Source organism: Meles meles, chromosome 4 (genome assembly GCF_922984935.1).
Source record: "Meles meles chromosome 4, mMelMel3.1 paternal haplotype, whole genome shotgun sequence".
Classification (NCBI taxonomy): Eukaryota; Metazoa; Chordata; class Mammalia; order Carnivora; family Mustelidae; genus Meles; species Meles meles.
The window spans coordinates 26,937,267-27,009,355 of record NC_060069.1 but is presented as its reverse complement, the minus strand read 5'-3'; the positions used below and the strand labels follow the sequence as shown (position 1 = coordinate 27,009,355).

General features: G+C 39.4%; 1 protein-coding gene across 1 annotated transcript; it reads left to right on the top strand.

Annotated features, from left to right (window-relative positions):
* Window positions 1–28,488: 28,488 nt before the first annotated feature.
* On the top strand, window positions 28,489–69,377 carry DYNC1LI1 (dynein cytoplasmic 1 light intermediate chain 1). Its single transcript, XM_046002567.1, has 13 exons — window positions 28,489–28,734; window positions 28,918–28,991; window positions 54,383–54,499; window positions 55,221–55,451; window positions 56,300–56,469; window positions 58,802–58,895; window positions 61,256–61,391; window positions 62,172–62,283; window positions 64,491–64,550; window positions 64,674–64,718; window positions 65,374–65,494; window positions 66,448–66,603; window positions 68,428–69,377. The coding sequence occupies exons 1-13, from the start codon at window positions 28,589–28,591 to the stop codon at window positions 68,538–68,540; spliced, it is 1,575 nt and encodes a 524-aa protein (XP_045858523.1). The 5' UTR covers window positions 28,489–28,588; the 3' UTR covers window positions 68,541–69,377.
* The last annotated feature ends 2,712 nt before the right edge of the window (window positions 69,378–72,089 follow it).

The window sequence follows — 72,089 nt, the reverse complement described above, 5'->3', positions numbered from 1 at the left end:
GCAATGAGATCTAAGTGGTAGAGTTCTGTGGGATTTCCAGACACACTGCTTAAATGGAATTAACCTGCTAAGAAGGGTCCCTTTTTGCTCTACTGTTCTTCCTTCTGTGTGCTGCCTGGAATGTAGACGTAATGGCTGGAGCTCTAGCTGCCACCTTGGCAACTCTAGCTGCCATCTATGAGATGACTTTGAAGCTGAAATCTATTCACAAAGACTAGTACAACTGAAGAGGAGACTGAATCTCTGATGACAGAGTGGAGCTTCCCTTTCAGCTATGCACTGCCTACCTCCAGATTTCTTTTACATGAGACAAGAATAAGCTTCTCTCTTGTTTAAGGTACTGCTAATTATCCCTCCCCACACAGACACAACCTGTTTTATGTATCTGAATTTAATCCTAACTATAATTTGGCCTCTGCCTGTCACCCTGGGATCCTCCTCCACTGCATCCATCACCCATATGTATCTTGGGGTGCTTCTATTTCTAGAAGTTTTATTGGGCTTTATAATATCTTCCATGTCTCATCTTAGTATGTTCAGTTTTTCCTCCATTTTTTGGAAAATATAAAATACAGTTATAATAATGGTTTTAATGTCCTTTTCTGCTAATTCTAACATTTGTATCACTTTGTGTCTACTCCACTAACTGAAGTTTCCCTTTTTAGGATTTCCTAACTAATTCTGAAAGGGCCGCATTGCCTTAGGTTGGGTTCCCCAGAAGCAGACACTGATACAAGGATTTGCACTGGGGGTGAAGCCAGACTGGGAGGGGACTAGGAAAGGGAGACAGGGAAGGAAAGTGAACTCAGTACAGAATGTGATAATAATGAGCAGATTACTGCCATAGCATCTGGGACCTTATTCCACTGGGGACCTGGTAAATGGTATAGAATAAAGATTTGCCACCCAAGGGACAAGTAAACAGGGCTATTTAGACACTGACTCCCATAGGTCATTGGTTGAGCATTGCTTCAGAAGGTATCTTCTTGCACTTCTAGGCTGCCTGTCCAGACAAGCCTGAACAAGTCTCCCTTAGCTAGGGAAAGCCCTCAGGGAAAACTTCTCAGGTGCATGCAGTAGGAAGTGGTTGACATATCTGAGAATGCTCTGTGCTGAGGGAATATGAGCAGGACTCGGACAATGTCTGTGATATACTTCATTCCTGGAGCCCCAGTATCCATTCAACAAACAAGGAAAGAATTATCTGCTCTCTCCAAAGTGCTTTGCCTTTCCCAGTGTGGCTTTCATTGACTTGTCCTGATTCAATGGACTATGTGCCTTCTGGTTTATTTTTGTTCCCAGGCACTTCACCAACCCTTGTGGTTCTTCCAAGCGTAGGAAGAGATATTTTATCCTATTATGTGTAATCAGCTGATGGGGAAGGCGGTGCTCTTTGAGGTTCCCAAGCACCAGAAGAACATAGCTTCACTTCTGGCTGGGCAGCTAGCCCTCTGGCCATTCCATTTTCAGTGCTGTGATGTAATTTAATTTCTAAAATCAGCCCAAGTCTGGAGTCTGATGGCCTGGCCAAATCTGGCAAATCTTTGCGACTCAGTTTCCTTATCTGAAAAACAACAAAGAGGGTGTGGGCAAAGGTTATCTCTAGGGTTCTTGCAAGCCTAAGGACTCTGATCTCTATGTTGGCAAGCCTGGTCTGCAACTCCACAGCCAAGGAGAGCCATCTTCGTACGTCACAGATTTCCATCAGGGACTGCTGTTAGGAGGCTTCCCCTCAACTCTGTCCTCAGACTTCTGGTCTCATTCCCATTTGACTCTGCAATCCCACACCTGAGAGAATATCCCAATGAAATACCCAGAGGTCAAGTGGTCAGTACGAAGGTGTTCACCACAAATTCATAGAAGAATGGCAAAACAGTTTATAGCATATCCAGGTGATGGAATATGATTCAGGTAACAGAAATATTTTTTCTTTTTTTTTCTTTTAAAGATTTTATTTATTTATTTGACAGACAGAGATCACAAGTAGGCAGAGAGGCAGGCAGAGAGGAGGGGAAGCAAGTTCCCTGCTGAGCAGAGAGCCTGATGCAGGACTTGATCCCAGGACCCTAGGATCATGCCCGAGCCGTAGGCAGAGGCTTTAACCCACTGAGCCACCCAGGTGCCCCTCAGGTGACAGAAACATTTTGAAGAATTGTCAGTAACACGCAGAATCATACAGCCCATGATACACTATATGAGAAACAGATACCAAATCATGTATGTGGAAGGGTCCCAACTGGTTCCAATATGATTATATTATAAAAGATCTGTATTGTAATTACATACTTATAAGTTAATCCATTTTGTTTACATATGTGTAAAGAGAGGAACATGGAACTACTGTAGGTCTTTCTCTTCCTTATCTTTTCCTGTATTTTCTGTTTTCTGCCATTATCAGAAGTATGTATTATTTTTATGAACAAGAAGAAGAAAAAAGTGTTCTCTTTTCAGCATTAAAACAACATATTTGAGCCTTCTTCGTTGTCTGCAAGAGCTCTAATATGGGCACGTACTCTGCTGGGCATCCATTCCTCACTGGATTTAATTGTCATGGCCATCATAGGTATTTAAAAATGTTACCTGCATTGTCTACGTACAGATGAGGGAGTCTGAGGCCCCATTCTTTCCTATGTCTTGCAGATGCTGCTGTCTCAGTTTTCAGCTGAGTGTCAACGGCGTCATCTTCTGCCCAGACTTGTGCTGACTCTACAGGGAGAGGGTGACCTCATTTGCTCTGGGTACAGTCGTAGAAGGGGGTTGGGAACTGCAAATGGTGAAGGCTTCAGTGCCAATTTGCATTTGCTTCAGAGCTGATAGCTATGGCTGGATTTTCTGCTACTTTACTTTAAAGGCAAACAGATCCTGCAAGGCAAAAAGTGGGTCTTTCAAAAGACTGTACTGTATATTTTAAGTAAGGAACACACAGCCCATTCATGAATAGGACTCTGACTCTTGTGGCAGAGTCTGTGAGTGCCCCACCCCAATGTCCTTTGCCTCCCTGGAGGACTGCTCATGTCCCTCTGTTTGAGGACGTTTTCTGACCTTGGGGAGTGGGCGTTGTTGGGCCCACTCTAGGACAGGCCTGAACTGTCAGAGAATAATACACTGGAGCTGGAGCAAACCAAGGCACCGAGGGATACATGTATAAATACCCCCATTCTCTCGCTCTCAGCAGGACAATTTGTAGGAACATCCCAGCACACTCTCACATCGGCCTGGGCAGGATCAAGCCCCATTTGCGGACAACAGAGACCTGCTGATTAACATCTGTCTTATTGGCTCCTCACCCTTTCCTTCTCCCTTCCCTCACTATGGTCCTGAATAAACTGAATATACTATTTGCACCCTTGCCTCAGAGTCTGCTTTTGGGGGAAACCAAACTTTATGTACCTGACAATGGGTCATTTGGAACAAAAGACATCATCCTGATCCCTCCCCCCAAAACCAAAGTGGAATTAAGGATACTAAGTTTATCTACTGCATAGGCCATAAAGCAGAAGGCTGCCCTGAATTCCAACAATTTGAAGGTCCCTACATGGGCTATGTTTAGCACCCATTAAAACCCGAGGTGCCAGCATTGTTTCCTGTTACTACAAAGAAAGAACTCATCCTGGACACAGGCTGCAAAAGAAAAGACAGAACCCACTTCGTTTCCCTGAAGCACTGAAGACATTTCCCCCCAGGCCAGCAAGAGCTTTTAAATTACTGTGCCCTAAAAATAACAGTCTCACTCCTGCATGGGTTATAAAAACTGAAATGGTGGGTTATTTCCACCCACCTCCAGAGAAGCTGCTCAGAGTTCTGAGCATTGAGAGGGATTATGTAATGACTTGGTGCTGTCTTCAACTGGGCAGAGCAACTCACTCTTCTGTGAGGGACTTTCAGGGTAATGCAACAGGACATTTAAGGATCTAGCAGGAGGGAAGGAAAGGGGTGAAGAGGGAAGAGAGGATTAGAAAGTCTGGATCGCAGAAGGGCCTGCCTACCTCCCTCCTTGAGTTGGGGAGTCTCCTGCACTCCCCACCTGCACCATGTTCCAGAAGGCCCTGATCCTCTCTGACTGGCTCTTCCCGGCTGAGAATTTCCCCACACTATGTCTGATACTGACTGCTGATCTAGAATTGACCACTGACCTGGAGTTCACCACTGGTCTAGAGTCAATCCCTGACAGGTATCCAGAGAACACACAGACTTTCAAAATGTTTACTGACAGGGAATCAAACACACTCAGCTTTGCGGAAGAAGCCAGAGGCCACGGTGGATTCCAATTCAATTTTTGAGTGACAAATATGCAGCTGTCACTGATGTTTATCATGACTGGAGCATGCAGACCAGACCAGCATCTCCATGGGAAGTAATGAGTCCTTCGCAATACTTGTTTAAAATGAAACACATTGCCAGGGCACCTGGGTGGCTCAGTTGGTTAAGCGTCTGCCTTTGGCTCAGGTCATGATCCCGGGGTCATGGGATCAAGCCCCACATTGGGCTCCCAGCTCAAAGAGGAGTCTGCTTCTCCCTCTGCCTCTCTTCCTGGCTTGTTGCTCTCTCATTCACTCTCTGTCTCTCTCAAAACAAACAAAGAAAAAAAACTTTAAAATGAAACACATTGCCACTAGCTGTGACCATCACTCTGCTATCCATCACTTTCTAAAAAGATTCTGATCTTCTGAACAAGGATGCCATTACATTATAGGACTGCATAATTACAGGCTGCATAACTTTAAAAAATTAGTGGACATACAATGTACCCAAATGAAAAGAAACAGCAGGGTGAAGGGAATTGTACACAGATGGGGGAGGGGCCCTTCTTAACCATTTCCCATTTAATATGGACTTGATAAATGTTCATTTTAATTGAAAAAAGAAAAAGAAGAAACAAAATCTGGATAGAACTATAGCTTTCTGAGTCCCTGAGAATATGATGACCCAGGACTGAGCAAATTTACACCTGTCATCCCAGTGTAACTATTAATAGCATTCCCTTTCGCTCTCAAAAGTGTCCTGGTTTGGAATCAATTGTATGGACACTCAACCTAAGAATGATAGTTCAAAGAGGCAACTGACTTATTTGGTACTATCCATATATGTATCTCTGGGGTAGCCTCTACTGCTCATTGCCCAACTTTGTGAGCACATCCAGAAATTGCTCATCCTTCTTCTTCCTGGTGCCTTGCAAATAATGGATAAAGACGATGGTTGAAGGAATGAATGAATGAGAAGAAGCCCCACCTGCTGATGCTAACTGGGACCTGGAATCACTGAGTTAGAATGGGAAGAGACCTTCAAACTCATCTTATTTTGTAGGTGAGGAAGGTCAGTCTTAGAACTGTAAAGTAGCAGATGCCTGGGTCACTCAGTTGGCTAAGTGTCTGCCTTCAGCTCAGGTCGTGATCCCAGGGTCCCGGGATCGAGGGCTGCATTGGGCTCTCTGCTCATCCGGGAGCCTGCTTCTCCCTCTGCCTGTCTCTTCTTGCACTTGCATTCTCTTCCTCTCTGACAAATAAATAAAATCTTTTTTTTTAAAAAAACCTGTAAAGTAGCTTGCTGACTTGAAATCTCAAGATTATTACTATGCAAAATGTAGTGGGTAGACTAGTGGCAACAGAAGTACCCGTTCGCTTATCAGAAAGGCAGACTTTCGGGTCCCACCCAAAAGTCATATTAAGGTCTGTGAAGGACTGGAGGTTTTACCCTACTCTCAAACTAATAAATGAGTTTGTTACTGTCTCATAAAAACTAACAGAGGACACAAGACTCCTGAGTCGAAGGATTTTATTACTCACAGCATAGTAAGCGGCATGAGCATGCTGTTGTTTTGCATTGGTTCCCCTCACCCCTCCAGGTTCCATCGGGGAGACATGGGGAGGCCCGGGGACAGTGTTTGCATCAAAGCTGAGGAACATTTAGCTTAGGGAATTCACTGCTTTTAGAGTGAGCAGTAAGCAAGCCTGCTTTTTTTCTTTTGGGGGGTTCCGGAGGGATGTTACCTTCTCCCTCGCTGCAAAAACAACCCGAAGAAATGGCCCTGGTAATAAAGAGTCAAGGCCCTTGCATTTTTAGCATACCCAGCAAGAATACATGCAAGGGCACTCAGGACGCATGGCACCTTACTTGTCCCAACAACCTGCTGAATTGAACACTGCATTTGAACCAGATCCCTTGGTGATTTATTTGTATGTTAAAGTGTGAGAAGTGCTTCTCTAGACTGCTTGTCCAGAGCATCTGGAGTTTACTAATCAAGCCACTCTTAAAAGTGCAACCAGCCTAAGACTCATTACCATTGTTAGAATCCGTGGCTCCTCTCTTGCCTTTTGGTTACTAATTCCTCAGTCATGTCTGCCTTCACATGTTTTCATCAGGACTGATCTTATAGTATACCAATATTGGGGAAGGTAGAGGGGGAAAGAATAAAGAGTGGAGAAGAAAAAGTGGAGCTCAAAGAGTACGTGTCCCAAATAAGGAATTATTTTTCTCAAATATCAGGAAGTCCAAAGGTAGGTAGTTCAAGCCTAATATGACAAATCCACAACGCCATTAGGAACCCAGATCTATTGCATCTTTCTGCCCTTCCAACCTTGGCATTTGACTTTTATACTCTTGATGGCAAAATGACTATTCTACCTCCAGGCCGCACATCAGTACTCAAAGAAGGAAGCAAGAAGGGCAAAATCCACAAGCCAGGAGAGTGTCTCCCTTTCTATCATTAAAATAATAATGTTCCTGAAGCCCCACCCAGCAGATTTCTGTCTAAATCCTATCAGCCAGGAGTGGGCCATAAGGCCTTTCCCAAGTGTAAGGAAGACTAGGAGACTACATATTTTAACTGGCATGATGATCATCAGGCAAAATGGCAGTTTTGTTAGTGAGGTAGAAGAGAGTACTGGATATCCAATAGACAATTAGTAACTGATGCCACAGAGCCCACCTAAGCACACTGGGAATGGGGAGTGAGGGTGAGTATCTGGTCCCAAAGCCCGAGGCTTATCACAGGGAGCAACGAGGGCCATTGGCTTTGGCCTCACAGTCACAAGGGGCCTCAAATTTTGTCTTTTGACCTTATATAGTCCAATCGTTGCATTTTGTACACAGTTGACAGGGGTTTGAACTGTGCAGGTCCACTCATACGGTGATTATTTACATTAAAGTAAATGTACTTTCTCTTAAGATTTTCTTAACCCTTTCTGTTCTCTAGTTTACTTGTTTGTAAGAATATATAAAACACACATAGCATACAGAATACGTGCTAATCATCTGTTATGTTATGGGTAAGGCTTCCTATCAACAGTAGGCTGTTAGTAGTTAAGTTTTGGGGGAGTCAAAAGTTATACATGGTTTTTCAACTGTGTGTGGGGGGGTGTGTCAGTGCCCTTAACCCTGTGTTGTTCAAGAGTTATCTATATATGTCTAAACTCTAACTTTATTAAAAATAAATAAGATAAAGAGTAGAGTTTTTACAATTCTCGTTTGACTTTTCTTTGCACACAAAAAAATGTTAACGGGAGTTTAAAATATAGAACTATTCCTGATGTCTCACATTTTCTAGCTTTGTTGCACTGGTTTAACGAGTAATAATGGGCAGTTGATGGAAATATGGGCCCTCACATACAACAAAAAGAACTACCTTATGTAATCTGGAGAAGTCTGTTTGGGCTAAGTAGGAGAAAGGCAGAGCAAGGGATATTTGATGTTGTAGTTTTGATCTTTCCCGTGGGTGGTGAAATGTGGATATTCATTTTGGTGGCCTTGACCCTACCCAAAGGACTTCCACAGACACTTCCCAAGGCAGTGCAAAATTAAATTCCTGCTTCAGTCAAGCCATGGTCTGTTCTCTTAGGCAGGCAATAGACAATAAGCTGAATTCTGAGTCAAGACCATGACATCTGGGGTGCCCACTTTCCCCCAACAGCTCTCACCCCTCCATCTTCCTCAGCTCTTTCCTTTAGGGAATTTCAGCCTGTCTGCTTAGAGGGCAGGTGCTCTGGATGCAAAAGTTGCTGTAGGAGGTTCAGTTCAAGTAAACTGTGCATTCAGCTTTAGCAAGTTCTTACTCCAAATCTGGACACCAAAGTCACCCCTAGCTGATGAATCCCCATGTAATACTCTGGTTGCATCAGCTGCTGTCCTCCAATTGTTAGAGAAAACTCCAACAATGTTAGGAATAATGTTTTAGGCTCTTCCACCCAAAGTGTGGTCCATAGACCAGCATCATCTGGGAGCTAATTAGAAATGCAGAATTTCCATCCTGACCTCTGATATTCTGCATAAGAATCTGACTTTCAGCAAGAACCCTGGTGTTCCTAGTTCACAGTGAAGTTTGAGAAGTCCAGCCTTAAACATTAGCACCTTAAATCACAAATCATAAATCTACCCTCTCTGCTCATTCATTCAGCCACTTTATGATTATAATTTGGCTGCTGCAGTGAAATGACTACCCCAACATCCTTTTCCTTGCCTCTTTAATAAAATAACCTCAATTTTATTTGGGGGAAACAATGTACCTTCCTAAAAGACCACACTTACCAACTGCCCTTGCAGCTAGAGGAGGCTATGAGACTAGATTCTCACCAATCACAGGCAAGTGGAAATATTTATGGGCCTAATGGTGAGTCTAAAAAACATGTGGTATTTCATTTTTTCTTCTTTCCTCCTAACTGTTCTTGGCACATGGATATTACGATGGGCCATCAGCAGTCATTTGGGACACGAGATGATCTCGAGTATGGAAGGCACAGGCTGAGGACGGCAGAATAAAAAAACAAAGGCTTCTATCCCAGACGACACACTGAAACCACTATGTCAGCCTGGAGCTGCGTATGTGCAGACTTCTTTTATGGGAAAGAGAAACTCTATCTTGTTTAAGCCACTGTACTTTGGGGTTTTCTGTTATATACTGCTGTTATTTGTGTAAGGGTCTAGAACTTGCTGACCAAAAAAGGAAAAAAAAAGTAAATATTCAGCCCCTCAGCAGTTCAGTCTCTTAATACAATGAAATTCTGCCTTATACGCCAGTCTGTCTGAGCTCTGACAATGTGACTTTGTCCCTGAGAAATGATCTGGTGACTGAGAGTTGAGGGCAGGGCTGTGAGGGTGCTAGTTGAGGAGGACCACCAGGCGGCTACCTGGTCCCCTTCCAGAGAACCATTCCAGACTGAAAAATCCACTCTTCAACCTCTTAAGAACCCATGTATTTATTAATTGTTTTCTGGGTTATAAAGAGTTAATTGATTTTTGTATGTACCTCAGTGTTCTAGAGAGAACTACCATTCTATTCTTATTATTAATCCAGGAGAACTTCACTGTACTTTTGATATCTTATCTTCCAAACTGCAGTGAAGATAATATTTGTTTTATGCTTTCTATCTTACAAAGCCCATTCACATACTTAGTTTTACTTAATCTTCAGCAGCTCTGGAAAAAGGTATTCAATCCACACATTTATAGATGAGGAAACTAAGACTCAGAGAGGCTAAGTAATGTGCCCCAAGACACACAGGTCGGAAGAAATAATTATTTCATCAGTCTCCTTGCCACAGTGCCATGTACTCTAATCCTATGCAGGGACTCAATGGGACCAGAAGATAAGTGCAGGAGATATATTGCAGAAATGGCAGAAAGTATCCTCTTCAATCACACCATATAGACTTTGCATATTTATATACACTCTATACTATATACCACTAGCTGTAAGCTGGTTTAATTTTTCCTTTCTTCCTGAGCTGGAAGGCATATGAAATTATCTGTTATTACACAACTCATCCCTCAGATGAAGATTCCAAAGCCCAGAGAAATGAAATAATTTATATTAGATCCTAGAGTTAGATACAGGGCCTAGACTATGCCACAAAACTCCTTACCTCCAGGAAAGTGAATGCTCCTACAAAAACATCCCCATGAGTTTCGGTAAATTCTGAGTTGACCTACTTTGCTATGATAATGTTTTGGCCAAAATAAAGAAGTATGCTTGGTTTAGTGTATCAAGATGCAGCTCTGGTTGCTAGCTAAATCTGGCCCAGACTTGCACTGATTAACACCAAAATGAATCATTTGCTGATCTGGGACATGCATATTAATACGAGAATTAATCCACTTAGAAGCTGCCGCTTACAACACAGCTATGGTCTTAAATCAGCACATGATTACCTTTGTTATTGTGGGTTTTTTTTTTTAAGATTTCATTTATTTATTTTTGCACATGCAAGAAAGAGAAAGAGAGAGAGAGAACGTGATCGGGGAGGAGGGATAGAGAGAGAAGCAGACTCCCCACTGAGCAGGGAGCCCAATCCGAGACTTGATCCCAGGACCCTGGGATCAAAACCTGAGCTGAAGGCAGAAACTTAGCCGACTGAGCCACCCAGGGGCCAATACGATTACCTTTGAACTAACTAGAGTTTAAATTTGAAAAAAATGCCTAAAATCAGTCACTACATAGCTTTAGTCATAAATATTACTCTACAGAGATATAGATACAAATCAGCCAGCTTTTCTTGTAGTATAGGAACATCCAGCTGTTTCTTCAACCAAACACCAGATGAGGAAACTAACTTGCAATTAGGCTTCACACTGTAGGAAGAGAAATCCATACCTTCAGAGACCAGAAGCATCTTCAGTGTGGCCAGATGTCCCCCCTACAAGAGGCAGGTTAAGCAATGATGTGCTTGCTGGTCAGGCAGCTAGCTAAAATAAAGCATCCTCTGGGGGCCTGGGTGGCTCAGTCAGTTAAGCATCTGCCTTCAGTTCAGGTGGTGATCGCTGGGTCACCAGAGCATCGGGCTTCCTGCTCAGCAGGGAGTCTGCTTCTCTCTCTCTCTCCCTCTGCCCCTCCTCTCCACTAGTTCTCTCTCTCAAATACAGAAATAAAATCTTTTTTAAAAAATAAAATAAAAATTAAATCATCCCCATTTGCTGCTGATACACAGCCAGTTTCAAGCTACTAACTTGCTGATACACAGCCAGTTTCAAGCTACTAACATAGTATCACTGAACACCAAGGTGGGAAGAGGTGTGCACATTTGCTTCAGCGCCCTGAGAGGCAAGGACCAAGACAGACTGGGAGATCAGTCGCTTCTCTCTTGTTCAGGGGCATATGCTTCATGTCCAGATTATCAGACACAATTGGCTACGCTATTCAACATTTTTGTTCTTTCTGTGTTTTATTTTTTGGTCAAATTCTTTAAGTGAGTCAATGCAAGTGAAATGTACTTCGGATCTTTCTCTCCCTTAGTTGAAAACAGGTAAAATCCTTTAGACTTTCATGCTCCAAGTTGACCTCTTGAATGATATTCACCCAGGTCACTGGGGGACCAAAAGTTCCTTGATGGCCAGGCTGAACTTATGAAACACAGAAGAATGTGCCCTCCCATCTCCACCTCAACCTCTGCAATATTCCTAGATTCCTTACTATCTTGGTCTCTGTAGGTACACAGAATATGGAGTCAGGTGCATACTGGCAGCAATTTTAATACTCCCTACCTGTACAAATGTGTGGATGTTGAAACTTTATTTTCCATCACTTTTTATTATGTTGGTGGGTATTATTTATGCAAGGCAATAGAGAGAAATATTAGCTGTATCACACTAAAAATAAAATTCAGAATTAGTAAAAAAAAAATCAGAATTAGTGTAAAAGCATTTAAATTTTATTTTTGAATTTATTTATTTATTTTTTCAGCGTAACAGTATTCATTGTTTTTGCACAACACCCAGTGCTCCATACAATACGTGCCCTCCCTATCACCCACCACCTGGTTCCCCCAACCTCCCACCCCCTAAATTTTATTTTTGATAAGCATATTCTTAACCTTTTTAATGAGGTTAATATGCATATGAATGTATAATGTCCGTTAATCTTAAATGTACACCTTAGTGAGTTTTTACCTAAGCACTGACTTTAACTACCACCCAGATCAAGAACTAGCACATTCCCAGCATCTTCCTCTGGCTTCTTTCCAGTCAATACGCACCACTTCACCAACTCCAGGTATGTTAGAGTTTGTTGGTTTGGCTTTTTTTAAAGATAGTTCCTAATCACGGACTCATAAATGGGTAGAACTGATTCAAAATGCTTACTGTGCTAATCACACAATGGAACTCAGAGGCCAAGCCATCCTCCCAGGGTGATTAATTTGTTGTCTGATATCTTATCTTCCAAACTGCAGTGAAGATAATATTTAGAACCTAATTCTAGAATCTAATTCTAGTCCAAAGGCTCTTAAAGTGTGTCCCCCAGGCCAGCAGGATAACATTACCTGAAAACTAGCTAGAAATGTGGGGCACCTGGGTGGCTCAGTTGGTTAAGCCACTGCCTTCTGCTCAGGTCAGGATCCCAAAGTGCCAGGATTAAGTCCCACATCCGGCTCCCAGCTCCGCAGGGAGTCTGCTTCTCCCTCTGACCTTCTCCCCTCTCCCCTCTCCCCTCTCACTCTCTCTCACTCTCTCTCTCTCTCTCAAATAAATAAATAAATCTTAAAAAAAAAAACTTATTAAAAATGCAAATTCATGGGGCACCTGGGTAGTTCAGTCAGTTAATTATGTGCCTTCAGTTCAGGTCGTGACCTCAGGATCCTGGGATTGAGCCCCACTTCCAGCTACCTGCCCAGCTCCCCCTGCTCATACTCTTTCTCTCTCTCAAATAAATAAAACTTTTTTTAAAAAGTTTAAAAATTGGGGTGCCTGGATGGCTCAGTGGGTTAAAGCCTCTGCCTTCGGCTCAGGTCATGATCCCAGGGTTCTGGGATCAAGCCCCACATGGGGGGGGGGAAGCAGCGGGGAGCCTGCTTCCCTTCCTCTCTCTCTCCCTGCTTCTCTGCCTACTTGTGATCTCTGTCTGTCAAATGAAGAAATAAAATATTTTTTTAAAAAGTTTAAAAATTAAAATTTAAAAAAATTTTTTTAAAGAAATACAAATTCTTATCTACCCCTGGCTCCTACCCACTGAATCAGAAACTCTGGGGTGGGACTCAGTAATGAACATGCTCTCTAGCTAATTCTCATGCTCACTCAAGTTTGGGACACTGGACTATACCAAAGTCTATAAATCAAATACCACAGTTCATAAAGTTCTTGTTAATTGTGAAATTTTATGTAATATCAGACAGTTTTAAGATATACATAGGAAGTATGAATGTCTATCTATATTAGTCAACCAATTAAAAAATACCCAGCAATAGAATGGTGTGGGAAAGAATATAAAATTAGTTCTGCCATTCATTAGCTATAGTTTGGACAATGAATGCATTCTACCTCTGTGAGCCCTAGCTGTTTCCAATTGTAAAATGACTGCCGTATGTTAGCTCCTCAATTGAATCCAGACTGCACTTGTATTTTGTCAGATCTGCCCAGAGATTTTGCTGGTTTGTCTGCTTGTTTTGAATTAACTGCTATGATAAGAGTGGTGAGCAGTTATCAAATATCCAACTTCTCCCTTTCATTTCCCTGCCTTCTTTGGAATCAAGCCACTCCATCTCATCAATGGACTGTGAAAAGAAATAATGTGTGTCATTTCCTGGACAAAGCATTTAAGAGTCGGTATGCTTCTTCATCTCTTTCTTCCTCTGCAGTGGTGACCTGGGAAACCAGGTGTTGAGGTGGCAGCCTCACAAGATAGAGGGATCCCGGTTCCCTGAGTCACCAGATGGAGGAGAATCCTGCCCACCTACATCTGATTTACTAAACCAATGATATTTTGGGTGGTTGGTGGCATTTAAAAATTGGGAAATTTTCCATGAAAAAATCTAGATTCCTGACTTGTCTAAAGAAAGAGAAGATCTGGCAATGCTGGGCTTCAGTTCCTAAATGGCAATAATAGTCTAGAGAGGAGTGATGCTTCCCCATCTCGCACTCTTTATTTCACCACTGTCCTCAACATGTCCTGTAGAATACACTTCCTTTCATAAACCCCAACAATACAGCTGAATGTCAGTTGCCACTTGACATCCCTCTTGTGGAGTCACTTTTTTATCTCAAAAGGAAAGTGAAATATCTCTGTATGGATATCCATAACAAAAAAATGGAAAAATTAAATATAGATCATGATGGCTATGTATTTAAATAAAGTTAAAAGAGAGCAGTGTTCTTTGTGGAAGAGAAGAATATTTCTAGGTGTTTAGTGTGCAAAGTGTGTCCATGTCAAAAGAAGGCAATTGAATGGGCTATTCTGAAGTGGCCCACAGGAAAAGCTGGGTATAGAGAAAAAAGCCTGCTGAAAATGTATTAACTAAAAAATAGGCTTAAATTTCAACAGGCGTTCTTTTTAATTGAGAGTAAAATAAAATAAACAGTACTACTGTTAAATATAGTTACATATGAAATAAGAAAATTATATCCCACTTGCTTCACTCATTTGCCTGCCTAGTCCCTAGAAGCATCTGACTTTGAGGACTGAAAAGGACAAAACAGGAAGAATATCTAACATGGTATAAAGAATATATAGCTTGGTGCCTGGCATGTAGCTGACTCCAAAAATGTTAGTTTGCTTTCACTTAGTTTATTCATCTTGCTCACAGAAAAGAGTATTGGGGTCAATTTTCAACTTTAAAGCCCAACAGTTCAATATGTACGTGTAATCAAGAAGACGAACAAACTGGGTCTTTTCCAACAAGGTAGGGAGATTAGAGGGGAAAGCAAAGCAGGAAAGTGACTCCTTTATCAGGGGAGAAGAAAGAGATTTGAATTCCTCAGTCTGAAAAAACAAAGGCGGAAAAAAGACATGATCAAAACTATGAAGTCTTAGATGGAAGGTGGGGAAGGTAAGGCTATTCTTCAGTAAAAATTCCCCCCATCTTTCCCCGCCACCTCCATAGGAAAATAGTCCTTCCCTGTCCTTTGAATGTCAGACTTGGCCACCTGGCTTGTTTTGGCAATGGAACGTGGCCTCTGGAAGCTTCTGACCTCCACCAGAAGAACATGGTCCAGGTGGCCACTAGCCCTCAGCCTGGACCACTGAATAAGCCCCACGGAGCAGACGCACAGTCTAGAGCCAATTCCCGTTGACATGCAGACTCCCAGCAATAAATATGTGCCTTGTGTTGTATAACACTGAGTTTGGGGGTATTTTTTTATGCTGCATTATTGCAGTATTGCTTGCCACTATGGGTGGTATATATGGTGAAGAACTTTTCTAATCTTCCAAATGCCAGAACCAGGTATCTAGACATTGTTCTGTGTAAAGCTTCAAAAGATAAAACATTTCTATTTGGTACCTCTTCTTCAAAGCCCCCAGTGTTACTCTAGATGCCCCTCCCTTCATTGCCCCCAACTGTTTAGTTTCAATCATACACTGTAGGTGGTTTTTCCCTGTCTCATTATTCCTGTCCTTTGGGCCATTCCTTTAGGGTTTTGCTTTCTCTCTGATCACTGTAATAATTAAAGCTAATAATAAATAGTACTTTATATGTGGCAGGACTGCTCTAAGTGCTTGACAAAATTGAACTCATCAATTTTCACAGCCACCCTATGTGGTAAGTACTATTGATATCTCCACTTCATAGATGAATAAACTGAGGCACACAGCAGTTAAGTAATGGCCTTAAATAACAGAGTTAGAAGTGGAAGAGGGAAGTTAACTCAGGTGGTTTGCCCTTAGGCTCCACGCTCTTTCCTCATTGTCTTCTCCTTTTCCCATAGCGATGAGTTAAATGGATAAACTAATATACATTAACATTAATTTGTTATCTAATACTAGCTTATTACTTCCCAGCTAATAAAAGGACATAATTCATTACATGAATAGAGGGCCCTGAGGAAATGAATCTAATGATGGAATTTTGCCCTTATGACAAGCCATTAAGGAGATAATTTGAGGGTGACATGTTTTTCTCATGCTCCACAGATCACAAACACTCTCATTTCAATGAAAGCCATAAAAGCAGCAAACTCAAAACGTGAAAGACGAAATCTGAGGGGGAATCTGAACCGTGTCTTTTGACAGTGTGTGGGGAACACGCAGTTCAGGTACTGTCAGTGAAAACCCAAATATCACTTGGAGCTTTCCTACCCTAAAAGATGAAGAAACTTGGCTTAGGTTCTCCTTTTGGAGGCTGAGCAGTCCCTCCCCAGGATTTCAGGCTCCACCTCCTCATGGTGTTTGAGTCCTGGCTCTAGTGGTTACAAGGCAGCTTCAGGCCTACTGTCCCTGCATCACATTTTCAGAAGTTCCTGCAAAAATATCAATGAGACAAAACATGTGATTATTTTTATTTTTACTAAAAATTTGTTAAGACACAGAGGAAGGGATCACCTCACAGATTACGTAGCCATCTGTCATCTCATGAGGCTCCAACAAGTTCTGCAGGTCACACTCTTTTCAAAAAATCTTCCACCCTCCATGAGGGAGCTTTTGGTGACTAGTCCCCCAGCCCTGGCTGCTTTTCCCAAGGGAAACAGCCCCACCAACCCATCTGTTTCTCTAGCTCCCCTCGAATTCTGATAAATCAAAAAATCTCTATCTTGTTCAGTAAAAAACGTTAAGGAAAATAGTGAGCTAAGAAAACCTGATTCTCCACAGGAAAATCTACTTATAGATAAGTTATTTGAATAAGAGTTCAGCACTAAATTGGTGGATATAGGATCAATATATAAAGATCAATAGCATAAGAGCTTCTTAATCTCAGGAAACAAACTGAGGGTTACTGGGGGATGAGGGTGGCTGGGTGAGGGACATTGGGGAGGGTATGTGCTATGGTGAGCGCTATGAACTGTGTAAGACTGATGATTCACAGACCTGTACCCCTGAAGCAAATAATACATTATATGTTAATTAAAAAAAAAATCAATGGCATGTCCACATATATAACCAACAATTACATAACCTTAATTTATCATTATCCTAATAAATAGTAAATGAATCAGTATATATTGACAAAGATGCCATTTGGCCTATTTGCAAAAACTATACAGCACCTATTGATAACTCTAACAAAAGAGGTCTAATAGAACAACCTAACTGTTCTTCAGAGAGACAGTGAATTCATTCATTCATTCATTCATGGAATTAATGTCAGCAAATTAATTAATTAATTAGTTAATTAATAAACTGTGGCTTAGTCATATTCTATATGGCAATTAAAATGAACAATTCAAAACCCATCTATATATCTTCATGGCCCAATCTTGGAAATACAATACTGAGTGAAAAAAGCAATTTGCAAAATGTACATGTAGTATATAATTCATGTAAAAATTTAAAACACACAAAACAATTGACTGTATGAAGATATTTACATGAGAATTAAGTTCACCTATTTTTAAGACAAAGACTAACTCTAACGAAGAAAGGATTGGAAAAGTAGGACAGTAGAGTGGGCTTTCTTTTAAAAATTCCAAGAGGATTATACACCTTATATCTATGTTATACGTTAAATATATTCAATAAAAGAAAATTCTAAGAGGGGAAAATTTCTGTGATGCCATTACATTAATTTTATCTAATGTGTATATTATGAATGCATATTAATGTCAATATATTTTTTGATATGTATATACTTGAAATATAATTAGAAATTAAATGGAAATTTCATGAGTTCAAGGAAGACTTCAGTGAGATAACACTGAAAAGCCTTACATCTTCTTTAATAACTTTTACTCTAATCATGTATATTTTTGAATGTCCAAACCAAAAAAGAAATTTTGACCCTTAGCAGGAAATCAGAGGTACTAACCAAATGTTGTAAAATAAGGATCAAACTCCTTAATGGAACTTTTATCATCACAGAAAGGTCAGATTAGATGTGCAATAATTCACCTGAATTTTGCAAGGTTTAGTCCTTTAACACTCCTGTCCGTTTTCTTATCTAATGGCTGAACTGTGAAATCCCTTCCAGCTCTAATGTTTTCTGTGAGAGCCTACACCTCAGATCAGCTTGTCAGAAGTGCCCCACTCCTGGCTAAAGTGAGAAGCAGTCACTCTCTCCTCAGCTAGAAAGAATTAAGTGGGGAAGCCTCAGGATACAGAGGACAATGTGGAGCAGAAATCCACACCTAGAATTGGCAGACCATTTAGGACCCAGAGGGAGCCCTGAGAGGAGGGATGCTGAGAAGGTCAGTCCTGTAGATGAGACAATTATTTTTCTGCCTCTTTTGTTTGTTAGGGAACAAGTGTATTTACTTTGTTCTTAAGTGTTGGGCTATTTTGAATTCATTGTAACATGTATTTCTTATTGCCTAAAGTAAAAATTTTATGGCAATTTAAATGTAAATTCAATAGTTGCATTTTTGTTTGAAGTAATTATTATATTGCTATTATAGGGGTTTTCTTTTTAAGAAAAAGGATCCTTATTTCTATTTTTATTTATTTTTAAAGGTTTTATTTATTTATTTATTTATTTGACAGACAGAGATCACAAGTAGGCAGAGAGGCAGGCAGAGAGAGAGGGGGAAGCAGGTTCACTACTGAGCAGAAAGCCCGATGCAGGGCTCAATCCCAGGACCCTGAGATCATGACCTGAGCTGAAAGCAGAGGCTTTAACCCACTGAGCCACCCAGCGCCCCAGGATCCTTATTTTTAAAGATATACATTGAGGGGCACCTGGGTGGCTCAGTTGGTTGAGCCAATTCTTGATTTCGGTTCAGGTCATAATCTCAGGATCATGAGCTCCAGTCCTGAATTGGGCTCCACCATAAGCAGGGAGTCTGCTTGAAATTCTCTTCCTCTCCCTCTGCCCCTCCACCCCTCAAATAAATAGATCTTTTTTTTTTATATATATTTTATTTATTTATTTGACAGACAAAGAAAGAGAGAGTGCGCACAAACAGGGGGAATGGCAGGCAACGGGAGAGGGAGAAGCAGGCTCCTTGCAGAGCAGAGGAAGCCCAATATGGGACTCAATCCCAGGACTCTGGGATCATGACCTGAGCCAAAGGCAGTGACTTAACCAATTGAGCCACCCAGATGCCCCAAAAAATAGATCTTTAAAGATATATGTTGAAATATTTATGGATGTCATAATGCTGTATTTTGGATTCACTTTAAAACAACTCAGAGATGGAGAAAGAGGGTAAGAGTCAAACTAAAAGACTGGCCATGTGCTGATAACTATTGAAGCTTAGTAATGGGTATGTGGGGTTCATTAAACCTCTCTGTTGTGATATACGTTTTTAATTTTCCATACTTAAAAAAAGTAAAAGTCATACTAGCAAGATGCAATGCTTCATGAGCTAGGTTCTTTTCTCAGTTACCTACACTTGCAGAAATTCTATCCACTGTGACTTTAGGCCCACTACTTGCCTAGGGCATTTTCCCAATCTGTTCCCATACCATCTGGTATGAATTGACTTGCTTGCCATGTAATGACAAGTTTTTAAAACAATGTTGACGTTGATTTCATAATAATAGAATTTTAATTAAGTTTTCAAAGACAATTGGAATTTTCAGTTCTTTCAGGAGGGAAACTATCAGTCTCCCATACTAGAGGGACCACTAAAGCATTTCATATGAACTGAATTTAGATTTGTGAAGCACCTACAATGTCCTGCATATTGTGTGAATACATCCTTTTGTATTTAAATGAAAACTATTTAATTAGAAATATTATTCTTTTCATCTCAGAAATAAGGAAGCTTGACCTTGCCAAGGTCATATTGCTACCATGTGTGGAGCCAGGATTCCAGGCCATGGATGGATAAATCCAAAGCCTGTGTTCTTTCTCCTGCATACCCTTGGTTTGTGATACAGCAATAAGGATACCAACCTGGAAGCTTGTTAGAAATGCGGGCTCATGGACCCCACCCTGGGCTTATTAAACCAGAATCTGCATTTCAACAAGGTTCCTGGGGAATTAGGGAACATTTAAACCATTTGAACAGAAAAACTCTGTTCTATAAAAACCTTATATCTCAAATAAGAGTAAATATTCCCACGAACATTTATGGAGTCCTCACTCTATGTCAGATTGTGTTTACTCTTCATGACAACTCTATTAGAGTTGAGCAAACTGAGGCTTCCAAGTTTAAACAACTTCAAGGTCACACAGGAAGAGGCAGATTTGAGATGTGAACTCAGGTTGGTCAGATTCTGGAGCCTTGACTGTGACCCATTATTCCATCTGCCTCACTCCAAACACTGAGTCCAAACGTTTTATTTCATCTAAGTGATGCAAATTAGCTGTCTATATCACTCCATTTATAATTAACATTGTTTAATCTACTACTTAGGCTTGATGGTATGGATAGAGTCCAAAATGTCAGACTCAATATGGTATTGTGAGATCATATGGTTAATACATTTCTAGATTTCTAGACTAGAGCTAGTATATAAAAATATATATATATTTGTGCGCATACACACACACACACACACATATCAAGGTGTAAATTTCGGTGGGTTATCTGGCTATTGCTCATCTACCAATGGATGAACTGAAATGTAAGATGAAGCTAAATGAGATTTACTGAGGAAGGATCAGAAGGACATTCTGCTTCCTCATTTCACTTTTACATTACTAGGCAACTCTATGTTTTCTACTAGTAAAAAGTTTAGGATCATTAGACTCTCCTTAAACATCTTCAGGTAAACAACTCTTTGATCTTATATAGTGTCAAATAGCTGATTTGTTTTTCTTGAAAGAAATCTCCCACTGAGCAACTCTTTCATCCTCTGCCATGTGGGGAAAAAAAGACATATATAATGCTTTTGTTGGTGCACAATATAATGGGTTATAATTCTAGGCTTACTTTTAGTAAAAGCAATGAGACCATAATTAGCTCTAGACAAAAGCAGACTAAGTTGTTATGAATATGATAGCACCTGCAGTTACAAAAGATAGCACATTTCTAAAAATCCCAGGGAATTTCATATTTTTTTCCATTTTGCCTCATGTAGAGCACCCAAAGCAGAAAAACTTAATGACCTTTGTGACCTTAAAAAAACTTAATGACCTAATGTTTGCAGATCTTGATCTATAAAATCAATTAATAGTTATCTTCTCTTTTAGGAAAGAGAGTGGCAGTGTAACACTGGAAATCTAAGAAGTAAGTGACATTAAAATCAGTACTTTTTTGAAAAAAGGTATGGACTTTGGGAGCGCCTAGGTGGCTCAGCCAGTTAATGATCCCAGGGTCCAGGGATAGAGCCCCATGCAAGGCTTCCTGCTTAGCAGGGAATCTGCCTCTCTCTTGCCCTGTGCCTCACCCCTGCTCGTGTTCTCTCTCTCTTTAAAGAAAAAAAAAAGTAATGGACTTGAACTTCAGAGAATTTAATTACAAGGAAATGAGATTCTCCAAAAATCTATGTAATAAATATCCAACTAAGTATAATCAGTGAACCTTTCTTTCGTCTTCTCAGTGGTAAAGAACAGATTAAAATAACAATGACAGCTAAACATTCTAAAAATCCTATCTATTCTATATTTTTATTTTTTATTTTTTTAAATTTTATTTTATTTATTTGACAGAGAGAGAGATCACAAGTAGGCAGAGAGGCAGGCAGAGAGAGGAGGAAGCAGGCTCCCTGCGGAGCAGAGAGCCCGACACGGGGCTCGATCCCAGGACCCTGAGATCATGACCTGAACCGAAGGCAGCGGCTTAATCCACTGAGCCACCCAGGCGCCCCTCTATTCTATATTTTAAAATGTATAAGCAGATAATTACAACACTTAGATGAAGAAGAAATATTCTTACAGCCTAAAAGATAAATCTTGTTGTTTTCCCTGTGCATTGCACTATCGGTGAACATGATTTATATGCTGCTCCCCTTTCGTTCATCACCCATTTTCCAGGAATGCATACAGATATTGTGATTAGGAGCTGATTCTGAAATGAGAAGGTAATTCTAACTATTATCCTATCCTGGAATTTAAAAAATATTCAGGAGGTATTCTTTTTCAATGATATATTTCTAAGCAAATGAAGAAAAAAATTTTTTAGACCTAGAAATAGAAGAGATTCTCTTCCTACTATTTTCTATGAAGGAAAAGCAAAAAAAAAAAAAAAAAAAAACAAAACAAAACAAGAAAGCCTATTCCTCCTGTTGAGTATTTGTTTGCCCCACTCCTTCTTTGTTTAAGATAGGAAGTTCTGTGAGGGCTACCTGACAAGGTAGTAGTAGGAGAGGGGTTAGGTCTGTAATTCAAGGGACTGGTGACTGAAAAATGAATTAGATGCCCTTTATTTCATTCATTCTATGTAGGTACTTAGAATGAGATAAGTATGACTTGAAGGAAAGCAAAAATAAGCAACACTGGGCATCTGTTTTCCCTGTAATTGAATCCCTGGATCTGCTGCTGGCAAAGTTAGTAAACAAGGAATCTGCCAATTCTAACTTTACCATTCTATTACCAAAAAAAAAAAAAAAAAAAAAATAGCCAACCAAAAAACAAACAACAACAAAAACATGTATTGAGTAGTGTGTGGGGACTATTTAATCACTGAAGTTCTTTCCAACACTATTTTATTATTCGAGTTGCTCACAGAGTCAAACTTCAAGGGTCCACTCGCCTTGCTTAATTATTTTTCCTTTTTTTCTTTTCTTTTCTTTTCTTTCTTTCTCTCTCTCTCTCTCCTTTTTTTTTTTTCTATTTTGGCTTTTCAGATGGCAGTTATATCAACTGTGATTGCCAGGATTTGGCACAGTGGGTGAAGCAGGTCTTATTTGAAAATCTGTTGGAGGCAGCCTGTGGGAGCTAGTACAACAGGAAGCAGCTCAAGGGGTAGCTGCTTTGTCCCAGTTCTCAAAAACAGAGGAAGGCATCCCCAGCAAAAAGAGGAAGTGGCCTGTATTGTCTCACCTCAGCCCACAGAAGGCTCCCCTCCCAAACTGGTTTTCTTCAGAGCTCTTAGGCCTGCCAAACGATCCCTTTTCTTAAAATGAAGAATATCCAACCTTGTTCTTTAAGAAGTTGATGAGTGAGCGGGAGATGACGGTTGACAGAGAGAAGAGAGGCATGTAGCTCCCAGGAGACAGAAAGATGGAGAAGGAAGGAGCGGTCTCTCTTCTGACTCGTGTTCCATTTCCCACTTCCAGGCCCCAGGGCTCAGCTGAATTAGAAATCGGACTAAAGACATCTGTGGTACACCTCAGGGAATTCTCAGTAAGACTGAAGCAGTTCCTCATACAAATACAGGGTACTGTTATTGATGAATTTAACGAAGTCCAGAGCTTCCAAGAAAAGGCAAATCTGTACTCATATAACCTGTTAAAGCAAGGGAGTGTGTAATACATTTTAAGAGTTGTATCAAAAAATGATTAAAATATTGCAAAAGAGAGGTCCTGCTTTCAAGTATTAAAGAATTTTTTGTACCCTCTTCACACACACACATATCACACATATACATCATCATTATCCTGAAATTTTAGAACCCTGCGACAAGGAGTAAATCTGTTCATTTATTCATACTTTCAACAACTTTTTACTGATTGTCTACTATATTGTAGGCACAATGTGCTTACGGTTCATTAATGAAGTCCTTACAGTTCTGATAAATAAGTAAATTTGATACTATGTTAGGAGATAATAATAAGCAAATATTATACTATCCTAGAAGGTAGTGTTATATGGTAAACAGAAAGGCAAGCAAGGTAAGAAGAATCTGAAATTGCAGGCGTGAAGGTTCAAGTTGTTGTGTTACATGGGTAAGTCAGGACAGACCTCACCGAGAAGCTGAGATCTGAGCAAAGACTTGGAGGAGGAGTAGGAGTGAGCCAAGTGGCTGTCTGGGGGAAGATACTGGATTGCACGGCTCCTTACATCTTTCAAGGCAGAGGAAACAGCTAAAGCAAAGGGATAAACAGTTTAAGGAACAGCAGTGGGGCCAGTGTGGCTAGATGTGAGAAATCGATGGAGGGAATGGAGCAAAAAAGTTTAAAGAGGAAGTAGGGGCCAGCTTTATGGATCATTGTAAGGACATTGGCTTCTACTCTGATTAAAATAAGGAGTCACTACAGGATTTTGAGAAGAGGAATGGCAAAATCTGGATTATATATATGTGCATATATGGATATATGTGCATATGTATACATACATAAATACATGTTTTAAGATTTTATTTATTTATTTGAGAGAGAGCACGAGCACAGGGTGGGGAAGGACAGAGGGAGAGAGAGAAGCAGATTCCGTGCTGAGCAGGGAGCCCAGTGCAGGGCTCGATCCCAGGCAGTTGCTTAACTGACTAAGCCACCCAGGTGCCCCTAAGTATTGACCTAGCTTATATTTCTAAAGGATTCCTCTAGCTGCCATGTCGAAGAGCTTTTTAAAGGAATTTAGGCAAAGACAATAGCTTGGCCCAAGGTGGCATCAGTGGATGAGTGATGAGAAGTTGGATTGTGGGTATATTTGGAATGTAGAGACTACAGGATTCCTAATGGATTCAATGTGGGGTGTGAGAAAAATAGAGAAGTCAAGAATGACTCAGGCAAAAAGGAGTTGCTACCCACCGGGAAGGTCTTGGGTTGAGGAGTCTTTTCTTGGGAAGGGCAGAAGTTCAGCTTGGAACATGCTGAGTTTGGAAACATGTTATTGGACACCACTCCAAATGGAGACGTAGAATAAGCAGTTGGATATATTAACTTAGAGTTCCACATGGAGCTCTGGACTCCAGAGGTAAATCTGGGAGTTTTTAATCATACATTTGAGATTTAAAGTAATGAGACTAGATGAGATCACCAAGGGAGTATAGATGGAAAAGAGGAACAAAGACATAGCCCTGCAGTCCTTTAACATTAAGTGATAAGGAAAATGAGGAAATGGTGAAGACTAAGAAGGAGCAGCTGGTGAGGCAGGGAAAGAACTAGGAGAACATGGTGACCTGGAAGAGGTCACTCACAAGGAGTGACCAAATGTACCATGTGCTGCTGACAGGTTAAGAAAGACAAGGATGGAGAATTTAACACTGGATTTAGCATAAAGGAGGTTATTGATCACAAGTATAAAAGCAGTCTCTGTGGAGTCAGACAGGTAAAAGTCTAATTGAAGTGGGTTATAAGGGCAAGGGGGAGGAGGAATTGAAGACACCAAATAGAGACAACTATTTTAAAGAGTTTCGCTGTTAAACAAATATGGAAGAAATGGAAGAAATGAAGCAGTAGCTGGTGAAGAAGGAGAGAGGGTTGAGAGAGGTTTCTTTCCTTTTTTAAAAGATTGTATTTATTTATTTATTTGACAGACAGAGATGACAAGCAGGCAGAGAGGCAGGCAGGCAGAGAGAGAGAGGGGGAAGCAGACTCCCCACTGAGCAGGGAGCCTGATGTGGGGCTCATCCCAGGACCCTGAGACCATGACCTGAGCTGAAGGCAGAGGCTTAACCCACTGAGCCACCCACTTTCCTTTTTTTTTAAATGGGAGACCAGTATGTTCATATGTTAATGGAAATGATCCAGTGGAAATCAATAAATGATTATATAAAGAAAGGGGGGAGAATTGTTGGAGCAATGTCCTAAAGTTGAGAAGGATGGAATCTAGCGTGTAAGTGGAGAGATTGCTTTACTTTAGGAGTATAGATTATTATTCTGTGATAATTGGGAAGAAAATTGGTACGAGAGTATAGAGAGTGGAAATTGGAGTGAATGTGTTAGTGCAAATCTGTGGAAGTTCTAGAGGCCTCCAAAGAGCAGAAAAGAAGAACATATAACAAAAGATTAGGAATCAGAATGTCTTAGAACTTCTCAGTGGCAATATTAGAATCTAGCAGACAAGGCATCAAGGCCTTTAAAAACCTAAGGGAAGGTAATTTGCAACAAAAGAATTCTATACAAGCCAAACTATCATTAAGTGAGCATAGACTAAATGCATTTTCAAACATATAAGGTGTGCTGGATATCATTCGTTTGTCCCTCCAGATCCACCTTCCACCCTTCTCTGTCCTTCTTTGTGCTCTGGGGCGTAGACTTGCATGTATTGCTTCACTTGAATTCTCTTGTCCTCCAGCTTCTGGTTGGGTTTGGCCAACATGGCCAACTGGCAAGATATGAGGGGCCAGAAAGAGAGAAGTCAGTGCTGTGTTTCTTTACTGAAGTCACAGACCTTATTGAGAAATTCTTTCCTACAACTTCAGCTCTCTCTGGATTCTAGTAAACACTCTTCCTCTTTCTCATTCAAGCCTAAATCTTCCTGCTCCTCCTAGCCCCATCTCAATACTGTCCACACCTTTGTAAATAGTTCCTTTGTTGAGCTTTCATCTAGCACCACCTCAAGAATGCCATTTTTTTCCCTGGCAGACCCTGGCTGGATATCTCCAAAAATGTATCCATACATCTTTCCTTACCAAACTCTTGGGGGGATGTTCTCCTATAAGATAAGAGAAGAGAATGAGGCAAAGGAAATCCCCCACAACAATGATGAGAGACGATCCCATGATGACATGGCACACAGAACAACCAATTCAAATTGAAGCAGTTTAGAAAGTTCTTAAAAATGTGTTTAAGATGAAGTTGTTCAAATACCTAATGAGAAGTTTTAAACAACTGGGACAAGAATTCGAGACTGAATTACAGTTAAGGGCCTAGAAATCTAAGCAAATGAAAAACCAAGAGAATTATTAATTTTGGATGTACGAAAAAGTTGGGGAAGAAAGAAAAGTAATCATAGTATAGGAAATAGCTCAACTGTAAATAGCATTTATATAACAAAAATCCCAAGGCACTGCTGGATTCTTCCCTTTTATAGACTTCCTTATACTACAAAGTTTCCCTATTTTTGTTATGTAGAGATTTCTATAGAAGATATTTACCATAACAGCAACAAGAGTTGCCAGGACGTTTATTCTAATGTAATTTGACATAGGCCATTTGACGGGTTAGAAAGTCAAAATGTCAATTTATCTACCTCCTACCTGTGGGGTAAATTACTTAATTTTGCCAATTCTTTACAAAGTATGAGGACTGAAAACCATAAAACATGTGCCTGAAGTATACTAGGTACTCATAAATGACCACTCTTATTAGCCATCTTAATGGAACAACACTGGATAGGGATATTATAAAACTACACAGAATACAACTTTGACCTCGGTATAAGTGGGTAGCTGGGCATCTAGAAGTCATGGGGCATTAGAAGCTTGAAACCATTATAAAGTTAATACTTCCCAGGTTAACTAAATATGATACACAACTAACAACTCTGTTACAACAAAATTGGGGGGAAACAATGTCCTGACAACAAAAGATGACTGAGGGAGTAAAGTACAGAGAGTGAATCAACTCTCAGTGGGGCCCAGTGCAGTAAACAGCCCTCCTTCACATCAGTGACTTAAACACTCAGGTTCCCGCAGAAGTCCTTGTCCTGCTTGTCACCATAGAAAGCCTGGGATCCCAAGACTGGGTTCTGGTTCCTTTCCTAATCGTATAAACAAACTAACAAAAAATGAAGAGTTTGAACTGCAAGAATTCATTAGGCCTATCAGCTCCAGGGGTTGGTGAGATGTAAATGGTTTGAACCATAAAGGAAAACATTAGTCATTAAAAATAAACATGTGTCCGGTATTCAAGATTTGTCAGTCACTGTTCTAAGCCATTTTACATGGATCATCCCATTTAATCTCCATAAAAATTCTAGGTCCTTTTATCCCCGTCTTACAGGTAAGGACACTGAGACTCGGGAGAGGTGAAGAAAATGGCCTGTGGTTGCTGATGGAGTTGAATCTCAACTCAGATTTGCCTCCAAAACCCTAGGCTACTAACAGCACTGTTAACCTGTAACTAAGACAGTCTTTAGCTGTGGATTTTCTCACTCGCCTAACAACGATCAGATCACATATTAGCAAGTGATCTTCAAATATGACAGCAATGATGTACAAAAGGGCCACACCATCAAGTTTTGACAGAAGGGGAGTTATTTTAGGGCTACTTTAGGTTCTTTGCCATCTGTGTATGCCCAGTGCCAACTGTGCCTGCTATAATAAGCGCTGAATAAAACGTCTGTTGACTGGCTGTATGGATGACTCACCTAGCGGGTCTTGTCAAATCTCAAGCGGGGCATCACACTCGAATACATCGAGGCTCTTATTTAAGCAAGCCCCGTCAATGCTTTTTCTGTCACGCAGCTCTTAGTGGCCGGGGGAACCTGCTTCAGATGTGGGGCCAAGACTGAGGAACACGGCACCACGTGAGAATGCAAAGTAGAGAGCCCAGAACTCCCGGACCCAGGTTACACTCTGGACTCGGGCTGCACAAAGCCTCTTTGGCGGCGGGGCGGCCCATTTCCCTCTTAGCGCAGGGGAAGTACCGGTATAGGCGGGTGACCGCCGCTCAGCCTGATGGGGGGGGGGGGGGATGACAGTGCAGGAATTCCACACCAGCTGCGGGGTTTGTAGACCCGACTGAAGAGTGGGAGGGAGCACTGTTCACCTGACACACCCCAACCCGCTCTGCTGCAGCCCAGGGCTGCGGGAGGCTCCTCGGCACCCTGAGTCCTATATAAGCCGGGAAGTAGCACAACCTCCGGCGGGGCAGCCCGCGCACGCGCATTCCTTACGCGCGTTCGACAGATTTCAGCGCAAGCGCGGCGCGTCCTCCCTCGTTCTGTCGGTCCCCGCAGAGCCCGCGGCTCCGCCCCCGCAGACCCCGCCCCGTTCCCGTGTGCCGAATGCTCCATATCCGGGTTCCCGCCGCCGCCGCCGCCGCTTCCCTCATTCAGCTTTGCCGGGAGTGGTGTGATTCCCGACCAAGATGGCGGCTGTGGGGCGAGTCGGGTCCTTCGGTTCCTCTCCGCCGGGATTAGCCTCGACTTACACTGGGGGCCCCTTGGCTAACGAGCTAACGTCGGGCAACGGCGGCGCCGCAGCGGGTGACGACGAGGACGGGCAGAACCTTTGGTAACGACCCCACCCTTCCCTGGGTCCCCGCTGACACTCCCGGCCCCGCGGACACCTCGGGATCCCGTGCCGAGTCCACTGCGTTCTCGGCAGCCCCCGCCCAAGCGCACAGAGGCCGAGTCCGTCCCTCCCGCGGTGGGGCCCCGGTCCCCGGCCTCAGCGTGCGCCTTTGCTCCCCGCTAGGTCCTGCATCCTCAGCGAGGTCTCCACCCGCTCGCGCTCCAAGCTCCCCGCGGGGAAGAACGTACTGCTCCTGGGTAAGTGTCCTCTGCCTCGCTCCGCCCCGCCCGGCCCCCACCCCGGCCCGGGTCGGGGTCCGCCCGCCCGCCCGCTGGCTCGCTTTGTGCGGACCGGCGGGCCTAGCCCCGCCCCGCCGCCGGACCAGTAGCTGACAGCTGGGGGAGAAGGCGAACGGTGACCCAGGCCCCGGTACCTGCGGGGACCCGCCCTCCCCAGAGCCCTTCCTCCCCTGGATGTGGAGGTGGCCCTGACAGTCTCACATGGGAAGGACAAATGCGGTAGCCCATCTGACGGATTCTAGAGGCTTGGGAATTACCTAGAAAAAAAGGATGGTTTTTCTTTCATAACAAAAATTGCTAGCAGGAGGCTCTTTGCAAGAGCTCCAGTGCAAATGGCATATCATTAATATTTAATAGCTGACTCTGTGTAATTGACAGAGAAGCTAGAAATTGAGACCTGGTAATCGTGATAAATGTTCTTACTTGATTCAGTTTTTTTTGGGGGTACAATGGACTCGTGTTGCCAGTGCCTTTTTAACAGTCACTTATAACTCTGAAATTTGTAAAGGGCAGTAGAACACCTTACTAATCCAGTCCCTTCAGCCTAATAATTTTAATAAGGAGAAATGGTCTAATGGCTCAATCCTGTTCTGTAGCTCCTCTGCTCCCTGGAAGTTATGTATATTGTCTCTTTACTGATTCTTAGGACTGTTGGACATTGAGGGAGAATAAATCACAGATTCACATTTTTTGCAGGCTTAGCTCCTGAGTCATTTGCAGAAGACGTTTCTTTCATATTCTTTAAGTGCCAGATATTGACGTTTGCTTATAAAATGATGATTAAATTTTAAAACTTTGATATTGGTGTCTCAAGACTTTTTCTGTACATCTAAAAACAGGAAAGGAAACAAAGAAGTCAAATGCTACATGACAGGGTCTATTTTAATAAAAATGTTTAGATAGAGACAAATTACTTATTTTTCCTGAATAGCTGCCAATCTAGAATATATAGGATTCTTGATGTTCATTACTACATGGAGCTAGTTGAAAAATTAGTTTTACCTCGTTTTTAATACGATTAAAACTACCTACTGCTTATTAACCTGTGTTCAGTCACAGCCCTATGATCTTAAACAAGTTCCTTGGTATCTATAAACCTTAGTTTCTTCATCTTCAAAGTGGATATTGTAGAAACAATAATGCCTCCCTCCTAGAGTTATGGGGAGGATTGATGAAATAATGCTTATGAAGTGATAACAGCACGGTGACTTTTTGTGATGGATTTCTCTTAACTGAATTAGAAAATGTTTTATCAGAAATCTCTTTTTGAAAATTGAGTTAGTGTCCACATAAGTGATATTTATAGGGCAGAGATGGATTAGGGTCCAAATTAAAAAAAAAAAAATCCCAGAAAATAAGTTTACTAATTTAAACAAATTACCAGTTAGCTGCTAAACTAAAATGGACTTAATGTGACCTCACTGAAGTGGATTTTTTTTAATGACTCTAAGTTCAGTAAGACTTCTTTTCAAATACTACCATTATAAGGTTAAGATTCCTGAACTTTGTTTTCATTTTGTAAGTTCCTCCCAATTATTTCTATGCATTAGATATTACTTAGAGGATTCTGTTCGTAGTGAAACAAAAGTGACAGTTTTATTCGTTTTTGATGTCCCTGATATGCTGAGGTTGTACCATGCTTTTGTTGTTGTTGTTTTTTAACCCTTTTTTTAACCTGCCTGACACTGGACCCGTGCATGTGACTGAGTATACTTAGAGGCCCCAGACGCTTCTATCCTTCCATACTTAGAACAGACTAAATTTCCTTCTTCAGAGCTTGATAGTTTGTAAGGCTCCATCTAGTATAAAATTATGCAAGCTTGAAATTAAAATTTTTTTCTTTGAGTACTGTTGGGATATTCATCAAAGTCCTTTTTAGCTTTAGAAAAACAGATTTTTATACCGATTACATAAATAGGGTTAATTTTTAAAAACATCTGTAAAGATTGCTTAAAGACATTTTACCATCACATGTTATAGCAGCATTTAGTTGTGCTGGTGGAGGGAAGAAATATATAAATAGGTATTGTGGTTTTCTTTGTTATGAGTTTGAGGGTACTAAGCAGGAGGATGCTTGGCCTTAATGTGTATTTCATGAATTACGGTGATCTCTGGAGTCCTGTATTTAAAAAACAAAATCCGAGACTGCAGTAAGGTTTTACATTTCCAGAAACAACCTAAAATAGGACAGTGATCAAGGCTTGATTATGTTCCCCAACACAAATTGCAGTTTAACCTTAGCTTGCTACATGGCCTCCCCTCCCACTGCCTGTGGGGGTGAGAAGAGGATGCGGACCAGTACTGTATACTGTATGAGCCATTCTCAAAGCATTTTCATGTAAATCTTAGTGTATCTCCTCTGCTGTGCCCTTTCTTTCACCACCTCCAAATCTGAGGTAGATGTTAGCACCAACTTATGGATGAGATAATGAATTTTAAAGACCTGTTAAGTGAGTTTTCCAAGGTCACACAGCTATTAAGACCATGTGTTCCTGACTCTGGCATGGCTTTCCAACTTTCCTTGCAAGGGAGAGAGGGCCACGCATTCTTCCTACCGTGTAACTTTTTAAAAAGGCTATCTTTGAGTAAAAATACTAGTAATTATTTTAAACTAAAATCCAAATATTTGTTGGATTCTAGGATGCAGCTTATTGAGGGACACCACTGTGGCCGTGGCACTCGTGTTTAAGCAGTCATTTAATCTACCTTGGCCTGACCTGTTGTGAGATGCAGAAACACTATGACATTAGTGCTTACCCATTTTCTCTTGAAAGATTTTGAGAATGGGCTTCAGTCAAGTTTGTTTTTAATATTAAAGGCAAAACTTCTCATGCATGTATTTTAAGTAGGATTTAACTTACCAATTGCCCTTTGAAAAACTATTTTTTTCCTCTTTACCCTTTTTATTTAATCAACTTTTACCTCAATTATTGTAATTATATTTTATTTGTAATTTGTAATTTTATTGTAATTATATTTTAATTGCTGCTTGTTATTTTTTTATTTTTTTAAAGATGTTATTTATTTATTTGACAGACAGAGATCACAAGTAGGCAGAGAGAGAGGAGGAAGCAGGCTCCTTCCTGAGCAGAGAGCCCGATGCGGGGCTCCATCCCAAGACCCTGAGATCATGACCTGAGCCTAAGACAGAGGCTTAACCCTCTGAGACACCCAGGCACCCGTAATTGCTGCTTTTAAAAGGGAACTTTCTCCACATCTTAGTTACTTTTCCTCTGTTTTGTTAAGGAAACTCCCTAAGGAAAATAACAGTACCTAACATTTATAGAGCACTTACATGTACTAGTCATGTAAAGATTATGTACAGCATTTGATTATCCCCTTAAAGATCAGGAAACAAACACAGAGCTGTGAAGTAAATTGCTGTAGGGTTACACAGCCAGAAAGAGTGAAGATCAGGAGTCTGAACTGTAGGCTACCTCCAGAGCCAGGATTTTTTTTTTTTTTTTAAGATTTTATTTATTTATTTGAGAGAGAGCATGAGAAGGGAGAAGGTCAGAGGGAGAAGCAGACTCCCCGCTGAGCAGGGAGCTCCCCGATGCAGGACTTGATCCCCCAACTCCGGGATCATGACCTGAGCCAAAGACAGTTGCTTAACCAAGTGAGCCACCCAGGTGCCCCAAAGCCAGTATTCTTTTTTTTTTTTTTTTTTTAAGATTTTATTTATTTATTTGACAGAGATCACAAGTAGGCAGAGAGAGAGAAAGGGAAGCAGGCTGCCTGCTGAGCAGAGAGCCCGGGGACGGGGACGCAGGACCCTGGGATCATGACATGAGCCAAAGGCAGAGAAAGCCAGTATTCTTAACCTATACACTGGACTGTCTCCCTAAAGGAAACGAGAGCTCTCTTTGTAGGAGAAGTAAGGTGTTTGCAGTTTATGTTAAGGAATTTTGTCTGATTCTCCTGACGTATCTATTTCATTGCAAAAAATCCCATTGAGTTAGATTAAATTAATTCATTGTTAGTACTAAGATTCATATATAATCTTAGCCTCCAGCACAGGACCTGGCTTATAAATAAAACATCAGTATAACTTTCTGATTTGGGGCCAACATAAATTAATGAAAACTAGTTGGCCCTTTGGTAAATCATATAAGCTTCATCTTTCTCATCTGTAAATTGAGATATTTGGATTTAGTGATCTCTGAAGGCTTGTCTGATCTCACATTCTTTAATTCAAGTTCTAAAGCTTGTGGGTTATTAAATATTTTTAAAGAACTATTTTGAGGACCTATTGCAGTTAGACTGAAATTAAGAAAGTATTTCCTTACAGATGTGGGCTGTTTGATTGTACCCAGGGATGAAATCTAGAGTCTTCTATTTTTCCTGAAGGCACTAGTCCAGGATTGTGTACAGCCAGCAAAGCCCCACAAAATGCTGAGCATCTTTAGGAAGTGTGTTTGAAACAGTCTTTCTTACTCAGGAGTAAACTAGCTTCTATTATGCTTGAATTATTGGTAGGAAACCTAAAGATACATAGTGAAACTCAAGATCTGTTCACAGAAGTAACTTCATTTGAGGAGCGACTGAAAATAATGAGACTGTTCACGCTGAAACCATTAACTTGTGAGGAGCTGGGATTAAAGATCATCAAGGTTCCATGACTTCCAGAAGATACAGATTTTGATCAGTTGAAGTATGTTAATGCTGTTTTCTGAAGTAATTGGTTATGGAATATGCTACAAGGATACAAGGAATAGAATACTACCACATATTGGATATGGATATGGATGATATTGGATTGGTAGTTTTCAAAGAACTAACAAAATTATTCACTGCATGTTAGATGCTACCACTGTCAAAAATATACCATATATAGAGTGTTTTGAGACTCCAGTGACAGTGATTATTTTACAGTGGTCAGTCAGTGACCTATTACGTAAATGGCCAGATAGTAAATAATTTAGGCTTTGTGAGCTATATGGTCTCTGTCGTAAGTAACTCAACTCTGCCCTTGTAGCCCCCAAGCAGCCATAGACAATACATAGATGAATGGGCAGTGTTTAACAAAACTTTATTTACAAAAGCAGGCAGCAGACAGATTTGTGTGCTGTTTTGTGGACCCTTGCTTTAGGGTATTATGGGCATCAGTTTTATCAATAAGCGCAGATGCCAGTTAATAGAGTTTTCTGGGTAATGGAGTGTGATGTTTGGTGCAGAATGAATGATGATGAGCTTTCATTTAAAGTATCATTGTTATTCCAACTAGAGGTATAGTCTGAACATAGGTTTAAGAGGTGTTAAGAGGAGTTCATATATTTCTTCCAGTGCTGAGAGAGACCTCAAGCACGAATGAACAGGGGCACAGCTTGAGGTAGGAAAAAGAAAGGACTCGGCAAGTGGGTGACCATGGACTAATTTGGGGGGCCTCATTTTACTTATAAAATCAGGTAGTAGCTGTTAGGAAGACCTATCTCACAGATTTTCTCTTTATTCATTTATTCATGAAACATTTATTAGAACATGCTGTGCATAAAATGCTTTGCTGGAAAGCATTTCCATTTGTGGAAAACAGAATTAAATAAGATTCCATCCCTGCCGTCTAAACTCAAAGTAGTAAAATCAGATATATCAGTATGAAATGATTGCTAAGTAGGTCACATAAAATTTTGCAGAAAAGGTGGTATCTGAGTGAAATTTTGCTAAGTTAGATGGGAGAACACTAAGGGCTAAGGGAGCTTGTTGCAATAGCTAAAAACCTAGTGGAAAGGCCAGGGCAGCCCAGGTGTGGTGGGATCCTGACCTACAGGCACCCAGATCTGGGAGTCTGCCCTTCCTACCTGCCCCTGAAGCTGTGGGGTTGTGGGTGAATTACAACCTACTGATCTGTTAATAGAGATTCTTTCATACTTACTGGGATTAAAGGAACTAAAAGAAATTATGTCTTAAAGCACTTTCCTCTCAGAATTGGAAGTCACTATTTTAAATTGTAAAGTAATACATGTTTCTTATCAGAGAGAAAATATTATGAAGATAAGAAAATGAAAATAACACATGATCCTACCATCTAGATACAGCAGTGTTCATTTTTTTCTATGTGTCCATATCTGTTTTTTATTTTTTTAATTTTTTTAAAAGGTCTGGGCTTTTTTTTTTTTTTTTTTTTTTTTTTAGATTTTATTTATTTGTCAGAGAGAGAGCACAAGCTGGGGGAGCGGCAAGCGGGGAGAAGAAGCTTCTGCCTTCAGCTGTGGTCATGATCCCAGGGTTCTGGGATCCAGCCTGAATCAGGCTCCCTGCTCAGCTGGAAGCCTGCTTCTCCCTCTCCTCCCCACTTGTGCTCTTTCTTGCTATATCTGTTGAGCAGCAGGGGGAGAAGACGACTCCCTGCTGAGCGAGGAACCTGATGCAGAACTTGATCCCAGGACCCTGGGATCATGAGGTGGAGGCAGACACTTAACAGACTGAGCCATCCAGGTGTCCTTGTATTTGTTTTTTAAACAAATTGGCTTTTACCTTATATACTATTTTGAAATCAGATTTTTTTTTTTAACTTCACCAGGGTGTTGTTGTTTTGTTTTTTTTTAATGACAGTAGATATGGGTTCCTTCCTTTTAGTGATTGAATAATATATATAGTTATGCCATAATTGTAATTGATGGGTAGACAGATTATTATGGTTGTATCTAATTTTCCACTTTTCCAATATTATCTTTGGGATAAGTTCCTATAAGTTGAATGGCTGGCTCAAAAGTATGTATCTTTAGGGTCTTTTTATATATTACCAAACAGTCTTGGGAAAGTTGTGCCATTTTACATTCCTGCGGTCAGTATGTGGGAGTACTTGTTTACCTAGCACCATTACTAACACTAAGGATTATTCGCTTTGATCTTTACCTATTTGGTAGATAGGTTAAAAATTGGCATCCTAGGGCGCCTGGGTGGCTCAGTGGGTTAAGCCGCTGCCTTCGGCTCAGGTCATGATCTCGGGGTCCTGGGATCGAGTCCCACATCGGGCTCTCTGCTCAGCAGGGAGCCTGCTTCCCTCTCTCTCTCTCTCTCTCTGCCTGCCTATCTACTTGTGATCTCTCTCTGTCAAATAAATAAATAAAATCTTAAAAAAAAAAATTGGCATCCTATAATTTAATGACATTTGGACTATAGAATATATATATTTGTTGATTAAAAACTATTACTTTAGGGGGGCGCCTGGGTGGCTCAGTGGGTTAAAGCCTCTGCCTTCGGCTCAGGTCATGATCCCAGGGTCCTGGGATCGAGCCCCACGTCCGGCTCTCTGCTCTGCAGGGAGCCTGCTTCCTCCTCTCTCTCTGCCTGCCTCTCTGCCTAGTTGTGATTTCTCTCTGTCAAATAAATAAAATATTTTAAAAAAAAAAGTTGAAAACTATTACTTTAGGGACGCCTGGGTGGCTCAGTTGGTTAAGCGGCTGCCTTTGGCTCAGGTCATGATCCCAGCGGCCTGGGATCGAGTCCCACATTGGGCTCCCTGCTCCGCGGGGAGCCTGCTTCTCCCTCTGCCTCTGCCTGCCACTCTGCCTGTGCTCGCTCGCTCTCTCTCCCTCTCTCTGACAAATAAATAAAATCTTTAAAATAAATAAATAAATAAAATAAAATAAAAACTATTACTTTAGTGTGACTTACAGGAGCCTAGGAACTGTTAATAACCATTGAGATTAGCATTTATTGGCTGTGATAGATCTTTATTGAATTAAACTCAGTGGTTTTCAGTTCATGTCTAGTTAGTCCGAGCAAGTGAGGGCAATGATAAACGATAAATTCTGTTTTTTAATGTGGATTACTGAATGATGATATTCAAAGATAGAGCTTTGGCCAACAGATGGGATGGGAACATCCATGTTAAATGCCTGTTGCTTGGATGTTCTGCTTTATTATATAGCACGTTCACTCGTTTATAGAAGAGGGTTTTGAGCCCCAGGTTACACAACTGAGCTGGGATTCAAAATTGAATTTGTCTTTCTGCTATGCAGGTGCTCCTTGACATTAGAGGGATGTAGTCTGGAACAGCCATGCATACATGTTTACTTAGAACCACTGGGTGCAGTTGCTGCAGCTGATTAACAGCCTCTCCCTGTTCTTGCCGGCTGAGGCAAGGGAGGAGATGCTCTTTGTGAGATGGGGAACAGACCCAAAGCCCCCACCCTGCCTGGGTCATCCAGATAACCTATGGGAGGCAACATAGTAGGTATGAGCCCAAAAGTAGTTCCAGTGAAGACCCTTCATGGCTCTTATCACCACAGCTTTCAGATAAAATAGGGTGATTTCTCTTTTTTTTTTTTTTTTAATTTTATCCATTTATTTGACAGACCAGAGATCACAAGTAGGCAGAGAGAGAAAGAGAGGAGGAAGCAGGCTCCCCGACGAGCAGAGAGCCTGATGCGGAACTCGATCCCAGAACCTTGGGATCATGACCTGAGCTGAAGGCAGAGGCTTAACCCACTGAGCCATCCAGACGCCCTAGGTTGATTTCTTTTACATCATGCCAGGCCAAATAAAAAATGTCAGCTTCACAGTGTTGATCCCTCACTTGGATAAAGAAAGAACGTGGAAGGCTAGAATTCTTTCTGTTCTAGCCATGATTATCATGATGCTATAGGCAGTAATGAATCTACTATAACTGAGGAGATGTGAATCAGAGCTCTCCATAGAAAGCAGGTATCAGGCATACAAACCTGTGCACAGCAAGAAGAGCATAGTGCCTCAGCCTTCCACCACCGTAGGAGAGGAACCTGGGAGAAAAGGGAGGCAGAGTACCACTTAATTTTACCTTTTGTCACCCCTGTTTATCGCCATTGAAGACTCGAAGCTGCTCCAAGTACAATGGCAATGTTTACAGTGTTTAGTAGCATTGCTGGATTCTAATCCTGACCCTTCTTTAGCAAATTGATTAATCTTTCAGATTATGCTATTTACCTTTTAGGATTATCATATGGATTATAGGAAATAATGTTTGTAAAACACTTCTAACAGTGGCATACTCTGGAAATGTTCAGGATAGCTATTATTAATGTATTATGAGTACTTAAGTGTTTTTCTTTGCTCATTTTCATGTGATTCTTGGTTTTTGTTTTTGTTTGTTTGTTTAGATTTTATTTGAGAGGGTGAGAGAGAGCAACAGATATAGCAAGAAGGAGCACAAGTGGGGAGGAGAGGGAGAAATAGGCTCCCAGCTGAGCAGGGAGCCTGCAGGGCTGGATCCCAGGACCCTGGGATAATGTCCTCACCTGAAGGCAGATGCTTAAGTGACTGAGCCACCCAGAAGTCTGTGATTCTTGTTTTTGTATTATCTTTTTAAAACACTGTTGATGTCTTATAAAAGAATTTTGTTTCTGTTGTGTCACTGACCAAGAAGTAATGAATTGATAATAGTTATAGAATTTTAAGTCCATCACCATAAATTTTGTCTTCTTTTACCCCCTCTACTGAAAGATGGGGAACAAATGATGGAAATACTCGACTTGTTGAGGTTTGTACACTAATTGTGATTTTGTTACAGTTAGAAGTCACATCTTCTGAATCTTCCTATTTCCAAATCTGTTAATGAAATTGTCATTGTAAAGTTTATGGACATGACCTCTGGTGTTTAATTAGAGATCTGTTGGGGTGATAAAACAGTATCACGAGCCACACCTTTACCCCTATACTGTTTTGGTGGAGTTTATAGAGACTTTCTTTTGTAATCAATTCTGTTTTCAAATTTGTGCAAAAAAGAAGTAAGAATTGATGGTTATTGTTTCATGCTAAAACTGAAGTTCTTTGGGGGTACCTGGTTGGCTCAGTTGGTAGAGCATGTGACTCTTGGTCTCAGGGTTGTAGGTTCGAGTCCCACATTAGATGCAGAGATTACTTAAAAATAAAATCTTTTAAAAAATTAAAATAGGGGCGCCTGGGTGGCTCAGTGGTTTAGGCCGCTGCCTTCGGCTCGGGTCATGATCTCAGGGTCCTGGGATCGAGTCCCACATCGGGCTCTCTGCTCGGCAGGGAGCCTGCTTCCCTCTCACTCTCTCTGCCTGCCTCTCTGCCTACTTGTGATCTCTCTCTGTCAAATAAATAAATAAAATCTTTAAAAAAAAAAAAATTAAAATAAAACTGAAGTTCCTTTAAGTGTGTGGATTTTATACTTGGTTTACAGAGAGTGACTTATTTGAACAGCACCCAGACATAATTTGGGATACGGGCTTATTTGCTCTGGGGAATTTCATTGTAATCTGATCAACAAGTCTTTCCTCCTTTGGTCCATCCAGTAGGATGGTTTGGCCTATATAGGGTTTGGCCTGAAGACTGTTTTTGTATGGCCAGCAAGCCAAGAATTGGTTTGTTTATATCTTTAAAGATTTGAGGATTTAAAAAAAAAAATCAAAGATGAATTCTTTTTTAAAGATTTTATGTATTTATTTGACAGAAAGAGACACAGTGTAAGAGGGAACACAGGCAGGGGGAGTGGAAGAGGGAGACGTGGGGCTGGATCCCAGGACCATAGGATCATGACATGACCTGAAGGCAGACGATTAACGACTGAGCCACCCAGGTGCCCCCTTTGTGGCTTTAATAACTTAGGAGAATTTTAAGATCCATTCTGAGTGATTCTAAGAAGTGTTTATGTGATTTTAGTGGTTTTATCAATTATTGTTGTACTTAATGCCCCTTAGTGTCATAAAAGTGACCCAAATATTCCTGTATTTCTCAGGGGGTTTTGTCTTTGCTCCTTTCACTTATGTATTTGGCATCAAATACTTTTCTTTTTTTAAAATTTTACTTTTTGATACCCTTCACCCATATTTGAATCATCATTCAAAGATGAATATCTGATAGAGACCTTATGTGAACTGCAAAGCCTAAAATATTTACTCTTTAGTCCTTTACATAAAAAGTTTCCTGGCACTTGAATGAGGACATAAAACTAGCCCTGTTAAAATATAATTTATCTAATGAAATATTTCAGTTTGTTTTAAAAACATCTGTAAAATATGCCCTCTTTAAAAAAATCTAATGTAGGGGCGCCTGGGTGGCTCAGTGGGTTAAAGCCTCTGCCTTCGGCTCAGGTCATGATCTCAGGGTCCTGGGATCGAGCCCCGCATCCTTCCTCTCTCTCTGCTTGCCTCTCTGCCTACCTGTGATCTCTGTCAAATAAATAAATAAAATCTTAAAAAAAAAAAATCTAATGTAAAATGAAAATTTAGATAAAATATTTAGAGAATAACTTTGGCATCATCATTAAAGTGTTCTTTTTTTTTTTTTAAGATTTTTTATTTATTTACTTGACAGAGATCACAAGGAGACAGAGAGGGAGAGGCAGGCAGAGAGAGAGAGAGAGAGAGAGAGAGAGAGGGAAGCAGGCTCGCTGCTGAGCAGAGAGCCCGATACGGGACTCGATCCCAGGACCCTAAGATCATGACCTGAGCCCAAGGCAGCGGCTTAACCCACTGAGCCACCCAGGTGCCCCTAAAGTGTTCTTTATAGGAGGACTTTCATCTTAGTCTGTTTAAACAGGAACTCTCAGTACTTGTGTTAAGTGTATGTTTACAGATCATTAACTATTTGGCTGGCACACTTAAAGCTAGGATGTCTGTTTCACTGCCAGCTGAAGGCAGAGGAACTGAAGATAAAGCTTTCTTACAGTTTATACATGACAGGTAAATGAATTCTTTGAACATTTTTGGAAGTCACACAGGCCTCATTGCCCTGCTTGCCACTTTAAAGATATATTAATTGCAGAGAATAAAGTATTTCTATAGTTATTTTTCTTTTATTTTACTGTTCAAACCATCAGGTTCTGTGTTTTTCCAAAAATAACTTGGAATTTAGTGATTTTTGTTTCTTGAATGGTTTGGTTATTAGAGACAGTTTTTCATTTGTTTGTTTATTTTTCTCCATGCTCTCCACAGTACTTTGTGTTTTGTTTTATTTTTTTTTAAGATTTTTATTTATTTTAAAAGAGAGCAAAAGTGAGAGAGAACACAGAGGGAGAAGGAAAAGTAGGCTCCCCGCTCAGCAGGGAGCTCAGTGTGGGGCTCGAGCCCAGGATTCCCGAGATCATCACCTGAGCTGAAGGCAGATGCTTAACCAACTGAGCACCCCCTTCATGGCTTTGATAACATAGGAGAATTTTAAGATCTCATTCTAAGTGATTGTAAGAAGTATTTATGTGATTTTAATAGTTTATATCATTGATTGTTGTACTTAATGCCCCTAGTGTCATAAAAGTCACCCAAATATTCCCATATTTCTTTTTGGGGGGTTTTGTTGTTTTGTTTTGTTTTGTCTTTGCACCTTCCATTTATGTATTTATTTGGCATTGAATACTTTTGTTGTTTTTTTTTAACTCTTTGACATGCTTCACCCATCCTCCCGTTCCCCACAACCTCCAATCTGCTCTCTATATCTATAAGCTTGAGGTTTTTTGTTTTTTTAGATTCCCCACATAAGAGAGATCATTTGTCTTTGACTTATTTCACTTGACATAGTGCCCTCAAAGTCCATCTGTGTTGTCACAAATGGCAGGATTTCATTCTTTCTTATGGCTGAATAACGTGTATCTCACATCATCTTTATCCATTCATAATTGGACACTTAGAATGTTTTCTTATTTGGGCTATTAGAAATAATGCTGCAATGAACATAAGGGTACATGTGTCTTTTTAAGTTAGTGTTTTCATTTTTTTTTTTAATAAGTACCCAAAAATGGAGTTGCAGTTTCATATGGTCAAAATATGATCAAAACTTTTAATTTTAGGGGATATCTTATACTGTTTTCATCAATGGCGGCACCAATTTACGCTCCCCAGCAGGGCACAGAGGTTCCCTTTTCTTCATATCTTCTCTGATGTTTGTTTTTTCTTGTCTTTTTGATACTAGCCATTCTAGCAAATGTGAGGTGATATTTCACTATGGTTTTGATTTGCATTTCACTAATGATTTGTGATATTGAGCATCTTTTCATATGCCTGTTTGGCATCTTTATGTCCTGGGAGAAATGTCTGTTCATGTCTTCTGCCCATTTCTTAATTGTATTGTTCCATTTTTTGCTAGTTGAATTGTATGAATTCTTTATGTATTTTGCATTTTAACTCCTTATCCAGATACATGACTTGCAGATATTTTCTTCCATTCATTAGGCTGCCTTTTTATTTTGTTGATGGTTTCCTTTGTGGTACAGAAGCTTTTTAGTTTGAAGTAGTCCCACTTGTTTATTTTTGCTTTTGTTGCTTTTGCTTTTGCAGTCAGATTTTAAAAAATCATTGCCAAGACCTATGTCAGGCAGCTTACCATGTGTGTTTACTTCTAGGAGCTTTATGATTTCAGATCTGATGTTCATGTCTTCAGTCCATTTTGACTTAATTTCTGTGTATGGTGTAAGATAGTGGTCTAGTTTCATTTTGCATCTGGCTATCTTAATTTTCCCCAACATCATTTATTGTGGAGACTGTCCCCTTACCCATTGTATATTCTTGGCTCCTTTGTCATAAATTAATTGACCATATATGCTTGGGTTTATTTTTGGGCTCTCTGTTCTGTTCCATCGATGTATGTGTCTTTTTATGCCAGTACATACTGTTTTAATGACTGTAGTTTATAATGGAATTTGAAATCAGGGTGCATGATGCCTCTAGCTTTGTTCTTCTTTCTCAAGATTGCTTTGACGTATCCAGGGTCTTCTGTGTTTCCACACACATTTTATGATTGTTTGTTCTATTTCTGTGAAAAATGCCACTGGAATTTTGATAGAGATTGCATTGAATCTGTAGATTACTTTGGGTTTGAAGCCACATAAGCCCCATTGCCCTGCTTGCCACTTTAAAAGTATATTAATTGCTTAGAATTAAGTATGTATATAGCTATTTTTCATTTGTTTTATTTTAGTTTTCAAGCTGTTAGGTTCTGTTTTGTTTTCCAAAAATAACTTGGAATTTAGTGACTTCTGTTTCTTGAAGGGTTTGGCCAGTAAAGATGGTTTCTAAATGTCTATCAATGCCAAGTATAGGTATCCTCCATTTTAATATTTTCCAGCCCTTCTAACTGCATAATTGAATAAAGAGAAGGGGTTCATGATGGACTTTCTAATATTGTCAAACATAGCTCATCTTGGCTGTGGCAAGGCAGCTGAGTACTGACAACTCAGTCCAAGCTTTTCCAAGTCCTCATTAGACATCAGATCTGCCAATGCCTTCATTATGAACTTCCCAGCCTCCAGAACTGTGAAAAATAAATTCTGTTGTTTAAAAGCAATCTAGTCTGTGGTGTTTTGTTATAACAGCCCCAAAAGATTAAGACAACATGGTTTTTGTTTTTGCTGAGCAAGCAGAGACAGTGTCTGTTAAGAATAGGATAATTTCTTATCTGTAAGTAACTTAAAAGCCAGGACTTTATATCCTGCTTACTGTTATGAGAACTTGCCGAAAGAATATTTGTTGAATGAAGCAGACTTACATTGTGCTGAAGGCAACGGATAAGTCAGCTGACACATGACGCTGAAGTATCTTAAGTGTGTAGTGTGTTGTTGGGAGTGTGAGGGACAGTGCTTAACCAGACTTACAGAGGAAAGGAAAGCTCCCTAGAGCTTTCCTAGAGCAAACTAAACTGAGACCAGGACAAGCTGCGGTTATCCCACGTGTGAGGGGAAGGGAAGAATATCCCAGAAAGAAATGACAGCATGTGTGAAGACTCAGAGTTGGGAGAGAGTGCCCCCTCTAGTGCTCTGCAAGAAGTTGTGAATGGCTGGAGCCTAGCTTGTGGGTTGTGGGGTATGGTGGGAGAGGGGCAGAAAAATGAGGTGGCTTCTAGAAGGAACATTGAGCTTTATAGTTTGTGCAGGAGCAGCAGGAAGACCCTGATGGTTTGTCCTGACATCTTATGAAACTGCCAAACATGTTAAAGCAATTTTACAGTGAATACTCATATACTCAAACCTAGATTCTACCATTAAACTTAATTGTATTTGCTTTATCACACAAGCGGCTCACAGTCCCACCCCTTTTTTTGATGCATTACAAAGTAAGTTGCTGGTGCTAGTTTACTTCACTGGAAATACTTCAGCTTTTGTATATCATTAACTATGATGTATATCATTAACTAGCATACCCTGAAGGGTCTTTTTTTTGTTTATTTAGATTTTTTTTTATTTGACAGACAGGAATCACAAGTAGGCAGAAAGGCAGGCAGAGAGAGCGAGCAGAGAGCAGGAAGCGGGGCTTGATCCCAGGACTCTGGGATCTTGACCTGAGCTGAAGGCAGAGGCTTTAATCCACTGAGCCACCCAGGCGCCCCGCCCTGAAGGGTCTTAAGAGGGAGAAGTGGTGTGAGGAGATTGTTTCAGGAAGATCACTTAGTTGCAGCATGAGGAATGTATTGGTGTGTGGTGCGAATTTAGTGGATGTTTTTTGAGGAGTATGCTTGTATAGTGAGAGGAGAACCAAGCAGAGGCCATGGGTTAAGTGCCTAAAGACATAAAAAGAGAAAAAAATTATCTAGCAAATAATGTGATTAGAAGATGTGTATAACAGTAGAACGATTACATCTACAATTACATCTTTGTAATACCAATAGTATTTTTCACAGAACTAGAATAAACATCCTAAAATTCGTATGGAACCACAGAAGACCCTAAAGAGCCAAAGCAATCTTGAAAAAGAAAACACTGGAGGTGTCAAAATTCCAGACTTGTTTTATTACAAAACTGCCGTCATCAAGACAGCTTGTTTGTTTCTAAAATGGCACTGGAACAAAAATAGACACATAGATCAACAGAACAGAAGGGGATATCCAGAAATTAATCTTCAACTGCATAGTCACTTAATTTTTGATGAAACAGGAAAGACTATGCAGTGGGAAAGAAGACAGTCTCTCTAACAAATGGTGTTGGGAAAACTGGAAAGCGATATCCAAAAGAATGAAACTGGACCACTTTCTTACACCATACACAAAAATAAACTCAAAATGAATTAAAGACCTAAATGTGAGACCTGAAACCCTAAAAATCTTAGAAGAGAGCACAGGCAGTAATATCTCTGACATCAGCCTTAGCAACATTTTTCTAGATATATTTCCTGATGGCAAGGGAAATAAAAGCAAAAATAAATGTTTGGGACTACCTCAAAATAAAAAGCTTCTGCACAGTGAAAGAAATAATCAACAAAACTAAAAGGCAACCTACTGAATGGGAGAAGATATTTGCAAATAACATATCTGATAAAGGTTAGTATCCAAAATACATAAAGAATTGATACAACTCAACACCCCCCCCAAATAATAATCCAATTGAAAAGTGGGCAGAAGACCAAAAAAAAGAAAAAGAAAAAGGCCAGAAGACATAAACAGACATTTCTCCAAAGAAGTCAGACAGATGGCCAAACAGACACATGACTGATCATCAGGGAAATGCAAATCAAAACTACAGTGAGGTATATCACCTCACACCTGTTAGAATGGCTAAATCAACAACGTAAGAAACAACAAGTGTTAACAAGGATGTGGACAAAAAGGAACCCTCCTGTGCTGTTGGTGGGAATGCAAACTGGTACAGCCGCTGTGGAAAACAGTATGGAGGTTCCTCACAAAGTTAAAAATGGAACTACCTTACTGTCCAGTAATCACACTACTGGGTATTTACTCAAAAATACAAAAACACTAATTCAGAGGAATACAGACACTCAAATGTTTATTGCAGCATTATTTTCGATAGCCAAACTATGGAAGGAGCCCATCAGTAGATAAATGGATAAAGAAGATATACATACACGCACACACACACACACAATGGAATATTATTCAGCTGTAAAAGAATGAAATCTTGGCATTTGCAACAGGATGGATGGAGCTGGAATACAATGCTAAGCAAAATAAGTCAGAGAACAACAGATACCATATGATTTCATTTGTGGAATTTTAGAAACCAAACAAGCAAAGGGAAAAAACAGACAAACCAAGCAGCAGATTCTTAACTATAGAGAACAAAGAGGTGATTATTAGAGGGGAGGTGGAGAGAATGGGTGAAATAGATGAAGGCGATTAAGAGTACACATTTATTGTGATGAGCACTGAGTAATGTAAAAATTGTTGAATCACTCTATTGTACACCTGAAACTAATATAGTACTGTATGTTAACTATATTGAAATTAAAATAAAGAACTTAATAGAAAATACTAGTAGCAAGAAATTATGTGATTTAAACTTGGCACTAGTTATAGGGCACCTGGGTGGCTCAGTAGGTTAAGTGTCTGTCTTCAGCTCAGGTCATGATCCTGGAGTCCTAGGATCAGAGTCCTGGGATCGAGCCCTCCACTAGGTTCCCTCAGGGAGGAGGCAGCTTCTCCCTCTGCCCCTAGCCCCTGCTGGTGTGCTCACCCACACGCATTCTCCCTCTCCCTCAAATAAATAACAGTCTTTTAAAAAAAAAAAATTGGTACAAGTTTAAAAACTTTAAAACTAGGCTAGCTATTCATGTTTTGGTAAGGATTTTTTTTAATATTAAAAATCTTTTAGGGGCACCTGGGTGGCTCAGTGGGTTAAGCCTCTGCCTTCAGCGCAGGTCATGATCCCAGGGTCCTGGGATCGAGCCCCGCATCGGGCTCTCCGCTCAGTGAGGAGCCTGTTTCTCCCTCTCTCTCTGCCAGCCTCTCTGCCTACTTGTGACCTCTCTCTCTCTCTGTCAAATAAATAAATAAAATATTTTAAAAAAATCTGTTTAAATACTACATATTATTGTCTCATGAACTTTAGTTATTAGCAATATCTTGTGAATAGTACTTATATAATAAAGTTGAGTTTCTTAGACGTAAGGACTTATTCCTGGAGAATATTCATGAGTTCTCTGAAAATTTAAAAATTGTTTTCATTTTCATGTTAAACTTTAAAAAAATTGTAAATGTCTTGGATCTTCTGAATGAGCATCTTTAGATCTAAATACTTCCACAAGATTGCAGTACTCACTTCTGCATGGGTGCTTATAGTCCTATTGGTGACAAGCTGAGACCAAGTAAGGCAGACAGAACAGAGAGAGGACACACAGATCTGTCAAACTCCAAAGGAAGTATCCCAGAGCGGTCAGTACTCCATTCAGTCATATTGGCCGGAGTGGTTCTTTTTATGAACCATTTTCTAACGTTTCACAGCAGTAAGTATCACCTTAAACAGGCAATAAAGAACTCGTCATTAAATAAGTACTTCTTTTGCAGTGCTATTTTTGCAGTATACTATTAAAATGGACCAACAAAATAACAGATTGGGTTGAAAATAGTAATATCCATGATAATGACAATGATTATTCCCATGATGATCCATCATGCTTAAAATAGAAATAATAAAGTTAACTAGTGAAAAACATGTAAATGTTTCTACTATTAAACCCAGCACTGGCATTTAATTTCAGCAAAATATCATTTCTTATATTGATTGCTGATTGAATGTTATCAATCCTATAATTTTTGTGGCATTTAATTTATAATGTTTTCAAGTAGTTGTTTAAGAACAATAAACAGAATTTAAATCATTTCTATCTAGTCATCTCCGTATGCAGGAGCACTGGACATAATAAAAATAATTTAAATCACCATATGAGGTGATCTGTAAAAACTTTCTTTTAAAGAGTCTGAATAGGCAAAGCAGAGGATTTTTAGGGCAGTGAAGCTATTTTGTATGATACTGTAATGGGAGCTACATGTCATTATACATCTGTCAAAACCCATATAATGTACAACACCAAGAATGAACCCTCACATAAACAGTGGACTTCAGGTGATAATGACATGTTAGTGTCAGTTCACTGATTGTAATAAAGGTACTACTATGTCAAGATGTTGTATAGATGTGGGGACAGGATATTAAAAAATTCAGAGAATTTCTCACTCAATTTTGCTGTGAACCTAAAACTCCTCTAAAAAAACAGTTTATTGGGGGCACTTGGAGACTCAGTTGTTTGAGTGTCTGACTCTTGTTTTCTGCTTAGATCATGATCTCAGAGTCGTGAGATCAAGTCCTGCACTAGGCTCTGTGCTAAGCATGGAATCTGCTTATGATTCCCTCTCTCTTCTTTTCTCTCTGCCTTCTTACCCACCACTTGCACATGTGTGCTCTCTCTTTAAAAAATAAAAAAAAATTTAAAACCCCAGAGTTTATTAATTTAAAAAATCCAAGTCTATTCTATAACTAGAAAGTAAAGAATCAAAATGTCGCTTATGACAGACTACTTTCCTGAAAAGGATTCTCTAGGTTAAATTGACACCAGCTGAAAACTGATTATTCTGCAGAAACAGTGTTACATATTATAGGCAAAAACTTAGTGCCCAGACTTGTAATAGAGGCTTTTAAATCAACAATAAATTATCTGATTTTCTAAAGTACCTATGCATCCATAAAAATAGGTGGTAACAGATAAAACTTGATTTTATTTAACCCAGGATTTATCTTTTCTCTTTAATTCCTACTTTAAATTTCTTTTCTTTTTTTTTTTTTTTTTAAGATTTTAATTCTTTATTTGACAGAGAGAACACAAGTAGGTAGAGAGAGAGGAGGAAGCAGACTCCCTGCTGAGCACAGAGCCCAATGCGGGGCTCGATCCCAGGACCCTGAGATCATGACCTGAGCCAAAAGCAGAGGCTTTAACCCACTGAGCCACCCAGGCGCCCCTAATTCCTACTTTAGATGTTAGAAAATAAAAAGATACCTTAAAAAAGGGTCAAAATCAGATGGATTTATTTCAGTTTCTTTTTAATATTTCAAATGACTTAAATATAAAGGTTTCTGAATTTAAAAATGTATACTTATAGATAAGCATAAGCAAAAGACCCCAAACCATAATAATATCACCTAGAAGTAGTCACTGATTTGATTATCTCTAGTGGTGATACTATGCAGTGGTTCTTCAGTGTAGAGCATCATAGGAGAAGGGAGGAAAAATTGAATGGGGGAGTAATCAGAGAGGGAGACAAACCATGAGAGACTTTTAACTCTAGGAAACAAACTGAGGGTTGCTGGAGGGGAGGTGAGTGAGAAGATGGGATAACAGGGTGACAGGCATTAAGGAGGGCATGTGATGTGATAAGCACTGGGTGTTGTAGGCAACTGATGAATTGTTGAAGTCTACACCTGAAACTAATGATGTCATGTATGTTGGCTAATTGAATTTTAAAGAAAAAAAATTATGGAATGGTTCTTTAACAAGTTTGTGTCTTCCTTTTCGTTTATCTAATTCTAATTGTAAAGGCTTAAATTCATAGGCTCCAAATAGATTTTGAGCCCAAATTTGTGGCTCAGTGGTTTGAGCTGCTGCCTTCGGCTCAGGTCATGGTCTCGGGGTCCTGGGATCGAGTCCCGCGTCGGGCTCTCTGCTTGGCGGGGAGCCTGCTTCCCTTTCACTCTCTCTGCCTGCCTCTCTGCCTGTGATCTCTCTCTGTCATTAAAAAAAAAAAAAAAAAAATATATATATATAGTCAATTCCTATGTGTGCTATATTTCAAGTTGTAGCCATCAGTAGAGCATGGCTGTTTCCTTTTTCTAAGAGCTGAAGTTGAAGAGTTCTCCCCTACTTAGGAGACCAGAATTTATTCCTCTAAGTAAATGTCCATCATTCATTTCATGGTCTGATGGCTCTCAAACGTACCACACTCATCTGAGGGGCTTCTTATTTTTTTTTAAGATTATTTATTTATTTATTTGACAGACCGAGATCACAAGTAGTCAGGCAGGCAGAGAGAGAGGAGGAAGCAGGCTCCCCACTGAGCAGAGAGCCTGATGCGGGGCTTGATCCCAAGACCCTGGGATCATGACCTGAGCGGAAGGCAGAGGCTTTAACCCACTGAGCCAGCCAGGCGCCCCTCTGAGGGGTTTATTAAACACACATTGCTGGGCCTTCCCTCCTGTACTTCTGGGGTGGAGTCCAAGAATCTACATTTTTAACAAGTAACCAGTGTTGTTGCTGCTAGTGCAGGTACCAAACTTTAAGAACCATTGCATTAGACATTTACTACACTAAACACTAGAGTACAAAGATCTCTATATCAAAGTCACTGTCCTCTAAGAGGCTCATAAACTGGAGAGGGAAAACAAGCAGGAGATAATTTCAAGATACTGTCATTAGGACTACACTGGAGATATGCAACAAACCAGGAAGCCAGCCCTAAGGGAATATCCTGGTTTTGCCTGGAAGTCAGAAAGGGCTTTGTAGAGACAGTAGGTAATACTTTAGGCAAACCTCATGGTGTTTAATGAGCCACGGATAGTTAGTCATTCCAGGCAGTAAGGAAAGCATACACAGAGGCCTGGAGGCAAAGAAGTGTCCTTCTACAAAGGACAGATAGTTTGAATGCATGAACTTTAGGACATGAGGGGGAAAAGGAGTCAGAAAGTGAGAACGAGTATGGCATGCCAGCTCGTGAAGGGCATCTTATGCCAGGCCGGGAAGGTCAGACTTTATCCTGAAGGTGACCGGGAGCCCCTGGCAGTGTTTAGGTATTTTAGAAAGACTGCTGTGGCAGAAGTGTGGAAGACTGACTGACAAGAGTAAGTTTAGGAGAAGGAAAACTTGGGTAACTAGATATTAATGGTGTCCTAGCAGAAATGAGGTAGGCCTGAACTAAGGTATTAGCTAGTGGTGGGGACAGCTGTGCTCCAGGCACACTTGGTTGGGAGCTGGCAGAGAGATGAGGAAGACACAGAAGTCAGAGAAGGCTCTCCGTTGCCATTGCTTCCGTAACATTGCCCTCTTCTACTCTACCACTGACCTCTGAGGTGGCTGGTCCCAAGTCTTCCTTGCAGGCTGCTCTTCCATCCCTGCCCGAAGTTTGTGTTCCCCAGGGTTCCTTTCTCAGCCTTCTGCTCTTCTCACTCTGAGTGTAATTCCAGAAGCAGCTCCACACACAGCTTCAGTACCACCTATACTGGTGACCCACAGATTTCCTTCGAGCCTCAGCCTTTTCTGAGCTGCCTCCTGCTCATCACTACGTGGATGTTCCATGAATACCTCATGTTTCAATAAACACAAAGACAGTATCGTTCTCTTGTTGCCTTTCCCCCAGGTACTGGCTTATATGATGATTCATGTAAGATTCCAACCTTAAAGACTTTCTGTATTGCGTGTTCCCTCTACCTAGAATATACTCTCTTTAGAATTATCTGTGCTGGGGCGCCTGGGTAGCTCAGTGGGCTAAAGCCTCTGCCTTTAGCTCAGATCATGGTTCCAGGGTCCTGGGATTGAGTCCCGCATCCGGCTCTCTGCTCAGCAGGGAGCCTGCTTCCTCCTCTCTGCCTGACTCTCTGCCTACTTGTGATCTTTGTTTGTCAAATAAATAAATAAAATCTTTAAAAAAAAAAAGTTTAAAAAAAAAAAAAGAATCCTCTGTGTTGCCTGAACTTCTGTCTTCTTTCAAATACCACTTCCTTGGGTAGGCTGTTCCTAATCACCTCATTTAAAATCACAACCTCCTTTGCATTCCTGTTCCTTCTTACAATATTTTTCTCTGTTGAACTACTAACATAGTATGTATTTTACTTAGTCACCCCCTACCCTCAGAAGCTCCAGCAGAACAGGCTTTTTTGTGTTTTGCTTACTGCTGTATCCCGAGTACCCGGAAAGTACCTGTGACTGCGGTACCTGTTAACTCTGCACTTTCATAGTGAAATGTACATTCTTAAGCCTCTTACGGGACAGCCACTGAGACATCTGGTCTCAGACAACAAAAATGCTGCCAGAATATTAATGAGTTTCACAAATCCCTGAATGAAAGATATAAATTTTGTTCCCTTATCCACTTTGGGAATATTTTTAAACTTTACTATGTATTAATGGGTTTGAAATACAAAAGCCTAAGAAGTTAGGGCAGCAAAAGGATACAACTTCAAGTCTGTCAGTGTGTTTCTATATAACAAAAAGCAGAGGACTGTAACTACTCCTTTTGCCCACATTCTAGTCAGATGGAACTGTCAGCTTCCATTTCCATCTCTCTAGCAGGAGCAGCAGACATTTCCAGAGTGCCTACTGCATTCATTTAAGCAACAGTAATTCTAACATAACCATGACTGTAATGGGGAATGGTGATTATCTCCTATTTGGCAGATGTTGAATACTAGAGCTCAGAATTATCAAAGATAAGTATCTTATTCAGAGTTTCATAGGTGAAAAATGACAGGGCCAGGATCTAAATTGATATAAACTTAAGTTCAAAGCACACTCTCTCCAATATGCAACAGTGCTGCTATTTTAGAGGCCATTAAAATAATACTGTTTATTATTTTTACATTATGATTCATAAAAGAGAAAGGTATTTCTGCTTCCAGGGATCATTGCTATTTTCAGAAGAAAAGGAAAATAATTTAATGCATTCTTCTCTGTGGGTTGCCTCTGAGGAACAGGTGGTTATGTTCCTGTTCTCTTTTTTTTTTTTTTTTTAAAGATTTTATTTATTTATTTGACAGAGAGAGATCACAAGTAGATAGGCAGGCAGAGAGAGAGAGAGAGAGAGGGAAGCAGGCTCCCTGCTGAGCAGAGAGCCCGATGCGGGACTCGATCCCAGGACCCTGAGATCATGACCTGAGCCGAAGGCAGCGGCTTAACCCACTGAGCCACCCAGGCGCCCTGTTCTGTTCTCTTGATTCTGCCTCTAAGGATTGGGAATAAAGTTTGTTTTATTACACTGGTAATTTTAATTTCTTTTCTCCTGAAATTTTAGACGATGGTAGTTGTGCCTCTTAATACATAGCGCCTTCGAGATCCATTTTAAGACAAATCTTGAAACATTACTTTTGAAAAAGAGTATACTGTCAAATAAATGTAATATGGTAAATATGGTAGTTTGAGGCTTCCCCCACACACACACACCCTGCAATTTGAAAATTTGTCACTTCGGTAACGAGGTGGAAGTGTTCACATTGAGAATAAAAAACATTTCATAGACACACACAGGCTGTAGGGAAATCTAATGAAATCCTCTCTACTCAGAGATGAGAAAATTGAGACCAGTCTAGTCACAAAGACTGTGGGAGCATGGCAATATTCCAAGTCTCACAAGAGAGTCCAAGTCAGCCTTCTCAAGAGTGTGACTCTTGTTTGCACTCAGGAGGAAGTGGAAGGCAAAACCAGAAGAATATCTTATTCCCAAGAATATTCTGACATCTTACAGTGCTTGGCACAGAGAAGATTCTCAAGATGTCTGAAGAAGCACTTTGCTAACTGAAACACAATTTTCTGGGAGCAAAACTTCTATCCACTACTCACTCTTCTGATGGATACTTGGGCTCCTTCCATAGTTTGGATATTGGAAATAATGCTGAAGTTAACATAGGGGTGTCTATATTCTTTTGAATTAGTTGTTTTTTATTTTTGGGTAAATACCCAGTAGTGTGATGATTGGACAGTAAGGTAGTTCCATTTTTAACTTTGTGAGCAGCCTCCATACTGTTTTCCACAGTGGATGTACCAGTTTGCATTCCTACCAACAGTACAGGAGGGTTCCTTTTTGTCCACATCCTTGCCAAACACTTGTATCTTCTGTTTTTGCTCTTAATATTTTTTAAGTCTACATTTTATTTTTGTCTGTTCTGCATTCCTTCTACCCTTGTTCTTGTTCAATTTGCTACCCCAACCCCTCTCCTTTACTAATATTTCTTTTGACTTCATGGTTTTGGTGAGGCTATAGCCACAGTTACCTGCTCTGGTAATTAAAAGTCTTTACCTGAGATTCTTTTTTTTTTTTTTTAAGATTTTATTTATTTATTTGACAGAGAGAGATCACAAGTAGGCAGAGAGGCAGGCAGAGAGAGAGAGAGGGAAGCAGGCTCCCTGCTGAGCAGAGAGCCCGATGCAGGACTCGATCCCAGGACCCTGAGATCAGGGCCTGAGCCGAAGGCAGCGGCTTAAACCACTGAGCCACCCAGGCGCCCTTTACCTGAGATTCTTAAGACTGAAAGTCAGTAGGAAGAGTCTTTTGTTCCTTGTATATTAAACTGGGATGAACTAAGAGTTGAACTTTCTGAAATACCCACAGAGGAAGCCATTTGTAATAGGATAGAACCAGACTTAATAAGAAGGGTAGAGAAACAAGGACAAAGCATCTTGGAGGTGAAGTCTGCATCTTAAGTGTAATTACCTAGATATCGTCCATCAACCCTTTTGGTTGAAGTTAGTTCCAGTTGGATTTTTCAGTTGACGCTAGAAAGCCTCTTTATTTATTTATTTTTTTAAAGATTTTATTTATTTGAGAGGCAGGTGGGGGGGAGGGGAAGGGGGAGGCGGGGCTCTATCCAGGACCCTGGGACCATGACCTGAGCCAAAGGCAGAGGCTTTAGCCCACTGAGCCACCCAGGTCCCCCTAGAAAGCATCTTTAAATAATCCATATTATAATTTAAAAGACTTGTCTTCTTTTACAGGTGAAGATGGAGCTGGAAAAACGAGCTTAATAAGAAAAATTCAGGGAATAGAAGAGTACAAGAAAGGAAGAGGCTTGGAATATTTGTACTTAAATGTTCATGATGAAGACAGGGAAGGTGAGTGTCATTTATATGTAAAAGAAGTTTCCTGAGGCCTTCCTGAGATGTACTGCTGCTCATATTAGTCTCACTTTTCTTAGTGTGTCATTTTTCATTAGTCCTAGTCTGTCATGCTAGTCAGTGAATAGTCAAATAAAAGTGTGGGCATACTTTTATTGTTTTGGGATTGGGATTCATATAGTGATATTTTTTAACATCTTAAGGTATTCTGGTGTACAGACTAGCTTTCTTGCTATCCTTGAAGAATCTCAATTTTTCAGTTCATTTCCCCCTCAGGTAGTAAAATAATAGTATCCTAGGGTTCTTTTGTTGACTCCTTTTTCACCTCATTTTTGACACAAAAATGTCATACTCTCCAGATTTTTTCTTTTATACATCACTTGCCTTCTCATTTTTGTGCATAATATCCTGAATATGCATGGGTATCTCTGCTGAGAGAGAGTTTGTGATGGTAAGAATAGAAACATGTAATTCATGTCCATGATTTGGGTTTAAGAAATCATCAGTAGAGGCTGCTGGTGTTCTGTATTGGCAGTTAAATCATTTTCCTGAATGATTGTTAGGCCTTTACTAAGTTGATAGATGTGACCTACCTAAATGGTTGAAGCTTGTCAAAGGAGACCTCTCCTGTGGAGTTGCCCTGAGATACTAAGTAGTATTGTTAGTTGAATAATGAAATAATCCTGTTGCCTTGGTAACTTTGTTTTGTCTATTGTAGATCAAACAAGATGTAATGTATGGATCTTAGATGGAGACCTGTATCACAAGGGCCTCCTTAAATTTTCACTGGATGCCATTTCTCTGAAGGACACTCTAGTTATGCTAGTTGTGGATATGTCAAAGCCTTGGACTGCTTTGGATTCTCTACAGAAATGGGCAAGTGTTGTTAGAGAACATATTGACAAATTGAAAATTCCTCCTGAAGAAATGAAAGAAATGGAACAAAAGTGTGAGTAGTCTGGAAATATACTGTTTTTGTAAAGTGGAGGTTTTGACAGACTTGCAAATGAGTTCTAAAAATTTGATCAGCTTTGGTAATATCTCGTTGATTCTCACCAGGATTACAGAGTGAATATGACCCAGGTTTGTACCTCGGTAAAAAGGAGAAGACCTGAATAAAGGGTTTAGAGAAAGGAGAGTAATGTTAGAAAGTCATGTAGGTCTGACATTCATTCATTCATTTATTCATTCATTCATTTGTTCATTTATGATTTTATGTATTTATTTGAGAGAGAACAAGAGAGCACAAGCAGGGGGAGGGGCGGAGGGAGAGGGAGAAGTAGGCTCCCCTGAGCAGGGAGCCCAATGTGGGGCTCCATCCCAGGACCCCAGGATCATGACCTGAGCCGAAGGCAGATGCTTAACTGACTGAGCCACCCAGGCACCCCTAGGTCTGACTTTTAAATTGTGGAACACTCCCCCCCACCTGCCCCCGTCACACACACACACATACCTAATTTTTATCCTCTTAGTCCCCTTTGTGAATTAGATAATGTAGAAAAGCAAAGCCAGATGTGACTTACCCAAAGTAATTTGCACAGACAAAACTGGGCTTACATTGAACCCCACTCTTTGAAGCCACTCAGTGTTGTAGTCTGCCTCCTCATAATTAATATGGGTCTAGTGTTTCTGTCCTGTCTTTGAAACAGATTTCTCAAACCCTTTTTGTTTGTTCTCTTACACAAGACTAAGCATAAAGTCTCATTAAAATACATACTTGGATTATGGCAGAAAAGGTACCTGCTCAAATAGAGCAATTTCTAAACTATGTGTTCAATTATTTACTTTGATTTTCAGTGATTAGAGACTTCCAAGAATATGTAGAGCCGGGAGAAGATTTTCCAGCCTCTCCTCAGAGAAGAAATACTGGGTCACAGGAAGACAAAGACGACAGTGTGGTTTTACCTCTGGGTGCGGACACACTTACACATAACTTGGGCATCCCAGTACTAGTAGTTTGCACAAAGGTTAGCTTCCTTCCTAGAGATTCTACTACTGGTATTAACCAAGGATGACCAACTGTTTTGTTTTCCATCCTCCTTTTGGAGTTGACAAGCTAGCTTTCCTAGATAATTTTTCTTAACAAATAAAAATAATAGTTTAAAAAATTGACTGTTAGTCACATGTTGGTTTTGTGATCTTAATCATAGTTTCTTTGAAAGAAAACATTACTTCAGATACTATGTTCATGATTGAATTTCATATTCCTGGTTTCAGTTAGACTTCATTGTCCAGTCAGTTGAATAGAAATACTACAGGTAAGGTGATAACTTCAGTATTGATTTTTATAAAACACTTTCCACATTAAATTGTGATACACTAATATCCTAATATCAGAAGATTATATACTCAAGATGAAATAGACTTAAACACCTACTAGTACTCATTATATAAAGTTGTTATGCAGTTATCAAGGGCTTTTTATTTGCTAAAGAGGTTCTGATAGTATTGGCTGTTACCAAATCCTGTTAATTTAGTTCCATCACTGTATACACGTTTTTCATAAAACCAAATTCCCTTTAAAAATAACTTCTACTTCAAGTTCATCTTCTTCCCATTTCGTCCTAAGTAGTATGTCTTTATTGTTTGTAAGTCATGGAATATTAAGGAAATGATAGAACATATAAACCTTTTGAGATATAAAATTATTAATGTTTTCCATAACATAAAAATTTGTAGAGGTGTGGCACTTACTCATCTTTGGAATAACAATGATTAAAAAAAATTTAATCTAGCTTAAGTTTTATTTTAAACTTTACAGTTATAAATTATCAATAACAAACGGGGATAGCATTTAAAATAATAAAATCGAAATCTGGTGTCTGCATTTCAAATAGTGATTGTGGTGTAGTTAATTGTTACTTATATCTTTTCTGTAAAAAGATTTTGTTTTTAAGAATTTATTTACTTATTTGACAGAGAGATCACAAGTAGGCGGGGCGGGGGGGGGGCGGCAGAGGCTTAACCCACTGAGCCACCCAGACACCCCTACTGTAAAAAGGTTTTTAAACTCTCACACTAGAATCCTTTTGTGTATGGTTTATTTTATTTTGTTTGACAAAGAGCTGTTTGTTGGTAGATACTTTCCTGTTTTACACAACTTGTCTCTTGTAAAAAACAAAACAAAACTTATTTTCAAAGGAAAAATGTTAAGCTTAAAGGGACCTGAATTAGTATCAAATGAGTCAGATTCGTAAGATTTTTAAACCAAAAGAGATTATCTCTTGTACGTCACAGACTCTAAGACAATCGTCAGTTTTGTAGTAGCATAAGAGCTTTTAAAATGTTTAAGGGGATGGGAGAGGTGTCTCAGGACAGAGAAATAATGGCAGTTCACCTCTCCTTAAAGACTCTGGAAATTGAGATTCAGAGACTAAGTGTCTTGCCCTTAGGTCCATATCCTCTTACTTCATTTAAGTATGTTCCACCAAAAGTATCAAAAGTCAACAATATAATTATTATAAATATCTTTAGTAATTTGAAGCAATTACTCTGTGTTCTGTAAAATGGACAATTTCATGATTATACAAAGAGACTCTGTTGTATGATGTATATATGCATAACAAAAAAAAGCGTATCAGATTTGACCCCCAAACCAATATTAGGTAGGTATAATGAACATTATTATTAAGTGGTTATTTTTCAATTTCATACCTTCAGTTCCAAAAGGTTTTGGTGAAGTAATTTGGACATCATGTTTATTTTTTGTAACATTTTACTGTAGCAAGCCGAATTCAGAATTATTTCATTGACTGTACAGGTGACAGTTCAAAATAGCCTGTCATTCCCCCTTTTTTTGCTCTTGGTAAGATTGTAATCACAGTGAACAAAAGAGCCAGAAAAGATTTGAAGGTCAATTAAGAGTTATCAGATAAACAGAGGAGCAAAGAGGAAATAGGGAAAGGTGCAGACTCTCAGATATACAGTGTTTTATAGAACTGGAATAGAGTTTAGAACTTAAAAACTGTTTAAGTCAAAAGGAGTTGAGTCAGCAGGTGTGAGCAACCATCTGCTTGTCCCGTTACTCTTCATTCCTTTATACCAGAACTTTCTCTTTGGTATTTTCAGCATCCAGTAGAACATGGACATTAATACATTTTAAAGAAAATTGTTCTTAGTCTTGACTCTAGCTAAAAGAATCTAGACAGATAGGAGTAATCGATATTCTGATATTCTCATATTCAGTCGCCATATCGGAGTGGTAGCTTTGTGATACTCCCCTACCCCAAACTGTTTACGTCATTATATTTAACTTTGATTAAAGTTAATGTTTTTTTTTAAATTATTATAACTCAACAGTGCGATGCCATTAGTGTATTGGAGAAAGAACATGACTACAGAGATGAACATTTTGATTTTATTCAGTCACATATCCGGAAGTTTTGTTTACAATGTATCCTTTTCCTGCGTTGATCAGTGCAATGTACCTTACCTGTTTGTTTGCTTTTTTTAATTAACGGGATTAAATTGATGGGCTTTAGAAATTCCATTTTCCTCCTGCTTCTGGTTAGAAATTTCAGTTTAGCTCCCAAATCATTTATATCTGGGTATTTTGAGCTATAAAAGTAAGTACTGAAATATATAACTTTGATTTGCTGTGTTTTAAAGGATTATGCCGAAGAAAAATAATTATCAATTATCAGTCTTTTGTGGAAAGTTCTAATGAGTTGGCGTTGTAAACATTCTGATAGCAGTATTCATTTATCAGGAGTAGTGTTTGGGGGCAAGATCAATACTTAGGTTTGTGTGTTCCCATTTTTAATATATTCACTGTGTTACCATCTCTACATATAGTCTAATGCAATGGTCTCAAAATCTGGCTGTGCCCAGCTAAAGCTTGCTGAATTGGAACATTTCAAGGTGAGGCTGAAGAATCTCTACTTTTAGAAAGCTTTCTGGGTGATTTTGATGATCACAAGGTTAGAAAAACAGTTATAAGGAATCTTGTCTATGTTGCAAAGATTAGAGAAGCCACTGAATAACATTCACAGCTAAAAGAAAGATAAAATGAGGGTTGTACATGAATGCCTTTAAGAGAATTTGCTATTGAAAACTGCCACAGCTTGAGTGCACTGAGGAGAGCTGTTCTCTCCCACCCCTCTGGGACCAGAGAGTCTGCGGTTGCATTCCTGACCAAAGCTTTTGTGTCTGAAAAGTGAAGAAACGATGACATTAGGAGTAGACAGGAATCATAAGTGATATATACGTGTTTATAGAGTCTGTAGTTTTTTATTTTCATTTTCATTAATGGACTTTTAATTTAAGGACCACTTACAAGAAGCCTGGCTGAATAATGAATAAGATCACTTGACACTGGCAGTTTCCCTTTCCCCTTTTCCCCTCAGTACTTTGTCCTCTCCGTAGTTCTAGCCCTTTCTTTTTTCCTGTCACATAATAGTTGACTTGGGTTGAATTGAAGGGCATTTGTCTACATAAGAGACTTTAAAAAGAAGACAAAAAGTGGGAGTAATTGAAGTAGAGGTCTATAGACTTTCTGTTATCTTTGAGGATTAGCAGATTTGGGAACAAGTGGTCTCTTTAAACATTTATTTAATCCTCTTCTTGAAAATGTGCATACAGAAATGTAATCAGGAAGGAGACTCTCTGCTAAAATAATTACAGACCTTTAGGAGAGCCCATTGATTTTAAAAGAATACAAACTGACAAGTCACTTCAAGATATAGTGAGACACACTTGCACACGTGTGTGAAGGCAGCAGTTCAAAATCATCTTCATTTCTAAGTTTTTTCAGTGTTAATTACAGTGCAAATTTTTCAGCTGCCTCATAAGCTGGTTCTCATGAGAAAAGATTACTCATTAATGAAAAGTTGACATAATTAAGCTTTTAAGACGATGATGTTTGTTTCTATCAAGTTTTATGAGAAGTCGTAATTAACAATACCACTTTTAGATTCATAAGCCTCGGTTCATGCGCCAGTAAATATGAGTATTCCAGTTCAGAAGTAGAAGTTTGACCATTCCCAGTGTTTCCCCTTGGTCTAAGTTATTATCTCAGGACACGGTGAGCAGTGCTAGAGTGTGGTCCTTAGCAGTGGCCATAGAATTTTTGATAGCCACTCCGACCGTATCATCTGTCAGTAGTCATACTGCCCCTTTTCCACAGGCCTCTCTTAATCTTTGGATCTGCCCTATCATTTGGTAGGGTCTGCTTTAATTAAAACATCCTGCGGTGAGGGAGTATTACCTCAAGTTTTGGTCATAAATCAACTTTTGCCTTGAATCATGCCTGAAAGTGTCCTGATGGTACCTGTTGGTTCATCTCTTTTCAGAGAGGTCTCCAGAGCTTTGGTCCTAAAGTTTTAATTCCCGGGGCTAGTGAAAACCACAAGAGATACTAGTATACACCGTTGTTTTTTTTTTTTTAATGTAAGCAAAATAGTTGTTGATAAATAATATCCCTCCTTCATGAAGTTTAGGAAGATTAAAAACAAAGCCAGTCACATCTGTGCTTTAAATGGAGAGGTAGAGCACTGTATTGTTAAATTTACTTTTACTTTCTTGGCTTAATGAGACTTTTGCCCTCCTAAATGAAGTTGATAATGTAAAGATTGTTTAATTTGCATTTTAGCTTATATATATTTTATACCTTAGAAATTCTTGACTACCCTATAATGTACCTTTTGGAATTATTTTTGTAACTACTATGCATGTAACTGTTAAGCTGAGAACACAGAAATTTATGGTACCTGTTCATGGGATTTGTCTGAAAATTTCCTTAACGATATTATTCAGATGGTGCAGCGCTTATTTACACTTCAGTAAAAGAAAACAAAAATATAGATTTAGTATATAAATATATCGTTCAGAAACTGTATGGATTTCCCTATAAGATTCCTGCTGTTGTTGTGGAAAAAGATGCAGTATTTATGTACGTATCCTCTTCAGTGTATATTTAATCATGTGTTATTGCTGCAGTTTGATGGTGAATTCTCATTTTTGGTTTTGAGGTGAGACCAATAGATCTTTCCATGATGAGAAGGTGAGACTCTCTTCTAGACTGTTTTATTTATAACCTGCCATGATCTGTTCATCTTTGCCTGTTAGATTTATTTCTGGCCTGAGCCCCTTTTGGGTTGCCTTCCTATTATATTTAGCTGAATTGTTGAGTGCATAGATCCGTGTATTTACTTACTTTTTGATTGGTTTTGATAAAGGACCCAATGTATAATCTAGACATGCTTTCAGAAAGTTATGTGAATACTTTGAGAGGTAATAATAAACCAGACCCCTCCACAAGAACCCCTATAACTGTGCATTTTTTAAATCAGGAAGATTAAGAATCTTTTATGTAGAAATTAATAAACTATAACTTGAGTTATAATAAAAAAGCTGATTCATTTTGTTTTGTTTTTAAGATTGTATTTATTTGAGATAGGAGGAGTGAGTGCGGGGAGGGGCAAAGGGAGAGGGAGAAGCAGACTCCCTGCTGAGAAGGGACCCCCCCGATGTGGGGCTCCATCCTGGGACACTGGGATCATGAGCTGAGCAGAAGGCAGATGCTTAACCAACTGAGCCACCCACCCACGTACCCGAAAAGCTGATTAGGTTTTCATAATTGGTCAGATTTGTTCCATTTAATATGATCATGGATTTAATGAAGGAATGACTGTATAAATGCTTGAGATTTATAATATGTGTTTCTTTCTAGTCCAGCAGGGTGGGATAATGATAAGAAGATAGGAATATTACATGAAAATTTTCAAACATTAAAGGCAGAAGATAATTTTGAAGACATTATAACTAAACCACCTGTCCGAAAGGTAACAGTTTTAGTGTATATAGTCTCAATATTTGGCCTTTTAAACTGAGGGGGGAGTCCATAATTCTAAGATTATAGTTAGAAAAGTAAGGGGGTGTTCTTTCCTACCAACAGGTTTTCTAAGTATAATTTGGGTATTTCTAATGTCAATTCAAAATAAAAATCTGTGTTATCAAAATATAAATCAGCTGTTCAGTTACTGAATTCTTATTTAGCCTTTGGCATATTTATAGTAGAAAATACTAGGGTGGATTCCATATTCTAATGGAAATAATGAATTGGTGAGTGAATATGTGGATCTTGAAGAGTTTGAGTAGGTTGACGCTGTGAACTTTCTATCCTAGAACTCAGCCAAAAGCCAAAAAAACATTGGTAGAATAATCTTACTAGCTTCTATCTGTTGAGACAGATCGGGAATCTTCTCCGTAGTCGCTAGTTACCCAGACTAGCCCACAGCTATCCAGGAGCTTCCAGTTTAGTCTTAACTGTTAGATGTCATTCTGTGTCTATTTAAATCTCCTTCCAGAAAGTACTCTTCTTTCATGTATTTTGATTCCATGTTAAGTAATACATCATGTTCTATAGTTAGATGTTACAGATGTTTCTCAAAAGTTGTATAAACAGAAGTATTTTCATATAGTACTTGGCAGTGACATTTAAGTGGACATGCTTTAGAAAAAATAATTTTGAGTTAACATTTAATAAGATTCTTACTTAATCCAAACATTGAAAAAAAAATCCAAACATTGAAACCGAGCATCTGTCTTCTGTTTGTGGGTAATTAGAAATAAGATTATTAATGACAAATGGAAACTCAGTTGGCATGGTGTTTGGTTTGGATGTCTGTTAAAAGAAATAAACACATCAAGATAAAAAAAGCAGCAGTTTTCCCATTCTCTTTTACCAACAGAATTATGCTGTAAGTTGTCTTTTATTCATCCCACTAATACCTCCTGAGCCACTGTTTATGCACAGGGTGCTAAATAGGACAATGATGCAATAGTAAATCAGTGCACATGCCACTGCTCAAGTGTGGATAAGTGCTGTGTCTCCAAAGGCCTGTGGGGGGTGGGGGGAGCAGGGGCTCTGGAGGGGTGCTGTTCTAGGAGTGGTTAGGGAATGGCTCTGATTAAAGGGGAGAGTGTTGCCTGCTGAGGGAGCAGGAAGTGCCCATGCCCTGAGGCAGGAATGTAAGAGGAGGACAAAGAGGCTGGAAGAGTGAAAAGGAGGTCCAGACTGATAGGAGATGGAAGGCAGAGTTAAGATCTTTGTGGGGCCTTCTCACCTGAGTCAGGATTTCGAATTTCATTCTGAGTGGGATAGAAAGCGGGTGGAGGGGGAGTTTGAGCAGAGGAGTGATGTAATCTGCTTGACCTTTTCAAAGGATCACTCTGGCTGCTGGTGGAAAATAGACCCATGGCATGCATTGTACAGAAATAGTAGAAGCGAGAGATGGTTGCTGCTTCTTTTTGCCTAATTATTCAGCAGGTAGAAGAGCCATTTTATTTTTATTTCAGAGAAACCAGGCGCAAGTTGTTTTTCACTCACCTGGGATATTATTGGCCCTTTTAAAACTAAACTAACTGTTGGTTAACGTAGACATGATTAATATTCCTATTGACTCTAAGGTTGTGTCATCCAATACCGCAGCTCCTAGTCACATATGACTTTTAAATACATATTAAGTAAAACTAAATAAAATTAAATTTTCACTACCTGACACAGTAGCCACATTATCTTTTTCTTTTTCCTTTTTCTTTCCTTTTTTTGAGAGCGAGGACACGAGGCGGGGGGAGGGCAGAGAGAGAGGGAGAGAGAAAATCTGAAGCAGGTTCCATGCCCAGCGCAGAGCTGGATGTGGGGCTCAGTCTCCCAAGTCCAAGATCACTACCTGAGCTGAAGTCAGGACTCAGATGCTTAACCTACTGAGCCACCCAGGTGCCCAGTAGTAGCTAACCACGTTTCAAATGCGCAATAGCTACAGGTGACTGGTGGCTAGAGTATTGGACAGCACAGCTATCAGACATTCATACTATTGCAGATGGTTATCGGACAGCTTTGCGTAGGGGCTTGGGTCGGGCAGCCACTCGTGTAAATATAGGTAATGTTTGTATTGAATTTTTTTTTAAAAATTAGTCTAGAGAGTATGTTATTAATGGTTTTAGCATACTATATTAGACTTGATGACTTATATGTTGCTCATTTCAGTTTGTCCATGAGAAGGAAATTGTGGCAGAAGATGACCAAGTGTTTCTTATGAAGCTACAGGTATGAAATTATATCAGAAGCAGATTTAGAGTGGTTAAGGGGTAAACCGTTCCTACATACTTTTCAAAATACAGTAGTACATGCTGTAAGTGTCTAACCTTAGAACTCTTGTGTGTTTTTCAGTCCCTTTTAGCAAAGCAACCACCAACTGCAGCTGGAAGGCCTGTGGTCAGTATTACAGATTTTGACAAAATTATTAAAGTGCCATACATTATTGGTTTAGTTCCCTTTTTTCTTAATCGTATACATGCCTCCAATGGGTGGGCTTTGATAGAAGAATTAAAAATTCTTTGGGATTTGTGACATTTTAAAGGACAAACTTCACTCCTTTCTTAGAATATTTAAATCCTAAAGATCCATTTGCCTTTTTTGTCATGCACGAGTTACTGTGTGGAACCATTTATCTGTTAGTTCCTTATCCTTACAACAGCCCTGTGAGACAGATACTACCAGCCCCATTTTGCAGGTGGGGATATGGAGCCTATGGAGGACCTTATGGTTCGCCTGAGTTTTTATAGCTAGTAGGATGCAAGTCCAGATTGGAACTCAGCTCTGACTCTCATGCTTATACTTGTAATCACACCCCATTATTCAATATGTCCTTTTCCCATCTAAGGGGAATTTGTATTCTAAAATGTGATCGGTCTCTGGTATTTTCTGATATGAGGACACGATTGCTAAACATTTTCAGCAATGGCTTGCAGTATAAATGTACCAGTAGAACAGGTGGAGGACAGTTAAAAACTAATTTCTTTTTATAATAACTTTGGTGAAGTTGGAAGTTTCCTATTTTGATAATTACGGCTTCCCTATTTTTACATAGGATGCCTCACCGAGAGTCCCAGGAGGCTCCCCTCGAACACCAAACCGATCTGTGTCATCCAATGTTGCCAGCGTGTCACCTATCCCTGCAGGGTCAAAAAAAATTGATCCAAACATGAAAGGTACATTTCTCTCTTTTTCTAGAGAAAACAATACAATACGTTTCACACTAAAAAGAAATCTACCTAGCTTCCCACCTTTTTTCCACAGCTGTTTTCGTTTTTGTGCAGTAGCTTCTAACCTATATCTCTGTCAGTATAATCTCATAGTTAATCAGACTTCAAACCAAAGTTTTATAGTATAGCCTTAATATATCATATCTATGGTTTAGGCTTTATGAAAGTTTTATGTTATATTTAACCTTCTCCTGAGGTAGGTCGTTGAAGAAATTTATATGTTAATAGGTGAACTGCAGTTAACGGAAAGAAAAATACTATGTGAATAATTGCCGTAAGTGGGATTAGTAGGTGAGAGTTTGTACATTTTTATGCCTTTTGATAATATGTTTCAAATGGCTTATTCATTTTATAAGTCATCTACATTGAGCATTGCAATTTTGCCACAACCTAATAGCATTCTCTAAATACCAGTAAGAGCTTTGTCCCTGGGATTTCCTTTCTGTTTGTATTTCTCTTCTGTGAATTGTTCCTTGTTATCCTTTACCCATTGCTCTCTTGGAACTTCTACTGGTTTTCATACAGGATTAGGTAGCTTTTTGTAATACTCGAAGCAAACATTTCTCACCAGTTATATTTTTGAAGAACCTTTTTCAAAAGGAAGCTATAATAGCATCTAACATCTGTTCTAAATGCTTTTGGTTTTTTAAAAATAACATTCTAATTTTTAAATAATTATCTTATACTCTTAAAGTTTACTCATACTTTCTTTTACACATGAATAGATTAGAGCTAAGTTACCCAGGCTCAAAAGATTAAACTAGACTTGAATTTGGAATACACAGCTCTTAAACTTTAAGTATTAATTGCTTTCTGGGTGTGATTACTATAATAATAATTTATGGAAGAATCTAATGTTTTGAGTGAAAGTTTTTCGGTTTTTGTTTTTTTTTAAATAGCTGGAGCTACAAGTGAAGGTGTTCTGGCAAATTTCTTCAATAGTTTGCTGAGTAAAAAGACTGGCTCTCCAGGAGGCCCAGGTGTGGGCAGTGGTAGCCCTGGAGGTGGGGCTGGAGGTGGAAGCAGTGGTTTACCACCATCTGCCAAGAAATCAGGTAATGTTCCTAGAGCTTTTTTTTAAATAGCTTTATCGAGATATAATTTACATACCATGAAGTTCTCTCATTTAAAATATACAATTTAGGGGCACCTGGGTGGTTCAGTCAGTTAAGCATCTGCCTTTGGCTCAGGTCATGATCTCTGGTCATGATCTGCAAGGACAGAGCCCCTGCATCAGGCTCCCTGCTTGGTGGGGAGCCTGCTTCTCCCTCTCTCTCTCTGCCTGCCACTCCCCCTGTTCGTGCACTCTCTCTCTGCATCAAATAAATAAAATCTTTAAAAAAAATTGTTTCTTAAAAAGGATGCTCAAGAAATATTAAAAAAAATAAAGTTTAACAACTCAGTATTATAGTATATTTACAGAGTTATGCAAACCATTATAATCTAATTTTGAAACATTTTAATCTCCTGAAAAACAAACCTCTGGCCTATTTGCAGTAACTTTTTCCCTTGTAATCCCATTGTCCTAGGCAACCACTGATCTTCTTTTTGTCTTTGTGGATTTGCCTGTCTGGACTTCATATAAATGGAATCATATAGCATATGCCTTCTTTAGTGTTTTCAAGGTCCATCCACGTTGTAGCTTGTATCATTATTTCTCCTTATTACTGAATAAAATTCCATTGTATAAATATGCCACATTAGTTGATGGGCATTTAAATTGTTTCCATTTTTGCCATTATAAATAGAACCACTGAGAACATATGCTTTTGACAGATGTTTGACAAATGCCATGTTTTATGTTTTCATTTCTCTTGGGTATATACCCAGAGAGGAATCATTGGATCATATGTTAACTCTATATTTAAAGTTTTTGAAGAACTGCCAAAGTGTTTTGCAAAACACTGCAGCATTTTATATTTCCAGCAAGAAAGAATGAGGGTACCAATCTCTCCACATCCTCTCCAACATTTGTTTTTGTCCATCTTTTTGAATAGAGCCATCCTAGTGACTGTGAAGTCTCATTGTGGTTTTGATTTGCATATTCTTGATAGCTAATGATGTTAAGCTTTCTTTCTTCTGTTAGTTGACCATTTGTAGATCTTTGGAGAAATGTCTGTTCAAGTCGTTTGCCCATTTTTAAGTTGGGTTATTTGTCTTTTTATTGTTGAATTTTAAGTGTTCTTTATATATTCTGTGTCCTAGACCTTTATCAGATATAGGATTTGCAGATGTTTTCTTCCCTTGTGTTGGTTATCCTTTCACCTCTTGATAATGTCCTCTGAAGCACTAAAGTGTTTAATTTTTATGAAGTTCAGTCTATTTTTCTTTTGTTGCTTGTGTAACTACCCTTTAAACAGACCTTTTAACCCATTTTCCTTTTTAATCCCATCTTCTTGCCATCCTTTCCACAAATACCATTGTGCAGCCACCATTTTTGGAACCTTTTACAGGTTTCTGGGTATAAACAATTACTTCTTGGCTTTTCCCACTGCCAGTGTAGAAGATTAAGCTTTCCCAAGACTGCAAATATGGTTATTGCTCATTCATACTCTTTCTACATTGCAAAATTTTGTTGCTGTTTTCTGTTTTACTGTTCTTACTGTCCTATGCCTTTTTTACAAATATCTTTATGAGATTAAGTGATAGGTGCTAGTTTTACTTCCATGTAGTAACAGACCCCATAATGTAAAATGAGGGGATTTGTTTTTTTTTTATTTATTTTTTTGGTGGGATTTATTTTTAAATTAAGGATGTTTATATCATTTAGTATGCTAGATAAAGTTAATGAAACTGTTGGCAGCTTTTAAATGAAGAGACATTGGTGTAAAAGATACTTTGACTTCTATCTAAATCTTGTTTCTTTTCCTTCAATATAGGCCAGAAGCCTGTCCTATCAGATGTTCACGCAGAACTAGACAGAATTGCACGCAAACCAGTTACAGTTTCTTCTACAACACCTACATCTCCTACAGAAGGAGAAGCTTCTTGAAGATACCAAATAAAGCCATTTATTCAGTTTTCTGGGATAATGTAAACTGGCCTCTGCCTTCTCCTTCAAAAGTGGAATTAGGGAACTGGAGTGCTTTTTCAGATGGACTAAATTTATTTCTTTTTTTTTTTTTGTGGTTGCCCATTTTTATAAAAGGAAGCTATACAGAAGAAAAATTATTCTACACTACGTAGGATTGCTGTTTGCATTGCCACTTTGCATAAGGAAATAATTTTGGATTTTGAAAAACTCAAAATTTATAGGTCTGAAATATAGCCATGTGATCATACTCTACAGGCTATTTAAAACATAAGAGGGTTTAGGAAAGGCAGAAAATAATATGCTTTGGGCATTTGACTGACTTGGAAGTCCAAGCTTGTTTTAGTTAAGACTGTTAAAATCATTTGAAAAATTATGTTAGTTTTGCTGGAAAAGAGAAAATGATCAGTTGTCAGATTTTCCACACCAACGTAAATATAACACCACACATGGAATATGCTGAGAAAACTATCAGATAGCATTTTGTACACTAGTCATTGTCTCAACCCACAATCCTGTAATTTGTCATCAAAATACAATTTCGAAATATTGGCCGAGATTCATTTCTTTAACTGAGAAGAAAAGAAAGCACACTGCCTAAATGGATAAAAGAAAAATGCAGAGGTTATTAAAATGTAAAGAGGTAACAGTCTTTGGATTTGTCTATCTATATCTATATCAACATATAGGTATAGATATATATATATGGCTCTGCCTTAATATACCCCTTTTTTGTTTGTGACTTTCAACTGTAATCAGTTAATAAAGTATTTATTCTCTGCATTCAGGTTCAAATAACTTGTTGCATTCTCTTACACATAATTTGTATTTATTGGACAATGATTAAGACTCATTAGTATGTTGAGATGTTTGACTTAATAGGATTATATTAAGTATTCTGATCTTTGTAAGAGACAAGTGAATATATGAGATTCACTATCCTATAAATTTCCTTAAATTGGGAGTTTACCTTGATCAGCACCTCTTCCCCACAAGCATGTCTTGAACTACAGAATCTTATGTTAGCATTTCTAGTAGATAAAATGTAGTCTTTTATCATTATTTATTGGGCAGAAGCTGTTTTAAAAGTTTGGCAGATGCACTGACACATAGGTCCTCTCTTACAGGTAAGAACACCTGTTAGTAGTTCCACCTGGATTTTCAGTACTGTTTTTAAATGCTTGTTTTAGAACCTTCATAAGAACAATTTGACTTCTTACTGAAATTCAGCTAGAGAACACATGCACATTTAACTTTATTGAGCAAATGGCTACTGCCCTTTACATTGGCCTTCGTTATTACTTTAAAATAAATATTCCAAAGATTTTTTTCTTCAGCAAAATGTTTGAGGACAATACCTCTACTATCTAACCTAATCCTTTCATTAAAACTTTAAAATCTTTACTTTTGAACAGTATTTGGCTCCTAATAGTTGAGTGTAAATGCTAAAAATACATGAGAGGGTAATAATTTGTTTCAAGATGGGAAAAACTTAGGTTGTTCACAGGCATGGAAAAATGAATTTGTAAAAACATTTTGCTTTAGGAAATATGAGACGAAAAATGCCACTGAAAGAATCTTTAGTCTGGAAAGGGTTCTTCAGTCATGGTGTTGTAAAGAGATTATTTTGAAGTAGTGCTTGATGAAATAAGGGAGACTAATGAAAGAAAATCACTGACTGGGCACATGGTATACTTTGGTATGTCTGCTGTGTTTGCATGTCTAGGCCAACTAGTTCTTTTCTGTGTGACATTGGAGATGTACTAGAAAATCCTTGGGATTAATTGAGTCATTAGAGGAAATAACTAATTATTCACTTTATAGGGTATTCAATTTTAACTAATCTGCAACCTTATGTTTACCATGTTTAAACCTTAAACCAATTTTTGTCCCTATTTTTTGCAAGAATTTGTTTTTAAACTACTTAAATCTTTTTGTTTTTAAGCACTTTTTATTGAAGTATACATTAGAGAAAAGTATACAGATTATAGGTTACATGGTTTGAAAAACCACTAATCACCACCAAGATCAAGAAAGACATTACTGGCATCCCATATGCTTCCTATGTGCCCTCCTCATCAGCACCCCTACCTAACCCACCAAGTGACCAATGCCCCAACTTGCACAGCCATAGATAAGTTTTATTTATTTTTAAGCTTTATACAAATGGGATCTTAGAGTTTATATTCTTTTGGTGCAAGTCTTTCCAATTTTAGTTCTCTAACACATCAACAAACGCATGTAGCAATAATAATTATCCATCTTCATTGCCTCATAATACTCCACCAGGCAAATATGCTATAATTTATCCATTATGCTATTGATGGGTGTATATTAGTTTCGTATTGCTGCTGTAACAAGTTACCACAATTTAGTGGCTTAAAACTGTACAAATTTATGATCTTACCATTCTGGGGGTCAGAAGTCCAAAAATCAGTCTTATTGGGCTGAAGTTAAAGTGTCAGCAGTGCTGATTTCATTTGGAGGCTCCAAGGAGCATCCGTTTCCTTCCTTTCCAGCTTCTAGAGGCTGCTTGCATTCCTTGGGTTCCTGGCCCCTTGTCCATCTTCAAGGCCAACCGCATAGCATCTTCAGCTGGGTGCGTCCGGCACATGGCTTCTCACTCTGAACCTGCTGCCTCCCTCATGTCAGCAACCATGTGATTAACTTGGGCCCACCTGAGCAATCCAATGTAAGCTCCCTCAATACTTCATTCTCCTTGCTATAGCATAGCGTGGTTTCTGAAGAGAAATTGGGTGCCATTCTTATCTTTGCTCCTCCGTAGGTGTTTTTTTTCCCCCTTTGGCTTCTTTCAAGGTTTTTTTGTCTTTGATTTTATATGATTTGATATGTTATGCCTAGGTGTAGTTTTTTGGAATTTATCCTTCATGTTCTATAAACTTTCTGGATTTGTGGCTTAGTGTCTTGACATTAATTTGGGGGAAATTCTTAGTCATTATTGCTTCAAATATTTTTCTGTTCCTTTTTTCTGGTATTTCCATTATATATATATATATATTACATTTTTGTAGTCCCACAATTTTAAGATATTCTGTTCCTTGCCCCCCTCCCCCTCCAGTCTTTTTTCTCTTTCCTTTTTAGTACTGGAGTTTCTATTAACGTATGTTGTCACCCAGAGATTCTTTCCGCAGCCATATGGTGTCAACTAATTAGCCCATGGAAAGCACTCCTCATTTCTGTTACAGTTTTTTTTTTTTTAACTCTACCTTTGTTTCTTATTCTTTCCTAGAATTTCCATCTGTTTGCTTATTATTACCTGTCTGTTCATGCATGTTGCCTACTTTTTCTGTTAGAGCCCTTAGCATATTAATCATAGTTGTTTTAAATTCATGGCCTGATAATTCATCATTTTTGCCATATTTGAATCTGATTCTCTTGCTGCTTCTGTCTCTTCAAAATACTTTTTGCCTTTTACTATGTTTTGTAATTTCCTGTTTGTAGCTGGACATGATACACTGGGTAAAAACTACTCCAGTGAATAGACTGTTA

Bases quoted from the DNA above. Each gene is read 5' to 3' on its own strand.
- DYNC1LI1 (XM_046002567.1), top strand. From the start codon at position 28,589: ATGGCGGCTGTGGGGCGAGTCGGGTCCTTCGGTTCCTCTCCGCCGGGA. The intron at 55,452-56,299 runs GTGAGTAGTCTG...TTTGATTTTCAG, and splicing joins GAAAGAAATGGAACAAAAGT to TGATTAGAGACTTCCAAGAA. The intron at 61,392-62,171 runs GTACGTATCCTC...GTTTCTTTCTAG, and splicing joins GAAAAAGATGCAGTATTTAT to TCCAGCAGGGTGGGATAATG.